This window comes from Trachymyrmex cornetzi, unplaced genomic scaffold (genome assembly GCF_001594075.2).
Source record: "Trachymyrmex cornetzi isolate Tcor2-1 unplaced genomic scaffold, Tcor1.1 scaffold5, whole genome shotgun sequence".
NCBI lineage: Eukaryota > Metazoa > Arthropoda > Insecta > Hymenoptera > Formicidae > Trachymyrmex > Trachymyrmex cornetzi.
This window is the reverse complement of record NW_017299806.1, coordinates 14561-86649: the sequence shown is the minus strand read 5'-3', so window position 1 is coordinate 86649 and position 72089 is coordinate 14561. Positions and strand designations below refer to the sequence as shown.

Below are 72089 nucleotides of genomic sequence, written 5' to 3'. Positions count from 1 at the left end.
TCTCGTGAGATTCAGTACAGCTGGGAGTCCTTTGTGCATACTTCAATTCTGTAATAACAATTTTGCAATCCGTAAATCGAATTCGGAGATTTTTCACTGAATGGAAATGATGGTAAAATATAGGACGACTTTAGCATCCTCAAGTACTGAAGATAGAAATATATGTAGCATTGAACATTGAAGTACTTTCAACTGTCACAATGTTTATTCAATTGCGTGCTTGTGTCTATTGTTATCGATCGATTTTATAGTTGCAGAATATTTTCGAGTAAAATCAGTAAAAAAAATTGTTTTTTCGTTGACAAAACGATATGCTACCTCTAGAGGATTAATGGAGAATTCTAAAGCATTGTTTTAGAAGAGGATAATAGATATATACTTACGCGTTTTGTTTCAATACAATTTTCTTGAGAATTTTTTTCATATTGATAATTATACGAATCACTGTTTGCATTCACATAAAGTTTAATCTGCCTTTGTAATAATGCAATTATTTTGTGGAATTTACTTGAGACACAGAAATTAATCTCGAAGGCTCTCTTTGCTTCTTGTCTGTGTGTTATACTTATAAATTTAAATTTGACAAATTTGCTTATGATGAGAATCGCATTGTTTGAGGAAACTCTCTTCCTCTTTCTCTTTCTCTCTCCCTCCCTCCCTCCCTCCCTCCCTCCCTCTGCCCCTCTCTCTCTCTCTCTTCAAGATTTTATCATCGTTGAGAAAGAACGCAACTATTCTTATCGTATCTAATTATTGCTAAGACTGTTATTAATAACTCGCTTCGATTTTAATTGTAATATTGCCTACGATATACCGCGCAATCGCTAGTTTGCCTTTCGCCATCGACGGGAAGGATACGGAAACTGATATTTTTCAATCTCTTTTGCTGCCGAGACGTAGGATGCGGGAACTCGATCTCAGTCTATGACGCGCGAAGGTTTCAAGACTGCTGATCTATGACGATAAAGTGCAAATTAAAAATGCGGTGACACACTTTCACCGTTAAGTACCGCTACTACTCGCAACGTAATGGCCACCATTCAGCTTCTGTCTGGGCAATAGAGTACGACGCGCGTAAAAATTTCGCGTAATTATTATGATCGCGAGTAAAATAGCTCTTGTCTGGTGCAGAGAAAACCTCCCATGAAATAGGGCCTCTGTCATGAGACGAGGTTATCGTCATTCATGACGGGCGAAAAATATATACTCGCGTGACTCAGTTCGCTCTCCCACTCGGTCGAGCAGAGCGATCTCATCCGTTTTCTTCGAAAATCTATTTGGGAGTGCAACGAAACTGCAACGCGAGCGAACAAAAGCGACCCTACTGGAAAAAGTAACCATATACTAATATCGACCGTGTTATGCTCTGGGAATATCGCCCCTTACGTTGCCCTGTTGGGGCTCGAACACCATAAAACTTCGGAAAGTGTCACGCGATTCGCGCGCATGCAATAGCGGCGACGACGTATTATAGTGGAGTTTCGTACATTATAACGCTCGGGGTCTAGGTATTAGAATTTAGAACATGGAGGACGTTCTCCGTATTCACGTATGTGAGGGCTATTTCACAAGAGACACTATAAAGTATAATAGAGGGATAAAAGAAGTAAAGAAGTAAGACGGAACAATACAAACTTATGAGATCGTTTTGCAAACCGTGGAAAATTCGATCAAAGATATAAATAACGAAATTTATTATATAATATAATGGCTTATAACAAGCTTTCGGCCGTTATTCTCCGTTTAACTATGAAGATTTTACACGAAAAAGACGGTTTTTCTAAAATATCTAAAAATTTAATTATTTGAAAATAATTTTATTGAGCGCCATCAAAATAATTAAACACTCAAATTGATTGCTAGAGTGTTTTTTGTAGTATTGTTAATTGTGTTTGAGATTATCCTTATCTTCATACTACTATTATATATTTTAAATTACAAAATTGTAATTTAATTGAAATAATAGAATATTTTAAGTGAAATAATACAATGTGTTAAGTAAAATAATTAAGTTGTTTGAATTAAAGAAATTGTAATTTGAGTGAAATTAAATACTTTGAGTCAAGTAACATAATGTTTGAATAATGCAACACAGATGTTTCAGAGTAAATAAAGAATTCAATTTTTCTAAAAAAACATTCAGTTTTAGGTAATGATATAGTATATTACTTAAAAAGTTATAAATAATATTTGTTCATTTAAGTAGCAATCGATTGGATTGTTCCAATGATTAAATTTCTTTGGATCTCAAATTTTCAAGAAAACTTTATTAATTTAAAGAAACCTTTTTCTCTTTATATTACGTAAAAAGATATCATATAATCCTGTTTAAAAAAATACACAGAGAAAAAGATTTATGTAAACCCCTATTTATGTTTATTTCATGAAACAATCTCATTTTTAATGAAAACTATTTTGTTTAATTAAATTGAACAATGTCGTGGCTTGTTTCGAGCTTATAATTAGAATAACTTAAATTAATATAATTAACATATTATGTTAATTATATTCAAGCCTAAAAATTTAGTTTGATTGCAATCAATTACATTTAAAAAACCGGTTTGGTTAGGAATGATTACGACTATACATTTATTAAATTAAAAAAAATTCGCGAAAAAAATGTTTTCTCTTTGTATAGAGGTGACCTTCGTGTTTTTTTAGCGTCTCCACCTAGAAAAAAAAACGTGAGCAAAATACGTCCTCATCGAAATTCTCCGAAATCATTCCACTTTTGTCTGAAACGTTTTTTCGTATTTTCTATATCTTTTAAAATATTTGTTTGTTAAGATTAAAAAATGAATCACCTTATATATGAATATTACTAACTACTAAAATCTGCTTTGATAAAAAATAGGAATTTTTCTTTTACTTGTTAAATTTTAAAATATTTCCGCAAAATCGTTCTTTCCGTGTATACATTGGAGTCGCTTTATTGATTACTAAGTTTATTGATTACTAAGTTTTGATTGAAAATCTCAGATTATTAACGAGACAAATAGATATGGTCGATCGCGTTGGAAAACAAGATATAATTGAATGATGCGTCGATCCATATCGGGGCGGAGTGTATCGCACAGCACGATGTTAGACATTTCATCGCTATCATAGTAATATTCCGCACACGTTCGCTACGGACAAAGAACGTGCCAGTCGAATTTTCGCCGGCAGCTGGCAACATAGGTCTTTGCACCAGACGAGTGTGGATATAATGAAACTTTCGAAAAATATTTTTATCTCCCTCACGAAGCACGGAAAAATACGATATAGTCGGCCATACCGAAGGTGGGAGACGACGAAAAGAAACGAGAAGCTCCAAAAATAACTGATTCCAGCATGGAAAGAACGTTTGCTGAAGTATATAAAAATTTAGCAAAACGTAAAAGATCTGCATAGAAAGAATAGTTTGTTGAAGTATGTAAAAGTGTAACTTCATATAGATCTGAAAATACTTTTGTTGGACCATCAAATAATTATATAGAATTGCTTGCTAAAATATCAAAACTTTTTGTAGCGTTGCACATCATGTTTAAGTATTCTATATAATTATTTTAATAGAGAGAAAGAGAGAGAGAGCCCAACAAAATTATCTTTAAATTTGTATCTAACTAAAAATTTAGATGCTTCAAAACTGAACGGGTTTCTTTCAGGTAGAAATAATTTTGTCCTTCTTTTCCGTCCTTCTTTTCATGATGATATATTACACGCAGTCAGGAAGCCAAGAAAACACAAACTTTTATGAATTTTTTTTTTAAAAGGTGTATACATATTTTTATATAAAACTATTTTTATTCAAAAGATTAATGTTTGATTAAAACTTTGTAATTTTTTAATGCCAAAATATTAAATAATAATTAAATTATAGCCGATGGCCGGAAAATCTTTTTTTAAAAAGCGTTTTGCGGTGACCAATATTATTCGGAACCAAGTTATCTAAAATGAAAAAATCAAAAAGATTTAATTAACATATAAGTTAATTTATTTTTTAATAGTTCTCAATTTTCCGAAAAATTGAGTGAGGATAAATGACGACTGTTTAAAAGTAACGTTTCGATTTTCGTACAAAAAAGGGGTATTTTTTGTTTATAAAAAAAGTATATATTGAAAAAATCCTTCTATTAAAGACTAGATTTAAACGTCTAAAAATGTGTGTAAAATTTTAGATCGATCGGTAGAGTGGTTTTTGAAATATTTTAGTGACTAATTTTGAAAATATAGTTTTGAGAAAAACGCGTTTAAAGTTTCAAGTGCAGTTCACACTAAATTAAAAAATTTATTTTTCAATTTATCCAAAGTCATCTATTCCAGGTCATATAAGGTATCTTCTGCCGAAGTTGTAGCCTTTAAAATATCAATTTCATATTGCCGATGAGATATTGAAAATTGATTTTTTCTGCGTACACTTCTTTAATATTCGTGGTTTCTCTTAAAATGTCAGATTTAAAATCTTGCGGAGTTAAAAAGTCGCGAGCTGCGTCGAATTGGCTACGTCGCTTATAAAATCGTGGCATGATTAAGCAACGATAACTTTAAAATAAATTCTCAGTTTATTTCGGTTACTTGTCAACGAAAGGAGAAAGAAAACGAGAGATAGATAGATAAAGAGAGAGAGAGGGGGGGGAGAGAGAGATTGCTTTTTAATAAGAGTATAAGAGAGAAATAATTAATTTTCCTTGCCTCGTGCTATTTTCCGTGATACCAGTCTTGAAAACTCACGGGAACGAGTCCTGAGTCACAAGCGCGTTTAATGTACGTGCGCGCGCGCAACGTTAGTCACGGTGTCATTTAATTAAAATTGCTCGTTGAGCGTCAGCCGTTGCGAATCAAAAAGTTGTGCTTCTCTCATATATATTATACGAGACGTAAAGAAATAAATTAAATCTCGCTCGCGACGTTGCCTTTTAGAGAGCCGCATTAAATGTCGCATATTAAGCTCTCCAATACGTACAACTAATAATCTCCATGGATATGCAATTGTCTCTTACAAGAAAACTTTGTAATTTAGAAATATTAGTTGCGCGACGGAAAAAACGAACTGAATCACCCCTTGTAGACAAAGCGGTTTTTAGCTTTTTTGATTATATCTCTTTATTCAAAATGTTAAAATGTATTATACAAAAATTTTATAATAAAATTTCTTTTATTTATCCATATCAGTAATATTAAAAAAATATCTTTTCTTTAATTCATATGTTTAAAATTATTTTTTTAAACTAATATTTTTAAATTCATTTATTTATGTAATTTACATGTACACAAAGTTTCATTAAAATCAGAATTTGATACTTTGTAAGGATTCCTTATTAGTTGTCGTCGTAACTTAAATTGTTCTCGTTTCTAAACTTTTATTATGACAGTCAGTCTGCTAATGTCCCGAATGCATTCGCGATGCCCGATACAGATAACGATAAGGTTAGATTCGGACCACGAGCTTAGTACAACGAACATGCGATATATCAATGCGCAACTCTTACTTTCACTTTTAAGGAAATACGTACATATGCATTCGTTACGGCACGCTAATTTTACGAGTCGATTATAACACGTTGATTAATTATTTCGAAATTGCCTCAAACATGAAGCGCGAAGTGAATCGTCGACTTCGCTTTGATTACCATCATGTATTCCAAGGACGCTTCACGTTATAAAATTTCCTCTGATCGGTCTCTTCCCTTCGTTGAAGACTTTTCTTCTTTGTTTTCTTTAATATCTTCGTATTATCACTCTTTCGCAATCAGCACGCAATGAAAAAAAAATTTGACACCGTTTTTCATAATTCGCGCATTTTCGTTTGCAAATTTTCATCGTGACTGGAATAAATGTTCTATCGCCTCGTCGCGTCTCGTCATACAATCCAAATTTAGACAGCTACTTACATGGCTCGTCTGTGCATTCGTTAAGCGGTTGTTATGACTTTTCTACTAGCGCATTAGAAATAAAGATCTATTTCACAATTATTTACAGTCGCAATTATTTCGTTATTCTTTATGTCAATCGTTACAATTCATACACAGGAAAAATGATTTTGTTGAAGTTTTGCTAAAAATTCAGATACAGATCTGAAAATAATTTTGTTGGATAATAAAAATAATTATTTTGACGGTTCAACAAAATTATTTTTTAAGACCTGTATTTAAAAAATTTATAGATATTTCAGCAAAATCGTTCCGTTTTTATACGTATAACGTGAATCGCGAAGACGTGAATCAAAAATAACGTGCGAATAAAAATGTATTCTTATGATAAACTAACCGTTTTAAAACGTAATGTTTACGCTTCAATGAGATATATTGTCATTGGAAAATTGTTCAGTGAGTATGAAGCACAGATAAAGACGTGAAATAAAATATATATGCTAGAAAGTAATATTATATTTATCAAATATTAATAATGATTGCTTTTATTATCTCACAATCAGCAAACAGCGATAATAAATTTTAAAATTGTATCCGTTATTATATAGAACCTTGTAACATCCTGCGGGATAACGTATCGGCTAACGCTAAAAATGTGGAAGTTTCGTTGATATGAGACATCAAGGACAACTTTGGCTGATAAATATATTTTTACTTACACTGGGTTATATGAAAATTTTAAAAAAGTATAATGTTAATATGTATAAATATAAGTAGACATCTTATAGAAAGTTTAATTAAGGTACTAAGCACGTATATATATAATTTCTATCTTATTTCTTGTCTATCTTACCTCACTTATCTAATTCTTATATATATTTCATAATTTTTATAATTTTTCAAAAGCGAATAATTCAAATTGGGCTCTTAAAATATTAAAACAAATAAAAAAATAGAGTAAAAGACGGACAATTAAAAGCCTTAATACGCGGTAATTGGTGTGATTATCATATACTGATATACACATATATTTATATTTATAAATTTTCATACAAAATAAGACAGTTAATAGAATTTACATATTCACATTACAAAATTGTGAATTAGTTGATAAATTGTTATGGAAGATCCTAATGAATAACAATGTTGTTACTTCTTTTGCGACGCATGACTATTAGCTGCTGCTCGGATGTGGGTCATCTGAAAATAAAAAATCGAAAAAATTTATTCAAAATATTAAATTATCTAATAAAAATCGCATAATAAAAATTGTATTTAATAAAGTAATTTCAATCACTTTAACGAAGTATCTAAAAAAGACATTGATACACTCGATAGATTAAATTCTCTTTACAGTTTTAAAGAATCACAAGTGTCTCAAACAAGTCGATTAGTTAATTATTATTAACATAATCATTTAAAAATGTAAGCGCCTCTATTTGCGCTCCATACGTATTCGTTTCATACCGCGTTAGCTGCACGAAATAGCATTAAAGGTAAATACAAACAATACAACCAATATAGTATCAATACAGTAGTATTGCATAAAAAATCCATTTTTACATAAAATTGAAAATAAGAGGAACAACCTCCATTGATCTTAATTTTAACAAATGTTATCCAGAGCATGACCCTGAACATTCAAGAGGTTTTAGTCAATGATTTAATACCTTTTGGGTAATGCTAACGCCAGTGATACTGTAATTTTCAAGCCTCATAACTCGAAAAGAATTTAATAAAAAAATATGTTGTTATATAGTGTTTTAAAGAGCTCTTAATAGATGATAGGTTACAAAAATACACCAGCTTGGTTTGCAACATTGTAGCTATCGGCCGATGATAACACAGTTTTCCGAATGCTTGCCGGCGCGTTCCGCCGGTTATAGCGGTTACCAAGGGTGTGTTTCATTTGACACTTAAAACGCTCGCAAGCATTATTTGTCTTTGTTTAATATTTGATAAACAACAATGAAATGATTCCAACGTTATAAGCGTCAAGCGAAACATGTACTCCAAATATAGAGATTGGCGCAAATTCACCTGCATCCGATGGAATATATCAAAACTACCCTATTTTAACAATATAATAATAAAGGCAGTTTTATCAAAAGATAAAATAGGACTTAAATTTGATTGGCAATCAGTTAATCAAATTGTAAGTCCCTATTTTATTTTTTTGTTTTCGTTATGATTTATTGGGCGTTGCGACTTGCGTTGTATCGTCATTGGTCTGTCTTATTTTGTTTTATTATATATTATAATAAAATCTCACATGAGTATTAATCTTTCCGACTACTTCAAACCATTGGCGTGAAGCTCCTTCAAAATACTCAGTAATGTGTTTATATCTCTAAAATTATAAAATGGAAATGATAAGTTAATCACATACATATATCGAATTTTAAATAATATACTTCCTTCAAACGTATTGATAGGTATACGGATATTTAATATTGAATTTTAAAAAAATTAATAGATACTTAATAATAGTCATTTAATACGTTTTTAATAGTTACATTATTTAATTAAACTATTATTATCGCGACCACATTAAATAGCAAAGAAAATATCTTACCGTAACGTGCGGCAAGACAGGTGTTGAGTTAATTCGTGATGTGTCAGGAAGATTAGCGCGTAGTTAATATGCTTAATGTAAAGACTAGTCAGACGATAAGTTTTTCAAAGACTCATTTCGACGCGCTGCATTGCAAAATAATAAATCGATCATTTGACTTACGCACGCAAGTCTCGAGAGATCGCTCGACCGTGGCGGACGTGTTTTGCTTCGCTGCGAAACAAGACTCATCAATTTATTTTTCAAAAAACGGGATTACTGCCAGACCAGAGCGTATTGAAATAATCCCCTACTGAAATAAAAGATTGGCTGTTGCCAATTTTTGGTTGTGTTAGCTTATCGAAAATATTGATATTGTGGATAGGCTAATGCAACTAAAAATTGGCTGCTGCGGCTAATTAAAAATGCTGTGCTATATTTAATTTTTTCTTTTAGTGTACTATCATCATTTTGCCTTTATCGTTTATTGGACGTAAAACAAGGATAGAAGCGCTAAAAGTGTTCATACCGGGAGGGTCGTTAGCGCACATCCATTCACATCGGCCAGTGATTAATAATTTTTCGCTGCTTTACCAATGAAAATATTTTATTTTAAATTGGCCGATTAACGATGTGAGCTATCTGAACCCTCTCTTCAAATCGAATGTAGCCCATATTTACATTAAAAACTGTAAATTGATTGGCTGTCTGTTTGCGAATTATGGACTAACTTTCAGCGTGGATAATGTAGAGATTGAGCTTAAGAATTAATTATACACATGTTGTAGAGATGGCGCCACTTGGGAGAGAGTACAATACGTATAAAACTAAATGCCTTACATTCCCTTTAGCACATATAATAAGCTTAAGGTCCTGTTCAATCAATATGTATGTCTAGTTGTAACGCCAGCCTAATAGGCTGCTTGTTCCTAAAATGGCTGTACCTTTTTTTCTCTTCAATAAAATAAAAAATAAATAAATAAAACTAAATGATATATTATATAACTGTATAACACCATGTACACACACAATACAAAGTAAAATACTTCACGTATAATACATGCCCAACCCTGCCAGTAAATCACAAACAGTTAGAAATTTTCTGTAAGAGAACGCACAGACTTCTATATATACTACTAGACTGCTAACTCGTTTGAAAAAGTGACCTCCCAATTTTGACGTACGTATTAGGCTGCGTTCGGAAACGTTACCCGAGTGCCTCCGTGTATCGTTTTATCCTTAGGCCTGTCCTTTTATGAAAAGTTCTGAGCTAATTTTGAACTAGTGCAATAAGTATTCTCATCACTGTACACCAGTTCAAAAATTGGGGTGGAAAAAGAAGATCTCGTTTTTCACCCAATGTTAAACGAGGATAAGATGATACGACCGGGGGCACCCGGTAATGTTTCCGAACGCATGCGTCGAGAACCGCTCCGCGTAACCGTATACATCTGCACATGCGCACACATCAACACATATATTTTAACAGGTTAATCTAATTTAACAATATTAACACTATTCAGTACTTGTTTTTATAGTTGAGCGCTTAAAGTAAAAAATAAAATTTAGTTTATTTATATTAATATATAATGTATAAAAATTGTGATTTAAGCTTTAAGTGTACATATGAGAAAGTTAATAGTTAATAACATTTGAGAAAATTATTTTAAATATATGAATATATTTTTATTAAATATACTTAGTAGAAAATATTTGAATATATTTTTATTAAATATATTTAGTAGAAAATATTCAAATTCTGTACAAATATTCTTATATTTAACTTATCACGTATGTATTTAGCACGTATTCGATTATTTGTGCATCATAGAACTATAAATGTATAAAAAATTTGAAAATATAAATAAATATACAATAATAAAATAATCATGTCAGGAAGTAACAGAATTTTTCAAGTCATTGATGATACCGTTATAATGGAAAATCAAAGCTGTTTTGTAAATTAAACCTATGACTGACGTTACACACTAATCTCTTTGTCATTTGATCACAGTTAAATAACACCTCGTTGGACTTTGCGGTAACAGAATGAAAATTTAACATTTGAAAAAATTCTATTTGATTTTAATTCGTGACGCGATAATTCAGCAAATTTGTATATCAATGAGAATTTCCGCAATTCGTGATTTTGCGTTTTTTTAAATGTTATTCTATACTTGATTATTTTATTGTACTGGGGATGATCAGAAAGGTTGGTCGAACGTTTGTATTATATAATTTGTAAACAATAAACTAAATTTTACGCACCAGTTTTTTAAACATAAATTTATACCGCTAAAGAGGTTACGTTTGGCACGTGTGCTATACAACTGACACAGCCATACTGCATTCCTTCGGATTAATTCGTGACACGTGCATAGAACCATCGTACAATTTCGGGATCCACTATGGAGTTAGCGGTCTAGTAGTACCTATATATAGAAGTCTGTGAAACGAAAGGTTCAGCAAAGTCGGCTTTCTTCAGAGCGATGGCGGTGTGTGTACAGTTCTGTCAGAGAAAAGTAGTTCATTTATATTGCTGTAACTTTTATTTACTCACAATAAAAACAAACTTAGGCATGTAATTGTTTACAGACAAATCTAATTTGAAGGTGATGAAAATATTATCTTAGATTTTGTTTTATGACAGTTGAGATTAATTATAATTTTAAAAAGTTGCATTAAAACAAATAGTTTCAATATAAGTAAGATTTTTTGTGGAAATATATTTTATAGAAAAATTCGAAAGAAGAATACTTGGGAAGCTATTAATCTTTGCCAATTCGAAATGAACGTAATGGAACTAGCGTTATCTTTCTTTTTCTCTCTCTCTCTCCCTCGCTTCAATCTGGGTTCTAATTATAATTCATTTCCTGTTAGGTAAAATAGATAGTTTTAATCTTTGCTCTTAGAAATGTGAATAAAGAAATAGATTTTACGGAATTTTCGCAATCAATCTTCATAGAACCCGACTTACGTTCTACCGACATTTTTAATTCATTCCAATTTCGTTTCTCGGTGCAGTCAGATGCGTAAATTACGCGGAGTACGTGTTTCACCGGTAGAATAATGCCTTGGTTGATTAATACTGACGGACTCCGAGAATTTCTGTATTGTCCGTACTCGATCTGTGAATGGTGCTACTATTCTACACGTAGTTTCTACAAAGAGGAAATCGACGCTTTGCGAACGCGTAATTCTCCATAAATCTGGACAAAGGCAATAAAACGTTCCTCGACGTTCCTTTATTATTTCCCCTTGATGAAATAAAAGGAATATTTTTTTACAGAATTTTTATAGCGTAAGGTCTAATGTATCTTTCGATATGATAGAAAAGAGAAAGCATGACGAAGTTTACGGTTGATTATAAGAGGAACTATTTGCGAATGGCTCTCCCAACATTTTACAACCTCCGCGGATTGAGATGGCAGGGGAATCGAGCGATCAAGCAAGTCGCTGTTATTTTTCAATACGTAATTCGCGGGCGTTAAACTTTTTCCGTGGCAACGCGATTCATGGCGAAATGTAAGAGGATCGTTCCTGGCCACAGTTAGCAAATTACAAGCGTGCATTTTATGAGCGGAGCGGAGGTTGATAGTGGGGGTGGCGCAATGCGGCGCACTGACTCGCATCCGCGGAGGCAGGAGGACCAAGAGAAATCTCGGAACAGGATATATGAGCTTACGCAGCGACTTTACGTCAATGCAAAGCGCAATTCATATATAATTAATGAGATATCACGTGATCAAAAGGGATCTTTAATTAACGCGCGCGTTATCAAGGCTACGCGAGAGCCAGGTTCTTCCCGATCAAACATTGATGAAATCGCGAGAGTATCGCAAATCCGTCAAAGAGCTGCGGTAGAGAGATATCTACGAGATGTATAGCGATAATATATAGATAACGATCAGATATTCCGGGTCGCGGAAACGTTTGTTTACAACGGCGTGAAAGGCCTCTTTTTTCCATACCGGTTTCTCTTCGTCCGATACCTCTCTCGCATCCACTTTCTCGTCCTATCCGCGAGAGAATCGCGCTCTTCTTTACTCTTGCTCGGTGTAGCGACCCCCACTACGAAATCCCGCTCTCGTATCGAACGCCCTGTGACGTCATTGAACTGTATGACGTCGTGCCAGTGACTCTCATTCGAGGAAGCCGGAGCAAACGAACCGGCGATGCGGAAAGTTATTCAGACAGCGCGTTTGATAACGAACATTAATCGGGGCATTCGTGAATTATACGTGATATAGATACAGGTACACACTAAATTGCTAGGATTTAATCGCCAAGATAAACGTATAATTCGCGGATAAAAGAAAGGCAGTTTTGCTACGGATCGTTTCCTTTCTGTTCCACGCGGATGCAATACACCTAAATCTGATCGTTGAGAATATGTGAAAAATGCAAGATCTCGACGTAAATTATTTTAAAAAGCCTTCTCTCTCTCTGGCGTTAGATCCTCTCCGAAACGATTTTCACAGTCGGTACCTTTCTCAGTTACGATGCTGATCGTTGAGAATATGTGAAAAATGCAAGATCTCGACGTAAATTATTTTAAAAAGCCTTCTCTCCCTGGCGTTAGATCCTCTCCGAAACGATTTTCACAGTCGGTACCTTTCTCAGTTACGATGATATCCCGATACCGTTATTGGCCTTTCTCAACTTTCATTCGACCGAAAACTAATGTGGGTCGGTAGCGCGCGTAATCGCACGCTCTACCACACGAGTGGAGCTACCCTAAGTTAGGGAGACGCGCGAGGGCAGGGAAGCATCCGTCACCAATTCCCCGGGGACCATTGATCTGACATTCTCTGAGATGACGTCACTGTCGTTCGATAGAAACGGGTCAAACGTCACGAAAAACGATCTTGCATGAAATTCCTGGCTGTGATTCAAGAATGGTGGTTTTCGCCCCTTCCACATGACAAGACCATGTAATAAGTGAACGATCGATTGAAACTGATTTTTTTTCCTACGAGTATAGTTTAAGAGGTGCGAATTAATGGTACAATGACAAACGAGATGTAAATTGAATTCAAGCTGCGATAATGCCTATAGAAAGGAAGCCTGTGTTCCTGGATGATTTAGTGTATTATAAAAGTAATTAAAATAGTTAACATTTCATTTTAATTAGCGATATTTGCTAATCTGTTTGACAAATGTTAGTTCACCACAGAAATCAATTATTGCGATCCTAATTCAATACCGGACGTGCTTGAGAGAGCAGAACGTTTATCGGAAAACCTCCATCGGAAGTTCACTAAACTCGAATACCATAGCGACGTGAGATGTTAGATCGGGGGTGATGTGAGAAAGAGAGAGAGAAGGGGTAGAAGTAGGGCCACCTCGACATTGGGACAGTTACACTTTAGCGAATCGGAGACAGCAGTAGAAGCGCATTACGGAGGGGAGGACCTCCCACAGAGATATTCCCTTGTTTTTTCCCGGGCGTCTATTCATTTTGCTTTTCCCCTCCTTTTATCGATCCTCCAACTACAGAGCTTCTGCTACAGAGCCAGCAGCAGCACCAGCACGCCACCATCAGCAGCAGCAGCAGTAGCGTCGGCAGCAATCAACATCGCCCATCACCCCTCAGTGACTGCCCGGCCACCAAGCCGGCATAATCACTTCGATCGGTTGGTTCTGTGTAGTTCTCTACCACGCATTGCGTCACACAACTCTGGTCATTGGTGACGTGCACTCTTTCACTAGGGCTCGATAGAAAACGTTCTCTGGAAGACGGTCGACGCGTCGCTTGGGGTGCGCACGAAATACCGTGTACGGGTACGAGTGCCGGGGTGCGCAAGCGAGTCGGGGGGGTACGGAGCGCAGTGTGCTCGCGAGGGTTGCCTGGCTGTAACCTAGGTACACGCCAGTACAGGCGCCGGTTTACCGCCAGGCACAGGATAGTCACGCGGCTCGGTGTCCAGCTGAGCTGAATTGAACGCGCACGAGGACTAAGGAGGAGACTCGTTTCGCCGACGTAGGCCCCTTTACTCACTCCTTTCACCCTGTTTGCGACTCGTCTGCGAGGGTTAAGGCAGGACTGGGCAGGACAACGTAAGTACGATGCGTATTCGTTGAGAGTAATCTCTGGTTGCACGTGCTCAGCATGGGAAATTCAGGGTATCTTCGGGGGAGAGAATTTGGATTTTGCAAAGAGTAAACTCTTCCTCGTAGAAGCGTTTTATTCGGGGGGATGTACTCCTGTGCAGTGAGGTCGATGAAGGCAGATGACGCGCTATAGTTGATGGTCGATTTGTGAATGTGTAGTACGCATTGCTTTGGCGGGAACAATGACAGGTGACGAGAGACATAGTCTCTTCGTCACTCACGACGTTATATAGGTAAAAGTTCAATAAAAAGTTACTGCGGGGATGAATGGGACTCAATAGAATTTTGTTTGCGGTATACAGAATAATGGAAATGGCGCGTCCTACGTGTTTCCCGCGATATCACCTAAAATTATAAGTATTGAATTTAAATTATAAAAAAGATCGACGCGAATTAAACTTATGATTAAGTGACTGTTTGGATCTCATTCTACAATAATTGACAGAAATCTGATCGAATAATTTGCGTTAATACGACAAGGCACCCCACTGGTTTATGATTAATGTTTCTTGTCTGGTCGCTTGGTAAACATCACGATTATGAGGAGTGCTTTCAGAACTTAGGCTTTTTTATTCTCTACGACCTCGACGATCGTTATTTTGTGTTGAATAGATCTGATGTATCATTATCACGAAGAACGTGCAACATATTTTTTTATATACTATATTCTCTAACCTCTTTGGAATGAAATCTCACTCTTAGAAATTGATAATTGAACCACTCTTGTGACAAATTGACATTGGAATATATTCGACTAAAGTTATATTATTTATTAATTGAATTTTTAGTTCGTATTTAATTCGTTAAAAGGCAGAGTTGTTTAGGATTGAACAGCTCTGCCTTAACGTATTAAATATGAACTACTTTTGGCTTGAAATTCTTATTTATTGGCTCCTGCCTCCGAAGTAAAGGGAGAGACAATACAGTTCATTTAAAATTAAAATATGTCGGTATTTATGCTTACCGTTTATACTCCTCATTTCATTGTTATTTTATCGTAACTTATGGTTATATTTGAAAAGAACTACGTCTAGCCTAAAAATTTCGCCGCGGTATCGGCTTCATGTATTGGAAAAGTGCTAAAATGTGCCCATATACCTGCTATACACAATTCCCCCATTTTCCTCTATACCTTAACGCAGAACTGTCCAGAACCGGGTACTTTTGGCTTGAAATTAAAATATGTTGATATTCTTATGCCTATTCCTACTCCTCACTTCATTATATTATTGTTTTATCGTAGCGCCTGATGTTCGGTCTCAGGGATGACACTGGTCTGAAATCGTTAAAAGTTTTTGACCTGTGTCATTTATTATGCTTAAAAGAATTCTGTTACTAATATTATAAGATATTATTCATAACATATTTAACTATAAAAATACATTGATTTATATATACAATATATACAGGGTGTATAAAAAATACCGGGACAGCAAAATATCTCGAAAACTAAGCATTTCAGGGAAAAGTGTTTCAGTTAAAAGTTGTAAGGGGTTTCGAAAGATTTGTTTACTAAAGCTATGAGTTTGACCTTGGATGGCATCGTCAAGGTCAAGGTCACATCGATTTTTTAAAATAAAATATCCTATTTTTTATTTCAGAATCTAATAGCTGTTGTCAAAATCAAGGCCATTGGGGATTGTACACCTCTTATTATCATTTTTATATAAAAGTGAATTTTTTGTGCAAAAATAAAAATAAAGGGAATAATCTTCAATGACCTTGATCTTGATAAATATTATTCAGGTTACAATCCTGAAACAAGAGATGTTAGCCATCGCGTCGGTCAGACACCTTTGGTAATGCTAATGCCGATGGTACTGTAACTTTTAAGCCGCTTATAACTCGAAAAGTACTTAATGAAAAATAACTTTATTATAGTATTTTGAAAAAATTCTTGACATCAGCTATTAGATTTTGGAATATAAACTAGGGTGTCCTATTATATATAAAAAAAAACCGATTTGACTTTGACCTGATCTTGGCGACGTCACTCAAGGTCAAACTGATAAAATCGATAAATAGATCCTTTGAAACTCTACAACTTTTATTTGAAACTCTTTTTCTTAAAATGCTTAGGTTTCGAGATATTTTGCCTCTCCGGTACTTTTTATACACCCTATATAATATTAGTAACAGAATACTTTTAATCGTAAACATAACGAACGCCATAAGCCAGAAACTTTTAACGATTTCAGACTAGTGTCATTCCTGAGACCGAGCATCGGACGCTACGATAAAATAGTAATGAAGTGAGAAGTAGCAAAGGTAATAGGCATGAACATCGACACATTTCAATTTCAAGCCAAGAGTACTCGGTTCTGCTGCCTTATTTTGTAACTCTTAACAATAGTGTCAATATCGTTGCGCAAATATTTTATATGATAGAAAAACTGCGGAACGGTACATAACGATATCGTAAGGAAAAGTTATAAAATAGTGCCCCTAAATCGCAACGTGCGATTTAAAAAGTTAGATTATGGTGCGATTTAGGCAACTAGAGCTATTTAAATTTTTATTTATTCAACTTATAAACAAACATGTAAAGCGAACTTTAACTATTAATTTAATTTTAATAATATTCTAATTATGACAAATGATCAAGACTTAGACTATTTAACTTATATTTTCTGTAATTCTGCTATCAAATACGTTGAAAAATAGCAACGCTACCACGATTGTTTCATGTAAACAACGCTCCTATTGCGCTTCATGTCACGAGTATAACGGAATAGCGTTGCAGTACTATGTGGTTCTTAAATAACCCGTAAGAAAATATGTAAATACAATAATTGAGTTTTTAAACAAGATAGTGTGATTTGGAAGCTGATGCAATTTTGGCTACTTTACTCTAATTTTCAGCGTCATCAGCTCCACTGTATTCTCCATGGACTAATTCAGAATATAGCTAGCATTGAAACCATTCAGTCGATACAAACTAAAAGTAACATAGTGCTAATATTATAGTTTCGCATTTTACAATGTAACTCCCAAGGAACACACAAAAATCAAAATGACATCAAAATGACTTGGTTTCGATGCTTAGTCAATAAACAGTCAAATTTTGTAACCAAAAATCATCATTTTGAGACGTCAAAGTATGTTATTTTCAATTTCTCTTCACTTGGTGTCTTTCTTGGGCTGTTACGTGACACTTGTGTTATATTACATTTATATTGGAATACGAAATTACAACATTAATGTCATGTTACTTTTAGTTTATCGACTGGGCAGAGTTCCATATCTTCCAAATTCTTCGCAAATAGTGCACTTTTCATTGGGAGGAAATTTCGAATTGTCCATACGCACAATTTCCTGCTGCGAATTGATTTGAAGAAAAACAATTATTCAGACTTCTTAATTTAATTTAATATATGAATTATAGCTCAAAAGACGCACATAATAACGTGCTTTAGTAAGGTATGCACGATTTATATAAAAAGTTACATTGAAATATGCAGACATTAATTGTTCAGTAAATAAACAAAATAGAGGAAAGTCGCCTGACATAGATCTGATACTGACATAGATTTCCTAAAGTGACATCCCCTTATTTCTCAGAAACTAACTATTGCACTTTATTAATACTAATAAAATCATGATCTGTTTAGCTAATTAAAGAAGTACAAACTCATAATTCGTATATTTGTGGCTTATTTCTATACCAAATTAGCTAAAAACCAATTCTATTTCGGAATCCGAGAAGAAAATTCTTACGGTGTTCTTTTGCAAATTGCATAATTAAAATAATAGTGACTGCATTATTGGTAATATTATGTCATTATAAATGTTTATAGTTTCATAAATTAGTTTTCTTTACAGAATAGGATATATCTTTATTTAGAATAGGAATGTTGGTATTATTGCCTACTATGTCAGTTTTGGAGCCCATTTTGTCAGACGCTCATTTTTGTATAATTTACGAAAAACTTATAATTATTGCAAAATTGCAAACAGTATTATAAAAATTGCTTATATCTGATAGAAGACACTTTTTACTTTGTATTTATGTTTTTGAAGTTGTATTTTTACCTTTTGTTTAAGAAATATTGTCTAAAAACAAAGTGGTATGTCGGCATCGGTGACCTTTCTCTATTTATTTGCAAAATTAATTGATGAATTGCAATGAAACTTTGCATAAGTCATTTTTAACACTTAAAGTACTTAGAAAAAAAAACCAAATTTAAATTATTATTATTATTATTATCCCAATCTCCTTAATGGTCACGTATAAATAAACAAACAATAACACACTTATATGTCCAGAAAAATAATTACTTCCATGATTTCAATCGTCATGGAATGAGAATAGTAAGAATTATCACCGCAATGTTATTTTTTCTTCAAAGAAAAATTTTTTACGGAAGGAACAGTTTGGCTAAAGTATCTAAAAAAGGCCTCGTGCTAATTATGTGGAAAATTGGGTTCCGATACTTCCAATGAAGTGAGTTGGTTTATAATGTTTATATATATAATTTTTTTGGCTTACTCTAATTTTACATTTTATTTCTGAATTATGAGCTTTTAAGTGAAAAGTGATGCGTTTGGAAAACTTATCCTACATATGCGATTTTTGTTTAAATAATTAATTTTTGCAGTTTTTGTATTATTTTTTTCCGAAGTTTATATTAATTTTATATTAATATTGACATAATAATATATTTTTTCATTTTCTTATCAATATTCCATGAAACATTTTTTTTCCATGAAATATTAATTTTATATTAATTTCTCACGATTTTTGCTTTGTGCACAATTACTCAACCCGTGCGAAAAATTACTCGAAAAATGAAAAATCTTTTTGCTTTTGCTTTTTTTACTTTCTGCCAAATACAATATTTTCAAATAAAAAAGTCGATAGAAGAATGTTTACAGTTTGTAAAATGTTCGTAAATATTTGTTTTTCTGTGTTTATATTAATTTCAACTTAAAAAAAAAAGAATCGTACCACAGCAATGAATTCCCTTTAAATGTGCACAATTCTTTAACTTTTTTCCCTAATGATTTAAATGAGGCATTCACGAATCATTTTCACCTTACAAGTGATGCGAGTGAGTTCACATCATATCTATTCATTGACCAATGACGTTCTAAAACTTGAGCTAAAACCGATATTCGTTGTCATACTTTTGCAGCGAAACAAAAAAAAAGAGCGCTCAGATCGATTCTAGCAGCGCGGCAAGTCAATCGAACGAAACTTGACAGTGGAAAGGGCATAAAAATAGCAAACAGAGGGTGTACTTGGCCGTAGAAATATCGTGAACGATGTTATCCCGCAATGCTCGTCCTTGCTCGTGCGATAGCCGTTATGCTGTGTCAAGGCGACTACTACGTACATGTGATATATATCAGATCGGTCCGATAATTCGCGTGCTCTACGTAATAATATTCTTCGAACACATTTCGACCACTCCTCATAACTGCCCCTTCCTTCACTCACCGCCTTGTCCTTCACGAAATTACTCCATGTTACACACCCTCGTAAAATCCCTCAGGTCGTGTATGTTTTCGCGGTGTCGAGTGCGAAGTGCAAAACAACGAGTCGATATTCGATTCATTTCCAATAATATATTACGTCCCATGGCGATACCAGGAGTATGCACACATACAAACGTAAACGTATCGTATATCGATATATGGTTGATTCCCTATCTCTAGGTATCGAGTTTCGCGTTTAACGCATCGTCCAAATTATCACAGCCTCTGGAAAACGCGTGTGGGGAACGCGCGAAAAAGTTCCTCGTGTTCGGCGGTAATGATCGATCGTTACACATGCCTATCGCCAGAAATAACTGCAATAGTAATCGCTTTAGCAGGCAAAAATTATTTTAACGTTCATTATACTTTCAAATTTCCAACGCAATGTCGACACGTGTAGAAATCACAGCGCGTGGAAATGGAGAACGCGCGAAAAAGTAACCTCTCACGTTCGGCAACGATGATGATCGATCGTTACACATTCCAATCGCTAAAAATAACCGCAACGGAGATCACTTTAGCAAAAGTCATTTTAACATTTATCATATTTCTCTCAAATTTCCGACACAATGCCGCCAAAACTTTTGATATTATACATACATATACGCCTACACGTACGGATAGAATGGATTTTCTGAAGTAACTAAAAACCTAACTAGATATAAATTAAAAAATAGTTTTATTAGGTCATTGTAGGATGCCCAAGTATGGTGAGAAAATAGTTGGAAAATTTGTCTTAAATTTAACTCATTTTACATTGAATGACTCAAATGAGCCATTCAAATTTTTGTATTAGTTTAACATAAGATCAATATGGTAGAAAGTAACACAAATACAAATTATGTAAAAAATTTAATATAAAAAATGTGAACATGTAAACTTTAGAAGCGTATTTTTTCAGTAAAATTAAGACTTACAGCGTGTTAAATTAGCACATATTTTATTCATACATCTTAGAATTTACATTTTAAAACATGCTATTGTTTCACTATTATAATTTGTGTTATCTTGACACTAAAAATATTAAATATCACAAAATATTTAACACAAAATAATTAAATAATAATCACGCTATGATAAATTAATACTTGAACATATTAAAAATTTACTACAGAACTTGTGATTTTAACAAGAACTTTTGATTCGTTTTTAACCCGAATATAAAATATTTTTTATGTGCACAGAACACAGATTTTATAGGTATCTTTGCGCTTCATGCGTAATTTGGAACTCACCTTTTGATATATCATAACTCATAATAACTGATATTATTAAGTCTTATGTCCATAGCATCTTTTTATGGCTGCGTTTGGGGAGCGTGCTATCAGCGCTGATTGTGTATACTATCCTTGTCTTACGTCTAATAGATGACGAAAGTGTAGAATGAAACAAATAGCGCTCATACCCTCTCCCCGAACGCAACCTATAAGTTACGTTATGAAGAATATTCTTGAGTTTTTGACAGCATAATAAACTGCACTCTTTTCCCTTTCTTATGTAATTCTTTTGCGCTATTATAATATTTAAAATGACGATTCTTTCAATATGGTGCGATTTTGGAAACGAGGAAATTCGTTGCCTAAATTGTACCATACCAATATTCCTCATTTAAAACATTATAATATAATGGAAAAGATTTAAAAATTACATAAGAAAAGAAAAAAATTTTATTATGCTGTTAAAAACTTAAAAATATATTTTTCATTATTTTTCTAAAACAAATAATGATTTCAAGAAATAATTTTAAAGGGTTTAAAAATATTTTTTTATTGTAAAATACTTCAATTTTTATGAAATGTGGAAATTGCAAGCATTTCCATGAAATGTAATATGAAATGTAATAAACGCCAAAAGTCAGAAAAAATAAAATTACATATTTGGATAGTACTTTCGGCATCCAGAAAATAAAATAGTATGTTCATATTCTTATTTTGTTTATTTAATCGTGTGTATCTTACTAGTACGTTACGCGCATCTTTTGAGCTATTATTCATTGAATTAAGTTAAAAAGTCTGAGTAATTGTTTTTCTTCAAATCATTTCGCGGCGGAAAATTGTGAGCATTGATAATTCGAAGTTTCTTCCCATTGAAAAGTGCGCCATTTGCGAAAAATTTGAAAGATATAGAGCTCTGCCCAGTCAACAAACTAAAAGTAACATGACATTAATGTTGTAATTTCGTATTCCATAATATAAATGTAATATAACACAGTTGTTACATAACAGCCTAAGAAACACATCAAGTCAAGAGAAAGTCAAAATAACATACTTTGACATCAAAATGATGATTTTTAGTTACAAAATTTGACTGTTTATTGACTAAGCATCAAAATAAGATCATTTTGATGTTATTTTGATTTTTGTGTGTTTCTTGAGAGTTGCATTGTAAAATTCGAAATTATAACATTGACCCTATGATACTTTTAGTTTATATCGACTGAATGATTTTAATGCTGCCTGTATTCAGAATGAGTCCATGAAGAATACAGTGGAGCTAATGACGCTGAGAATTAGGGTAAAGTTGCTGAAATCGCACCGACTCCTAAATCGCACTACCTCGCTTAAAAATTCAATTATTGTATTTACATATTTTCTTACAGGTTATTTAAGAACTACATGGTACTGTAACGCTACTCTGTTATACTCGTGACATGAACTAATAAAAGTATTGTTATTTATATAATTAAAAATCAAGCATTTACTTTTACTCGATGCACAACTACATTACACGAATAATTTCAAATCGCGAAATGCTAATTAATATTTAATAATTTCAAAACGAGAGAATACGTGCAGAGAAAAACAAATACAAATTAATCACGGTTTTTTATCTCGCTCTGCATGTCACATGGCTCTTGTTTTACAATCTTCTTAAGCAGGTTCAATCGTTCATATATCGAGAACTGTAAAGTTTCCAGACAATAAACGCCGAACCTTTGATGCCGATCATTTGTTCGCTGGGGAGGGGATGGGAATTTCAAAAGTGTTTGTAAGCAATTATTTCGGGAAAATATTTGTTCACGCAGATATGCAGAGCAAGGTAAAAAAAATGTGATTACTCTTTGTATTTGTTTTTTTCTAAGCGTATTATCTTGTTTTGAAATTTTAAAATATTAATTAGCATTTCGCGATTTAAAATTATTCATGTAATAGAGGAAAGGCTCCTATTATGAGATACTGAGTTCATTTTGGGTAAATGCTAGAAATCTATGGGCAGAATTTTAAAAAAATAATAGGTCATTTTGAAAGGAATTTAGTAAGTTTTAAGATAATGTTATGTAAAATTTAATTCAAATTTTATTTTTTTTATAATTTAAAGAAATGTAAAAAGTGAGTAAATCGCAAAGTCAAAAAATTGTGCTCCTAATATGAGATGTTCCGAGAAATCGATAATAAAACGCAAAGTACATCAGTATTGCAATTAAAAAACTTTATTTAATGTTTCTAAAATACAAATAAACACAGCCAATGCGCGCAAAAAATGAGTATGCGATGCATTGTACTTAGCTGACTCGTCTTCAGGTAGTTAGAACCAAGCATCGCAGAAACAGGCACTCGATGTTTATTCCGATTGTTCTTTTTATTATTGTACAATAACATTTATACTTCAGCAACGATTTTCACTATGACATAGAAGCATAGATTATTTCATATTAGAAATATCCTGGGTATCTCATATTATGATTTCCACGCCTTATGGTTTTACGATCATCAAACTTCTGTAATTAAGCAATTCAACATATCACGTATTTTTCTATTGGTATGATCTTACTCTATCACCACATGAAAAATTTATTGCCAAATATTTACTTATTAAATAATAAACAAGGTTTAAAAGCTCATCTCAATGAAACTTGAAGACATTCAAATTTTAAAATCTTTTTTTGCAATGACTACAGGCATAATCTAATAATGAATTTTCCACTAAATAGTTTTCAATCCAAGAACAATAAATTCATGGTGGAACCAATAGATTAGTATTTATTAATTTAGCGGAAACGCCGCTATCTCATATTAGGCGTCTATCTCATAATAAGCTTTCCTCTATATATATAGTGATGTTGTATATCGAGTAGAAATAAATTAGAGATGAAAATTTGGCGGCAGTAATGCCCGAAAGCTTTGATGGCGCACAAAGTGGGAGTGAATATATGGAAGGGGAATCGCGTGGGTTTCTCGCCGAAGATATGAATATGGGAATAGGAGGCCCCGGATCAGAGGCAGGCGAGCGACGAATTAGAGCAGTCTAAATTTCAAAAGTTAATTTCCCGGAGCGGGTCGTCGGCGGGTAGTGTTTCGAAGTATTAGAGCATTGCGAAAACTGCTTCACTCGTGTGTGAATTGATCACCGGGATCGTTTGAGCGGCGTGAGCGGATCGGCCACTATGTTTCGCACAATAAGGTGTACCTGGACATCAGCAAAGAAAACTGATAACCGTGTGTGCTTTAGTCTACGAAATCTACGCTCCGTCCTCCATTCCAGGCGGATTATATGTTTTTCAATTATTTGTTTCTAAAGTCGGCTGCACACGATGCTTGTTTTCTTATTGGATTGCTAGCTGGATTGGAATTTTGCCACCGTATTGCTTGCGGTGCTGATAGTGCCCAGCATTGCAGCCAATGATACGATGGCAAGAATCTAATCCAGCTAGCAATCCAGCAAGAAAACAAACGTCGTGTATCGCCGACTTTAGAAAGGCTGGGTATAAATTTAACGCCGCGATGCTTGTAAATTATAATTGAGAAGATTCTAATTAAACGCGTTTACATTCGTAATTTAAGCATTTCGTTAATAGAGTCATCTCAATCAAATCTGAGATATTTTGATAAGGATTGCCAAAATACCTCCGATCAGTTACATTCTCGAAAATTGCGCAAAATCCCGCGAATATGATACGATGCGCTCGCAAAGCTGACTTACCGCCCTTATCGCCGCCTGCCACGACATGCAGACCGCATACGGGAAATCACCGACACAGACAACGGCGTACGTGATGCCGCGCATGTAACCACCGACACCGCTGCATCTCTCCTTAGTGCGAGTGCAACGAAGTAGGGTGCACGACCCGACTCCGGACAGCGACGATATAGAGCGAGCCGCGTGTATTTCTAGAGCAGCCAGTTTAAGAATAGAACAGCATGTAGACGACTGAATTAAATATAGACGGTGAATGACCGGCAAGTAGATTACGAAATTTCATTGAAATCACGAAGATCTGTCGACGCAGTTAAATCTGGTATTTTTATGTCGGAACCGTAAATCGTTAATTGGATGCTTGATAGTGGTAGGCGAATTATACTTGCCATTTTTCCCCATTGCCCAGAAAGTCGATCCAGTCTCGATTCCCAGCGGAATAATTATAGATATTTGATGAGCGATTGCAGTTTTAATCGCCTCGGAGTAATCTAAGATGATCGATGAACGGAGAGGTTATAATTTATAAAGTACAGACCTATTTGCTCGCAGATAATACTTATATAAAAAAAGAATTTGTTTTAAATTAGTTCGATTTCTGATAATGCTTGAAAAATTCATATATAGCATGACACTCTCCCTTTTAAAGTACGAAGAATATTCATATGATGCGATTTAGGCAACAAATTTCCTCGTTGCCAAAATCGCACCATACTGAAAGAAAAGTCATTTTAAACGTTATAATAGCGCAAAAAAATTACATAAGACAGGAAAAAGAGTGCAGTTTATTATGCTGTAAAAAAACTTAAGGATATTCTTCATAATTTCTAAATTGAGCCTTTAAGTGAAAAGTGTAATTTCGGTAACCTTACCCTATTACTCGAGTTGAGTCGATGTGTATGTAATTTAAAAACAAAATTCCAATCATTATCAATTTTAATAGACTTTAAATGTAGAAGACATCACTTACAAAAAATATTGTGCTGATAATTAATTTATCGCAATTTCACGATATTTCTTGTTAGAATCAATAACAAAAAAATTCTTAGACTCTTCTAATCGAATTAACAATTAGAATAAAATTGGGCATATGAGATATCACGCGCAGTTGTCGGTGCACAAATTATCAAATATAGATAATTATTTGATTTGCATTTATTTTATTTCATACGTTTCAGTTGCTCTCTGGGCCATCATCAGTGAACGTCAAATTTTGTACTTGAGAATGTTTCTCAATTCCGTTTTGGCAACTCGAACACACCACTAGCAGATGAATGTGTTTTCTTTGCATTAAGTGTATTTCCCATCTCGGAATCGAAAAGACGTCTGCTTAGCTGCCTCTCTCCCCCACTTAACCAAATTTTAATGAATAAATTATATAATAATAAGCTACTTTAGCTAAGCGAAATGAGCACAAAAAAATTTTTTTGCAGATTTTGAGAGAGCATAAATAGCGCATTATTATATGATTTATTCATTAAGAATTGGTTAAGTGGGGGAGCCAGCTGGATTAACGTGTTGAAAAGCATAGATCGATTAAATAATTTACAACTGTATAATTACATCGAATAATGATGGTCAACTGATTTAATTTAATAGGTATGTAGCGCCTTTCGGAAACTCCAAGTCTTATTTCTCAGTTCTAACAAAATTCTATATTCTACAATTATTTTTAAACAGATTTCTGGCTACTTTTCCAATTTTGATTTTTCAATATAAATGCGGAATTCTTTTTTGTTTTGATAAGGAACTGTAGAACTATGAAAGGAATGCTACTGGAACTGCCATTATTTTTTTTATATTAGAAAATTAGAAGAATGTCGTGCTAACTTCACAGATCTACATAGAATTGTGAAATTAGTACACCATTCTATAATATATTACATAGACGCTTTTAATAACGTTACATGAACAATATTATGTTAATTAATTGAAAATTTAATTAATTGAAAAAGACATACAATATGCAATACATACAATATGAAATATATTAATGGTTGAGAATACAGAATAGATTAAAACATAATATTTTAAATTCAAAAAAAGTAAACAAATGATAAACAGGCAATTGGGGATTGGCGCTGTAGACGGTGCGCAGTTTTTGTTTTGTTAAAATAAATTGTACTATATCATGAAATACTGGAATAAAAATAGAACATTCGTGCAAAATGAAATCGTAAATGATCGTAAGGGAATCGTAAAGGAATCGTAAAGTGATTACATATAGAGTAAGCCAAGTACTGTGTTCATACATTATACGAAATTATTAGGAAATAAAACGCAACGGTTACCATGCGTGTTGACGAATGTATATATGTATATCCACTGATAATATATGGGACCTACAGCCGAACTGCGCTGGTGATCATAGATCTTTTAATCACCAGATGAAATCATTTTTAGCTAAACGCGGCTTAAACGCGAAAAATCGCATATGTGGACGTAGGTGGGATTGAACTCGGATCTACAGATCGCGAATCAATCACACCGAGTGGCAAGTCACTCGACGCCTCATAATATAATACTTTAGAATGTTTATTAGTAATAAAGCTCATAAATTTAAAAAAATCAATAGAGAAAAAGGGCTACGAACCAAAAATTATTTTATAAAATTAAACGTCGTTAATATAAAAGTTGTTTGAACATAAGTAAAAGAAACAAATATATCATTTAGTTAAAATTTAATACAATGCTAGCAATAAACAGAATAAACGTTTTGATCGCGATCGGATCATTATCAATGTTAAAAATATATAATATTACAAACAAAATAATAGTAAAAAAACAAAATATAATAAAAATGTATACTTCGCTCTCTCTAACAAACGCTGATAACATAAAAACGAATATCATCCTGTTCACAGTTATAATGTAGCTTGGAAAAAGTCGTTGCATGACAATAGTTAATTACAGTCAATCATTGAATAGCTTGAATAATGTCTTTCGATATAAAGTAAAACAGAGAATATAACGCATGAAATGAATTTAGTCCTGTAGGTAAAATATAATATACAAGAATTATGTCTCTCAGCGCAAGATTATTGTTACAGTAAAAAGAAGAAATTGCTATGAATAGCCAACAGACAATATAATAGATTGAGATGATACATAGCAAAAATTAATAAAAGTTAAATTTGCAAAATGTATATCTATATATTAAATGAATTTTTAATTTATAACAGCTAAAATTAATACGAATAAATACCTTTGATGTAAAAAACGAAAATTTCTTTAGTCAAAAAATAAAAAGTGTTTCTGGCGTAGAAAATTGGTTGAAATTAGAGAAATGCGAAAAGAAATAAAACAATGTATTGTCTCTTCGGTGTTATGAGACATAATGAAATAAAAAATTTATGTTGAGAGAAGGAAGGAAAAGATTATGTTGGAAAGTAATGGAAAGTAAGAGAGGATAAAAGTGTAGATGAAGGCGTGGAAGCAGTGGATGTAATAACACTTTAGCTCTTCTTGTAAATAATATGTTTATTTTAGATACTAATAATATTTATTTTACGTAATTATATTTTACGTAATTATATTTTAAGATTTATTTTTATTCAAAATACGAAAGACTCTTATTTAATTTAAACGACAAAATATAGAGTTACGCATAAGGTTTTTAATGCTTAATACAATTATGAACAATAATAAAATTTAAACCAGACGTTTCAATCGTATGATTCTTAATATTGAAAATGCAATCAAATTAAAATTATTAATAATACAAATAAGTTTCTTTTATAAACTCAATACGTTATAAATTAAGAAATATATTTTTTTAAACTTCAATTCTAAAAAAAATTTAATTTTTTTAATCTGTAATGATATCTAATACTATTTTATTTTTTATACATTATTGTATTATATAATAATAAAGTTGAACTATTTTTACGCTTTTACATTTTTACACTTTATCTTTTTTGTTATATATTAATATTATATAGATTTAAGTTTTGATGATTTTCATTAATTAGATGTTGTAGAGCTAACATATTTCTTAAAAGTTCTGCATAAATTTAAAGTCTTCATATGTATTTATAGTTAATATTCAGATGGAGGGAGCCAGCGCAGATGACCTTGACTTTGACATTTGTTGTCAAGATCATGATCCTAAGTTGGAGTAACCTCCAACAGATTTTAGCCGTCGCTCGTTGATCGTTAAAAAGTTATTAATAAAAGAAGTTTAAGAAATATTGTCTTATTTTTAGTATATACATAAATTAAATATTTTACATCCTTTATTTATGGGGCATAATAACTTTCCAGGCAAAGCGAGTTCCATCTCACCTCCGCCCCTGCCAAGGAGCGTACAACTTTCCACGCAAAGCGAGTTCCATCTTCCACCCCATCTTCCCGCCTGTCAAAGTAAGATTTATCCGCATAAAAAGTTATACCCCCCTTGGCAGAGGGGAGATGAGGTGGAACTCTATTCGCGTGGAAAGTCGTGCGCTTTCAGGCAGGGGAGAAGATGGGTTGAAATTTGCTTTGCGTAAAAGATCGTGCGTCCCTTAGCAGGGAGCAGGTGAGATGGATTTCGCTTCTCATGAAAAATCATTACGTGAGCAAGAGAGGGAGTATGGGGAGTTCTTAAAATTATTTGTGGCTTCTGAATATTTACCGTATTTATGTCAGAGTGATATTAAATAAATGTTAATTTAGAAAATTTCTTATGAAATTTCATATTCTTTATTTTTACCATACTGAAGGTGTAATGGAATTTAAAAAGGAAAATCAAATTGATTATATTGAAATGTAACAATAAATAAGATTTATGATAAAAAATTAATGTGCATGTAATAAAGATCCCCAAAGCAAATTTAAATATCAAAAACATCCAACCATTTTAAGCTTTTTCAAAAAACATTCTAAAATTTTTAACGACGTCCTCTGAATATAATAGGATAAATATTATGAGAAGTGGATTAATGGGGAAACCTATTTTAAAAAGCACATCATACTGTCTACCGCAAGGTAATGTGAAAATGATAGTATTTTTGTTTTGTCATTTTTTTGTTATAAAAGAAATAAAAGAAAATTATACTTTAGTACACTTTACATTACACGCTGCTCACTGTGGTCGTTTATATTTGATATAAATATAAGCGATTGTGACTATTCATTTTGACCACTTGTATGTATATTTTTTTAATAGTATTAAATGCCGAATAGCGTACGAATAGCGTACTGTTTTGTTCTAGTTAATGTAAAAAAGAATGACAGTTTCATTTACACTTTCTAGGCACTTTCTATAGTTCTACAGTTTCTTATCGAAATAAAAAAAAGTTTGCTTTTATTTTTATATTAAAAAACAAAATTAAAAATATATCGTGCTATCTATACGAATTTATATAAAGGCGTATCTAGCTTAAAAAGTGCGAAACGTCTGTCTATTTTTTTTGTAGCTTCTAAATCAAGAAATACAAAAACCTATACTAGAGTTTGCGGAAATAATCGCAGCTGCGACAGTTGCGAGATTAAAGTCGCGAGATTTGAGGATATATGCGGGTGGGAAACCATTTTCCTCTAGATATCATAGCACGAAGCACATACACATACATTAGAGAAGACTATAAATATCTAGAAATGACAGAAAAAGTAGAAGGATAAGTTCGTGTTGGGAGTTTACAACGACCTATGCGCGCCTACTGGCCCGGTATCGCAACGGCGGAGGATAGAAATAAAAATGAATTTGATGGGAACCAATAAGCAATAGCTAATTCCTTTGTCCTAAAATTCGTCATTCGTTTGACAACAAAAAACTAAAATCCCGCGTGTCGTCGATCACGCCGTTTTCGCGAGAATTAATACCTTAGAATTTAAGGGAAACCCCAAGAGACTGAAATGTTAAAACGCGTGTGTATTAAGTGAAAAAAATCGGAAATTACAATAATCGAGCTAGACGCTTTCAGTTCGCCGGATGTTCTTCAAATGAGCGGAATAGCTGGCATCGTGGTTCGATATCTTCAATGAAGCCACAATGCACACCGGGACGAGTATATTGTGCGGCGCAGTAGTACATCGTGTCGGTCACTGAGAATTCCTTGTCGTTAGCTGATTAAGCTTCACAATAATGCTGCAGTTATAGCACAATTCAGAGAGAAATATTTAGAACAAAAAAGGTATTATCCAGATATAAATTGTTCAACATAATATATAACTTTCTTTTTTGCAAATAGAAGGACGTTAAGTTTTGGCAGTTTTTCAACTAACATGAAGAAGTTTCGAGATGCATAAATTATTTGCTCATATTCATAGTCAGGTCTTATATTTAAGGTTTCCTTAAATTTATCTTCAGATACTCTACGAATTATTTTATCGGCTACTGAGCATCTAAAGATAAATTTAAGGAAACGTTAAGTATAAAGTATGACTATGAATCCGGGCATAAATATTATACAGAGAACGATTTTGGCTGGAGTATCTAAAAGCCAAATACAGATCTGATAATAATTTTGGAATATCAAAATAATTATGTAGGACGTTGCTAGAACGTCCAAATTTTTCATAGCATTGTTCATGCCTGAGTTTTCCACATAATTTTTTCTGCTTAATTTTGATTGTTCAGCAAAATTATTTTCAGATTTGTATCTAGCTAAATTTTTAGATACCTCAGCAGAACCATTCTTTTCTTGTGAAGGCTTTAAAAGGAGATTTTTCTCTGCTGTTCAAGAGATGTTTCTCTTGCTGTCAATATTTTTCCAAAATAAACAATCATCACACAATTCGACTTAAGCAGCTCTTTAATGTAATATTTTATACATCTCGAAACTACTTCTTGTTAGCTGAAAAACAGTTAAAACTTAATATTCTCTTTTCTATTATGTATTGAAAAATATTCATAATTTATCTAATTCAGAATAAGAGACTTAATTCTGAATTTGTTTGGTATTTTGCAGAAGGATGCCAGCAGCTGGTGCAGCCGTGCCGGCTGTCGCTGAGGGAGCCGGTCAGCCGCAGGAGGACCCAGAATTACCGGAACAACGTCCTCGTGAGGGTGGACGGTCCAGCTTCATGAGACCTCTGGTGGTGTTAGCCTTACCCGGGATGTATCTCTTCTACAAGTACAACCAGTACAGGCAGGAGCAACGCGAGTTGTCCCGTAGAAGAGTAACCGAAAGAGAACTTCAACATCTTCACCATAAAATCGTGAGTAAATTTTTAATCGTGCTTGTTAAATTTGTACTTACCTGCCGGTAGGTAAAAGAATTGCGTCTCTCGATCAAACTATCCCACCTGTTGTTACGTCATAGATCTAAGTTTACCTTTAGTGGCTAATCAGAATAAAATTATATGATGTAACTATACATAAATACATTTGTATATTTATTTATACTGGCTCGAATTTATCGGATATTATTTTCACATTGTGGAAACGAAAATATAAGTCGCATCGAAATACGAATCAAAAAGCAAAAAATAGAACGGATAAACGGTAACCGAAAATAAAGGTGTGTACTATTATTGGTCTCAATAGCCATTTATTATACATATATCCGATGAGATTGCTTTCGGTATATCGTATTCCGAAGACAAACAACAACTCTGAAACGTGACGCAGTGAAAGTATTATTGCCGTTTAATATTGATCCCTGACGCGAGCAACGATGCCGACGGGTTCATGGGAAAAATCATTTTACCCTTTCTAATCAAAGGGTTCACGCTTCTCGATGTACATCGTTTATTGAAGGTCCGTCAACGAGATGATACGAGATTACATACCCCGTCTCTACGAGGATGTTAATAACACGAGCGGATGAGGTAGGGTGAGAAGAAGGATAAACTACGCGAGAGAGCGCGAAGAAACGATGAAAGGGTTCGATTACCCTGAGGTAACGTGATCATCCCCTATCTCTTAGAGAAAGCTGTATCATCTCCTAAAGAGTATAACCACTTGTTTTGTATACCTTTGTGTTCCTTATTAACCACCCTTTTGTTTTTATTATTTCGATCCTCACGTCTCTTGCGTTATCTCACGAAATAAATAAGATTGAAATAAATCATGTCTCTTGATCGTATCAATGAGTGCATTCAGAACAATTAACAAGCGTTCGCTGAGCGCTCAGTGAACTCTTTCATCTGATTGGTCTATATTTTAAGATCTAATGGAATATGCTAATCAGATAAAAGAGTTCACTGAGCGTTCAGCGAACGCTTGTTAATTGTTCTGAATGCACTCATTGATACGATCAAGAGACATGATAGCGTTTCGCATCAAGTGAACGCGCAGCGCGATTTTATTGTTTTGAATGCACCTAATGCTCCGTATCTCCAAAACTTCATTCATTCCGTACCCGTATAATTTTTCGTATCAAGTAAATTTATAATTAACCCTTTCATCGTAATTTCGTAGAGAAAAGGAAAGCGATGTCTTGATTTTCCGTCGTTATCGCGGCATTTATATTATTTACATATCGGTCTCTTACTTCAAAAGTGAAACAACTCAAAAAATTAAGTTTTTCAGAAAAGAGGAAAAATTATTTTTTAACTTGACAGAAAATTATTGACTAATCAAATAATGTCGGCAAAAAGAATATAACTTATTCTTATATAAATGGGGAAAAAACTGTTTTGTCGAAATATCTAAAAATTTAGCTAAATGCAGATCTAAAAATAATTTTGTTCAACTAACGAAATAATTATGTAAGACATTCAAGCTGCTGAAACAGACCTGTCCAAAACTTAGTTTTCTTTTCTCTATTGTTTCGTTAAGTGAGATAAAGAGAAAAAAAAGGATAGACTAGGCTATAATTGACTTAATAAGATTCTCGATATTAATTGAAAAATTGGATAACATTGACGTTACAACATTGACTTAGTGACAATATTGACAAGATGAAGACGTCGATTTAAAATAACGTATATAAGAAAAGTACTGAACCTAAATATATGTAAACTACTATTAATTTATTTAATGTATGATAGGAATTCATTCAAAATCAATAATCTAATGTAGGGGTTTGAAGAATTAATAGATTGAAAGTAAACACTGATGAAAACTTATTAAAGTTGAAACGTTTGAATTGTATATTAGATGTTAATAAATTGAATCGTAATTCATAGGACAATCTGTATTGTTTATCAAAAGTCACGATATTGAGAATATTTTGCGTTTCAATTCTATAAGCCAAATTATGCATTTTTAGATTTGTATCTAAATTTTTGAATATTTTAGGAAACACAATCAATACTAGAAATTTAAAATGTCTATTACGGTCGAAGCTGGATCTTCGTTGCTTAAATAATTCAATCTTGAATTCCTAATATATACTATATATGTACTTGCACATATTGTAGTGTTTTTTTTTTCAAACTACGCGCCGAATTATTTTTCCGGACTAAATAAACGCAATTAAAACTACTCTCTAGTAATCGCGAATTAAATTGACAAGCAATTTAATAATTCGATGCTACCATCAAGCATCATATATTATAAAGATAATATGTTAAAAACTGTTAATAAATTTATTGCAAAAAATATTACTTCGGCTGGGACTTGAACCCGGATCTCTTGTATTCCGTATGAGCGTCCTAAGCCATTAGACCACCGAGGCCTTCGGAAAGGAAAAATAATTCGGCGCGCAGTTTGAAAAAAAAAGACTACAATATGGTACATATGCAAGTATATATTAGTAATTCAAAATTGAATTATTTAAAGCAACGAAGATCCAGCTTCGACCGTAATAGGCATTTTAAATTCCTAGTATTGATTGTGTTTCTCACATATACGGTCTAAAATAAAGATATTGTTTATTTTAGGAAAGTCGTTCTTTATGTATAATTAAAAATTGTTGTGTTATTATATTTGAAGTGTAAGCGAGAGTGTAAACAAATATTTATAAAAATAATCTGAGGTTGCCGAGTGGCTTATTGTATCCCATGTCCACTCAAGAGATAGCTAATGCTGCAGTGGAATTTGTGTACGGAAACTCCGGGAAACTGTAAACTCTGAACACGTATTGATTCCCGTCCGTCGGGCTATCGTGCGGTCGACTTAGCAGATGCTGATTGCTGATGGAAAGACGACTTACGGTGACTCTGCGATATATGTAGATGCGCGGTAATAGTGTATCGGAAACGGCATGTTCTAACAAGTAATTCCCTCGCTGAAAAGTAACTGCCGAAGGGCAGTTCTTGTTCGCGATTCCGGATAGAAGAGATGCTGGATTCACACTGAATTCGACGTGCGTCGTACAACACTCTGCAACCAATCAGAAAGCAGAATTTTATTTCGTATCGATGATTGCAGAATGTCGTACGACACACGTCGGATCCAGTGTGAATCCAGCAAAACCGCCGAGGAATTTATCTCTCTCGACCATTATTCCACTTATATAAATTAAATCTCAGCTGTACGACATATATAAATTGTTTGAAATTCACGGTCTTCCAGTGAAACTCACAAGGTCGTTCCTTGCGCGACGTTCCGATTTGGACAATTTGTTAAGTCAGTGCTAGGACTAGACTTGGCGAAGCGACCGCGGCAAGATGAAACGAATAAAAAGTAGGGACACTAGGGAAACCTGCCAAGAAGCTACATATACAGTCGACGGATCGTTACTGGGATATCTCGAATGCCTCGTGTACAACCTCCATAACCGTGGACCGCGTTCGCGGTGCCGTGAAAACCGGAATTTCACGAAGCCAGTTCACGTCCAGCCAACTGATTTATCACCACGTGTTACTCACTATCGGAAACTGGAACTACTGGACAGCAAGGGAGAAGGAGAAAACGAGAGGATATTCCATTATCAGCACGGACGAAAAAAAAGCGAACTTGAAAGAGATTAACATTGCATCAACATTGTTCGCGTGATATTAAATGATACCAGGGGAGCCTTGAAAGTTTCCGCAAAAGAGCGATCAACTTCAACCTTGACAATAAACACATGAACTTTAGTAAAAGCAACCGAATAAACCGAGTACCGTCGTTCAAAAATCAAGCGATTCTTACGAAACCGATGGTACGCGGACGAGATGTAGGTGACGGCTCTCGCATTTCTCAGATAAGGCTCACGCCAACTTGACGTTAAGATCCTGATCGTACCTAACCAAGCACGTGGACTTTAATCGTTGTATTCGTTTACTGCCGTCGTGACAACGACGATAGCGAAGGATAGATGAAGGACGAGGAAAAGAAAATCAATGTGTACCTCATTCGAGATTATCGGCATCAGATATCATTCTTCTTTATTTTCGATATTATTTCAATGCCGTTCGCGGCAGTTTCGAGTTTCCACTGATCCATCTACGTTTAGAATAAAACAAATGTCAAAACAGTCGCGTATATCATTCAGAGTTTTTAATTTTTATAGGGTGTTTTCCAAGAGTGCCAAAAGTGCAAGCAACGCTAACAGACTTATTGACTTTGGCATATGGTGTCAAGATCATGACTCTGAAAAGGTTTAAAAGGTTTTAACCGTCAGTCGGATGCCTTGTATTAGGTATTGTATATTAAACTTACAGATTTTGAGAAAATTAAAATGATCCATCCTGTGTTTGATAAAATAAAGAATATTTAACATAAAAGTTCAACGTTTGACCCAAATTTGAACCATCTTCAACAACGTAGTTGATAAATGAATATGAAATATAAAGAAATATGTAAAGAATATATATAAATTCACAGATATAATAATTTAGAGGAAAGCCCCCTATTATGAGATAGGCGCCTAACATGAGATAGCGGCGTTTCTGCTAAACTATTAATAAACTATTAATAAACGCTTCCTATTGGTTCCACCATGAATTTATTGCTCTTGGATTGAAAGCTATTTAGTAGAAAGTTCATTATTAAATCATGCCTGTAGTCATTGTAAAAAAAGATTTTAGAATTTGGATGTCTTCAAGTTTCATTGAAATGAGCTTTTAAACCTTGTTTATTATTTAATAAATAAATATTTGGCAATAAATTCTTCATGTAGTGATAGAGTAAGGTCGTACTAATAGAAAAATACGGGATATGTTGAATTGCTTAATTGCAGAAGTTAGATTTGATGATCGTAAAACCGTAAGACGTGGAAATCGTAATATGAGATACCCGGGGTATTTCTAATATGAAATAACCCATGTTCTTATGTCATAGTGAAAATCGTTGCTAAAGTATAAATGTTATTGTTTAATAATAAAAAGAACAACCGAAATGAACGTCCTATTTCTGCGATGCTTGATTCGAACTATCTGAAGACGAGTTCTGGGTATAATCTATCGCATGCTCATTTTTTGCGCACGCTGGCTGTGTTCGTATTTTAGAAACACATTAAATGAAGTTTTTTAATTACAATACTGATATACTTTGCGTTTTACTATCGATTTCTCGGGGAATCTCATATTAAAAGCATAATTTTTTGACTTTGCGATTTGTTCACTTTTAACATTTCTTTAATTTAAAAAAAAAATGAAATTTGAATTAAATTTTATAACATTATCTTACAGCTTATTAAATTCTCTTCCAAATGACCTATTATTTTTTTTAATTCTGCCCATAGACTTCTAGCATTTACCCAAAATGAATTCGGTATCTCATAATAGGGGCCTTTCCTCTATATATTATGTATATATACTTACATATATTTAATAACATAATTTGGAATTATAGTTAAAATTCATAAAGATTTTATCTCACGCTTGGCTATGTAGATCTTGAATTTATTACGAGTTTAAAATTGTTAAAATCTAGATGTCTCCCAAACTATTATAAGACAAATAGAAAAAAGTTAATCCAAATCATAACAATAAAAGAATAAAAAAATATAATGTGTCAATAATTTACAGTTGCAAACAAAGAAATGAAAGTTAAGTCGCACAAAATTATAATAAATAATAACGGCAAACATAAAATACTTTACGATAAGAATTGATGTCAAAGGTAAAAAAAGTTTCAGTTTTTATAATTTCTATAATTTTTTTATAATGCAAAATATAAATACTGTCGAGTTAAATATATCTACTTCAGACTTTCAGTCTAATCAGTTTGAACACGAATGCTTGACATTGTTGTTTAAAATCTCATCAACTTTTATATTGCATAGGCTATTTATTTTATTTATTCTTCTCGAGATATTTTTCTTTATATTAATGTAAAAATGGGCACATACATTTAAAGTACAACAGATCATACATGTCCAAGGTACAACAGATATAAAAACAAAAAGAGAGAATTTTCTCCCTCGATGCAGTATAATTGGATTTGCAGAAAATAACAAGCTAACAGGGTTGTATTTTGTGGTAGCGACCGTTAGCTGACTAAAGTTTTACACCGCTGCTGTTTCCTCTTTCGAGTCACGTAAGTGCATGTCCACGCGATTCCAGAGACTCGTTGTTCACCACCCTGCAACGGCTAACGCGTCGATGCCGTCGGGCGCTCGACGATCTGACAAACTTTTCGATCCACTGTTATGGCCAGCTAACGATCTAAACTGTGCGGTTCTAACAATTTTCAATAAAAAGTCTATTTGTTTTATTTTATTTGCAAACTTTTGAAATTGTCCGGAAACACTTTATTTTTTCATTTAAAAATATTCCAATATTCCAATATTTCTTTATAGATATTTTATGTGGTTTTATTCCGAGAGAACATTTTCAAATTAATGAATTTTTAAGATATAAATTATATTGCGCACTTTTAGAAAGCGCATGCATATCAGTTTAAAATCAGGAGCTCGTGGCATAAAGTTAAATAATACACTCCCAAGAGTTTGGTCGTCGACCTCTGACACATTCGAGGGTTGATAATATCATTAAAGTCGCACGAATCACCATAAAGTGCGATATATGGTTGATGCAATCTTTCGCTTCCGTTGGATTGCATGAGCGTTATTCAATTTCAAGAGACAGTTTCTTGAACGGGTTTTTTCTCTGTGTGTCACTATTATATTTGTAGTATTTCATAAAGATTTGCTTCATTAACTCTTATTTTCCGCTATATTAACATTTTTTAAAGCAATGCATAAATTAACATAATATTAACATAATATCGTATTACAAGAGCAGGTATTGATCTCGGTTTAAGATTTGAAGTCGAGCGTTTGAAAGAGTTATTATTAAACTTACATTATTAACTAGTTCTTGTTAAAAACTCTTTTTTAAATTTTAATTAGCGAAAAAGCACAATCGTTCTCTTATTTAAAAAAATGATACAATTCATGGAAGTGAAAAATAAAATGTTATTTAACTCATGGGATTGGGTTACCATTCCTTTGATTTCTAACAGTGTAAATTATTTATAGAAGACTTTTCTTTTTATTTACAAAAATAACACAACTCCAAATATGTCACTTTTGTAGAAGGTGATGATGATCTCTTTGGAAATCTTAAGAACGACACAAGTGCTATTTTGGGACTGGACTGTGAAATTAAGTTAGTTTACTTTTGGTGATAGAATAATCTTTACCTAATTTATTCATGAAAATAACTCGAAAGTCACATTTTTTTACATCACTTTTATTTCAAAGTAATCCGGGGGGGAAAAATGTTTCATATACTATAATTCATAAATGTTTCATATATAATTATATATATAATTACATAAAATTATATAAAATTATATATAAAATATGTCCATATATATATATAACATTTCTTCCTGGGAAGGGAACGATATAATTTTTTGCATACATCTCAAATATTCAATTCTCATTTCCTTTCTCTGATTCAAAATTATAAATATTTTAATAAAATCTCATATTACCGCGAGAAAATGCTGCATCTTTTATATTTTATTTTTTTTAAACAAAGTGAAATATGCAGCAGTCTGAATTAATTTTTACACTAATTTGTTATTTTCGAAAATGCGAATAATTTATCTCGATGATCGAAGGTTATTTCTCGAATATTTTCTCGCGTTGTAAATATATAGCGTTCTATCAAATGTGCATGAGAAAGCAGATTTGCATTTGTCTACAGTGTTGTTTCTGACTGTCTGGGAAAAACAGACTCAATTTAGTTACTCGGGTTCCATTATAGGACAGCTTGGAATTAGAACAGAACAAAATGAATAGAATGGGAAAGGGCGGACAAGTTCGCGCACCCTTCGGACCTCGGACAACAGTCACGAATGTATAATGTCATCGGGTGTACTCTCGGAGTTTGTAATAATAAAGGTCTGAAATAATGACCTCTTTGAAAACATAAAAGTATATGTGTCTATTCATGACGTGCTGTAGGCTCGCGTCCTTTGTAATAAATAAATATTAACGAGACGTTAATGCCTTTGGTGGTCTCTTTCGGACAAATAAACGCAAACATCTGTACGATGCTAATTGCCTGACATTATCGAATGTATTTGAACATTTTTTTTTATGCTAAATGAATCGGTGTGGAGTACAAAGCCATGTAAAACAAGGAATAATTGAATAGCCAATATGCGAAAGTATTGTAGTTGAATAGCCAATATGCAAAAGTAGTTATATAAAAAAATTAAAAAAAGGAAGTAGATTGCAACCCTTGGATTTCTTGGTTATGAATGTTTTAAAAATATGGAAAACAGTTGCAAATTATAAAAAAAGATAAGCCTAATTGCAAAAAAATTAAATCCTACTATTGTAGAGAGAAAACATGTTAAATCTGCAAAATCTCACTGTTACAATTACACTTATATCTATCAATATTTAATAAAAATGATAAACACTTTATTCTAAAATCAGCTAAAATATTTCGCTAGCTGCAAAATGAATTCTATTTTAATAGAAATTGTATTTTTCATGCTATATTATACTACAGCACATTGTATTATTACGTTTTGTTAACTAAAACATGAATTTTTTAATAAACACAAATAATGAATTTTTCTTAATTTAAAAAAAGATCTTATTAATGACATAAGAATGACATAAGAAAAACTATTTCAGCTTTTGTTCTCTCAAAAAACATTTCAAGTGGAGATAATGACTTTTTCTAATGGGCTACTCAATTTATCTCTTATTCGACAAAGCTGTCATCATTTCATCGATTGATATTACAAGACAAGCTGCAGAGAAAAATGAGAGTATTATGTTAGCGCTTTGGGACACATCCTGTACGTGGTAAGCTTTACTCAAGATAAATGGTTCGAAGAATGGAAAGAAAGTATGAATGGTAGAGACAGAGTATAGAGGAAGTACTCGTCCGAGTTTTTCTTCACATGCACACGTAATGTAACCGTCATAGGGTGCACACGCGAATTGCTCGAGTCTAAGCATGTTCAACAACGAGAACAAAGAAGGATCGATATCCACGACGCCGGCGGTGGCGGTGGAGGTGGTGGTACGTTTCGTGTTTCGTTTCTCATTTCCGTAGAGGACAATGCTCCCAACGATGCAAGGATCGAATGGTCGATACATAGCAGCGATTTTAGCAGCGCGGAAACCGCCGACGTTAGTTCGTTTCATCGATTCGCAAAGTGTATGAACGACGACGATAACCGCGAGACAGTTCTATTTCTTCGTAGGCTGGCAAAGAAAATTCCGTGCGAATATTAAGAAATTACGAAATCTATCTATAAACTCCGGACTTTATCCATTATATTCTATACAAAAATTTTTATACTGGCTAATTTTAATATTAAAAAAATAATTATTGATAATTTTTATATATTAAAAGCATTGAATAATAGTGCTTCTAATTCTGCGAATTTGACATATGTAGGTTTTCTGGTCCCATTCAATTATACATATCCTTGAGTTGATAGTGAATTATTAGTAGTGGATCTGTTTTAATAAAAATAATTAGAAAATTAAATTGTTTGACAAAGAAATTTATAATTGATGGAGGATCAATTATAAATTCCATTTCCAAAAATTAAACAATTCAATTTTCTTTATGTTATATCTACAATTTGGATTATTCTTATTAAAATAAACTTAACATTAATTTTTTTTATACAAGTTTTCATTTTGTTTCCTTGAAATTAATCAATGCTTTTCCTTGAAATTAATCAACTTATATTAAGTGGGTCTTACAATCATTAGTGATTGTATTAATATTAAAAATAAGCAATTAATCACTACCTTTCAGTATTAAATTTTTGTAGATAGTAATTGAACTTACGAATTTTTAAGCACTTTGCAAAAAAGATGCGAAAATAGAAATCTCTATTAGAGAAAATAAGAAAGCATAAAAAATCATAAAATTAATCAATTTAAATTAATAAATTAATAAATTTAAATTTTGAAAGCGGACAATGCCAAATTTTTAATTCTGCCGAAAAAAATTGTTTTTAAACTGATAAATTCTAAATAATAGTGAAAATGCACAGAAACTTCATACGTGCTGTATATGTATATATAATCATGATAAAATATAGCTGGTAACGATACTCGAGGGAGCTTCTCCCCAAGAGAGAAGGAACCAACACCGAGCACGGTCGAACGTGCTGAAGCGTAGACTGCGAAAACCGCCTTACACCTTCCACATAACGTGGTCTTTCAAGACTAGGGTCATCTATAACCCTGGCCATTGGATTCTTATCGACCTGCCCGTCGTACTGAATTTTTCAGTGTACATGCCGGGTTGATTGACCGCAAGCCAGATCCCACGGAGTCTATGTCGTTCGTGATTCTAAGGCTTACCGTATTTTCAACTTTGTCGATTCTCCTAACGTCTCTTTCGAGAGAGAGAGAGAGAAAGAGAGAAAGGGAATTCTCTTTTTTGCTTTAAAAGACAATGCGCGATTTTTTCGCTTTCCACGCGCTTGATTACATTACCTCATTGCTCATTCTACGAAATGTATTCCGAAATCGAACAATGCAGTTTAACGGTACGCGATCGTGAAAGGTCACGGTGCTATCTTCCAGATGAGTCAGGGAATGTTTCTGTCGTACATAAATCATCTTATCGATCCTTGAAATTACATTCCGACCACTGAATATGTTATATTGTTCTGTCTACAGTTCGTCTAACTAGTGTTATTGTTTCATTCTATATTTCAATAGTCCAGATTTCATGTTTTTCATAATCGCTGACATGGTATATCTTTAAAAGAACTTATAATACAAACATATAACTACACTGATAAAATTTAATGAAGAGCTGTCTTCGTGGACTGATTTTAGAAGTCTTTCGCGAGATATTTTGAGAAAGTTACTTCCGTAAAAGGACGAGAAAAGTTATCTTCGTCTAATGAGCATTAAAAACGGCAGAGGGAATTTTCTCAGCCACGACGTGCAATTTGGCTTGTCTCGAAACTTAAGTTCGGCCAGCAAGTTCTATGAAGTTGAATGAGTTTCGCGGAACCATACTTTCTTAAGAGGACGAACTATGGACATCCATAAGAAATAAAATTCTTAAACATTATTAACGGAGACAAACTCAGTATATTAATTTAGTCATAAACAATCTTTAAAAACACATGAAGATAGTCGTAGAGAATCACTGCGTTTCATAATTCTAGAATGGTGCAGAATAAAAGCAATACAAAGCGATTCGTTCGGGGTTTCTTTAAATATTTCCAACTTTTTCCTACATGTGTCTGGTTCTTCATTGATATTCTCTCAAGCTGGCATTTGTAATTTTTAATATGAGCACGTGCTTCCTCTTGTTCGAAGGGCATATGGTTCCAGAGGTTTCCTCATCGATTACCCAAGATGGAAAATAATAAAATTCTTCGGCCTTGAAATTTACATATCTCGAAGGCAGGATGTAGAGGAAATAACACGAAAATTGCAAGTTGCTTCCTCGATTATTAGCGTTTTTATTCTGATATTTTATTTTAGCTTTCTATACTTTTTTCACGCGGTATATAAAAGCATCGTTATAAAAAAAGATATAGATATTAAACTTAATTGCAGTTAATCAATATCAATTCATTTGAGCGATTAGTATTGTGTATAACTCTTCACTCTTGCACATAACTCTTCACGCTCATAAAAGAGGCAACGTATATTAATAATATAAATACAAGTTAAAAATATGTTTCTACAAAAATTTGAATTCGTTTTTTCCACATATCGTTTGTCATAAAAGTGAGTATTTATATATTCAGCAAGTCCGCTGTTGCAAAATTTGGTCACGTATTTCATCTGAATTATAGATGTATAACTATATAGTCATGTGACGTTTACTCGTAGAGCATTGACAATTAAAGCTAGAGTTAGAAGTTAGAACGATAAATGTTGTAAACAACGTGCTGCTATCTGGCACGAGATCACAGTGCTCGACATTAAAATAGTCAGCACAAGTTAGTTATTTTCCCTTCAACTTATCGCAATTTAGTTCGAACTTTTCGATATTGTTGCTACACCAAACCATGTTCCATCACGTACTCTGTTATTTTAAGGAGAAAAAACTTCCAATGTCACTTTAGTAATTCTCCAAAGAAAAAGTAACACTAATTGAGGTCATGAATCGTTTATAGAGAATACTGAAGTAACAGGAATACAGAAGCTTTCCCGCGTTTAAACATATAAGAATTACAAAAAAATATTTTTTATATTTTCCCACTGTCAAGTTTTATCCAAGATAATCATCCTGGCAGAAGCGATCGAAAATCGTTCGCCTCTTAATCTGGTTCATCCAAATTAAGATTAACGTATGGTAACGTTCATTTGCTAAGTTTGTGACTTGTCAAATTCATGGCGTACGGCGATCGTGAATTCGTGCTTAAATAAAATTTGCCCCGATACTTGGTATCGGCTGCGTAACCCATGTAAGCCTCAGGTTTCCACACGCAATTTGCCAAGATCCCGGGTCGCCATTTTGGGCATCGACTCGCGGCAAATCCATAAGGGTTCTCCACTGATTCCGCGTAATAACGCCACGCTCGATTGTGTCCACAGGTAACTAAACAGAAAACAACGATTTACTTTTAGCGAAACTTATGACGGTGATGTAGATGCTTCGAAACGCGATATTAACTCTCTAATGTCGATTCCAATATTTGTAACATTGTTCGTAATATATTACTTTATTTATATAAGGTTTACTTATTTAAAAAAACTTTTTTAAAAAAAACCCTTTTGTAAATTTAAATTTCGTTCATTTTGAACGAAGTTACAGCTGCTTGAATTTTGTAATTCGTAGCGCTACGAATTTTTGTTCCGACTCAATATATAGAATATTCTAATGAGAAATTCATATCCGTAATAAAAAGAACATTCATAGAATGTTTCTCAAAATATTCGTAGAGTTAGTAAATTGCACATACATAGTGTACCAACTTTACAATATGGATAAGATCAGATTCAGACGTATGTAAAAATACATAGAATATTGTATAAAACATTATATAAAATATTCTATGCATGTTCGTAAAACATTTATAATTGTGTTATTCAAATATTATGAACATATCATTAATGTTTGACAATATTTTCAGTATTTATAGAATATATGAGTATTCTAAATAAACATTTATAAAACATTTCTATAGTATATTTATGTGCTATCTAGGATTTAATATCTATTTAATATATGTCAATTAAAAGACACCAATTAATTTTAAGGAACACACTCTTATATAATAAGCACTCTTATTAAAAAGAATGAATTGCTAAATTTATTTTAATATTAGGTTGATGCAAATAAAATGACGGTTTTCTATAATATGTGGTGATTTTCCAATATATTCTACAATATATTCTACAATATATTCTACAACATTTTTAAAAAATTAGCGATTATACTATTCGATAGAGCAAAATTTCAGCTTTTAAAATCTGTATATTTTTTATTGCGATATAATATTTTTTAACGGAGCAATCAAAGTCAGAATTCTTTTTTTTTACTTAATCCGCGAATAATTCAGGAACAAAAAATCGTAGGAACATTATTAAAAAATGATTTTGTAGAGGAAACTTCAAGCTTTCATGATAGGTAGTAAAAAATTTTCTCAATTTTGTTTGGGCACGTAATAGACCTACAAAGTTAGGAGAAAATTTTTCATTTTTTCAGTTAGTAGTTTTTTATATGTAAAAATTACCAAATTTACATAAACTCAAAAAATATAGTAAGTTTTTGAAAGTAAAATTCTTAAGAGAGAGAGAGAGAGCTTTAAAATTCTTTTTTAAATTTAAAGTTTGTTCATTTTTTAATGAAGTTACGGCTACTCTTAATAGTAATACAGAAAAACATCATTTTATTTGCATCAAAAATGTTGTAGAATATATTGGAGAATATATTGATAAAAATCACCACATATTATAATAAACCGCATATTATAATAAACCACATATTATAGAAAACCGTCATTTTATTTGCATCAACCTAATAACAATAATTCAAGTTTGTTGATGTGTAACATAAAGAATATAATTGAATCGATTCAATACATCCGTCAGCTCTAGAGGGTTAAAAGAGGGAATGAGGTATTTCGAGAAAGAAAGATCTCGACAATAGTAAGAGAGCTCGCGGCTCGACATCGTAACGAGTTACTCACTGTATTGATTTATGAGTTTCCTGAAGCCCATGCGAACGATGCTCTTCAAATCACAGCCGGGCTGTCGTCTCACGCCACCGTTCGGGTAAAAATCGACGTGGCCAAGTGGATTTGGAAATCCAAAATTGCCGCCGTCAGTATGAATGACATCAACGAAGACAGCGTCGGCCCATGTCAAGTGACCGTCCTCACCGGTATTCATGTACAATGGATAAGCCGGGTCCAATCCAGTAATTCTACCTATCTAAAAGCGCGTTTCTCAAATACACACACACAAATACACACGCTTAACATATAGTCTGTCGGTCTCGTCGATATCGCGTCTCGATTGAAACTCCTGGCACTAATGCAGTTCCGATAATGCGGCCTTCGATTAGTCGAGCGAACGGTGCAATGCGGTGTAACTGTGGTGATCGTTATTAAGCGGATTCTACAGTATCTAACCTTTCGAGGTGCCAAAGCTTTTCCCATAAAACCAGCAACTTCCGCGCCCAAACTGAAGCCGATCACATGAATTTTGGATAAAGATACAGCTTTCTGTGCGTCGAGCCAACTTATCATGTGCGCTAAGTAAGGTCCGACAACTTTGGCATTTCTCACTGCTGTTATGTACCATGGTAAGACTGCCAGTTTAGGCCAGTTTATCAATATCACGTTATAGTGCCCACTACGCAGATAAGCTGAAACAAAGAGTAAATTAGATTCATAAAATAAATGTTTAAATTATAAAGCTATATATTAAACTGTTATAAATTAATGAACTGTAGAAACAAATACTCGGAAATACTAAAATCTTTGTACATATAAAAAAGTATTAAAAAAGGCATCGTTCAATCGCTTCACTCGATAACGTAAACCGTGTTTGTAAAAATTAAAAAGAAACCAAACAAGTAGAAAGTAAAATTCCTCTTTTTTAAGCAAATAAACAAAGCGGCTCAAAGCTGAAACAAAAGATAATTTTTATATCATAAAACTATATCAATATATAAAAATATATCAAGTTTTTAATATAAATTATTACATTATAGAAAAACAATAACTTTAAAATATCGCACTACAGCCTTTCTACATATAAAAAATATAAAAAGAAAAAAACCTCATTCTCTCTTGATAACTTGACCGTAAACGGGGTTTGTATCAATTTAGAAACAATCAAATAAACACGTAGATTTTTTTTTTTAAACAAGGAATAAACGAAGACAACTCCTTTGGGGCCACTAAAAGTTGAATTGGATCAATTTGTGCGCTGAAGAGTGGAAAACTTCACAATTTACTGTAGCAAGTTATGGTGTCCACTATTCGTCATTCTGACAGTCTCTTGAGGTTTAGCAAGATAGATTTGTAGATCATGTAGTTACTAATGGATTTAGCCTATTCGCTCACCACGAACTTTACGAGCGGAAAGAAAAACGAAGGCATCGCGATGACTTTTAAGAAGCTATTTTCGCATTCAGAGCGATACGTCGCTGTAGCATCACGCGCCTACCAAGAAGCTGGAAATGGCCACATACATTTATCATCATCGAAGTTTTGTGAAACAAGCTCAAATTTATTTCACAAATTTTTCAGATATTCTTAAAACTTTTTCCGTGAGTGAAGCGCTGTCGAGTTTGGCAGAACGCTGTTTTCCTTATGCATTTACGTCAAAGCCTTTTCCGCGAACAATAACTTTGTATGCGACATGCTGCTTATCGGTTTTGGATATTTATAAGGTACGTACCATTTCGTATACTAATGGGACCTTTTCCTGAACTACTGTCGCTGTATCCGTGTATGTAAATAATAGTCGGGTGTTTATCGTTGAAGTTACTCTTTCGCAGCGTTGTGACATCATTAAAATCCAATACATTCGGATACGTTGGATTCCGCCTGTCGTAGATTAATGCGAAACGCAAGAAAAATGTCGCTATGATGAGCAAAATTTGTGAAATTTAATACAATCGATGATGGACTCGTTGTTTTGCGGACTATCGGAAAACTAATCTTCAAATTCTTAGTTAATGATTAATTAACGGTCTAGCTGACATCTTTCTAAAGAACTAATAGATTAACAAAATTTCTGATTAATTATTATTAATTTCCGTTTAATAGTCTTGGTCTTAATGTAACGATAGGTAACGATATTAAATTACAATTAAAGCGTTTGTGGAATAGGTACATTATTGCGTGACAGTAATTCTGATTCATGCACATGTACCTGGTATACAATAGAAATTGGACGTCCCGATTCAATTGGATGGGGCAGCAATAGAAGCACGTACCGGTCGGAAGCAGAGTCAGATGCAATATAGTGTCCCCTGTAACAAAAGTGAAGAGATAATACCTTTAACGGAAATCTGATGAACTAATCAATTTCAATCTCGCGATATCGTATAAGACATGATACATGTATGAGACTTCAATTGAAGAATTACAAATAGTAAATATTAAATTCAGTTTATGGTATTCTTATTTTTCAATTGATTCAGCCAGGTTAAGAAATCCATTTGATAAGTACCGTCAGTACATAATGTATTTCGAAAGGCCCTATTGGCTCAACCCTCTATGCGTTTCTGTCTTCCGTATTAAATTGTGCATAAAGCTAACGACGGTCGGCCTCGACCAATCGCCGCGGTCGTCGTCATTGAACCTGGCGATGGTCACGTTATGTCGCGTGTCGTATGGCCGACGGAGATTGTCGGTGCGCGATACCCACCCTATCGAAGAATCCTTTTAGTTCCCCTCGCCGTGCAAAATGTTTCCACGCGGAACACAGCCAGGAACATTGCTCGGTTTCGCGGACACGCGAAAGCACTTATATTTATCTAAAAGGTAAATATGTTTCTAGCTGTGTTTCCTAGCTGTGTTAATTTCCTTTGTGTTCAATTCATTTAATCCTCTGGAGTTGACGCCAAAATAATAGTTAATAGTTACTGATGTCGTGGATGCATAAAGGTGCTTCCAACGTTTGCCAACATTAGCAAATATATGTATTATAGGAGGCGTCTTTATACACCCACAGCATCAGTAACAATACCATACATAATTATTTATATTGAATGTAGCTCAATATTTACCCAATGTATGCAAAGTTAGCATGTACAATGACTACTACAATGGCTGTTTACACCATGAATTAGGTCGCAATTTATAACCTAAATTTGGCCTAAATTATTTAGGTCCTTTGCTGTAAACGCTTGAGAGATGACTTGACCTGGTAACTCAGGCTTCGCTTTTTGGTGACCTGACCTGAAATAGGCCGCCTGTATAACTTCGGTGTAAATGTGCACTACTCGACCTACGCTACAACCATCATTTGTTAATCAAAATGACATAAAAAATGAATAGACTAGTCACTAGTAAGTATATTTTAATGAAAATATACTTTTAATAAAAATAATCTAAAGTTGCAAATATAATTTAATGAAAATGGAATTGTTTGACATTCTTGACAAAGAAATTTGATTAAGTGAGTCTAATAGGGCCGGTCTTACCAAATTCGACAACTTAATCGGCCGATTAAATATTGCCGACTGCAAGATTTAAAAAATCTTTTTCTAGCGAGGCACCGACGAGTACTCATATCCTAGTCTCGGCTTTTTCGCGATTGAGAAATATGCCATTAATAAGGACCTATGCTGTTATTATTATATCGTTCTTCACAGCTGCCAGGAAATTATGTTTTCAGTCTTGCAGTTGGCAATACTGAAATTTAATCGACCGATTAGCTTAATCGGAGTTGGTGAGACCGGGCCACAAATCCACGTCAGCTCTAAGTTAAGATATGCTTCTTTGTCAAGGGGAATTACCGTCTCCTTCAATTGATTAACATTTAATAATCTAAACAAAAAGAACAATTTTGTTGAAAGATTAAAAATTTTTTTGGATACAGATCTGAAAATAATTTTGTTAAAGCATCAAAATATTTTTATTTTGGAAACTGGTTGCTAGAATATAAAAATTTTTTGCAGCATTGCTCATTATTTCTTATTTTCCAACATAATTATTTTGATGATTTAACAAAATTATTTTCCGTATTCAGTAAACTTTTAGATCATTCAGCAAAATTGTTCTTTTCATGTAGAATCTACGTTTCTGATTAAATTCTGATTGAGCTATTGTGTTCAAATGAGTTAATCATCGAACAATGAACGTCATAACTTCCACGTGAAGTATAAACTCAAGAACAAACACACCAAAGTATCTCGTATCTATTGGATTGGAACTTAAGTTTGTAGCGTTACGAAAGCGCGTTACGAAAGCGCTGCAAAATTCAGACAGCTCTAACTTCATTAAAAATGAACGAAATTTAAGTTAAAAAAGAGTTTTAAAGCTTGAAGTCTTTACTTTCGCGGTTATTATGTCTTTTGAGTTTCTGTAAGTTTGATAATTTTTTCATATAGAAAGTACGAGATGAATAAAATAGGAAACTTTTTTCTCATTTTGTGGGCTTATCACGTATCCCCGAAAAAAAATTTGAGAAAATTTTCGACTTTTTAACAAGATAGCTTAAAGTTTTCGCTATAAAATTGTTTTTTGTAAATGTTCTGAGGACCTTTCGTTACTGAGTTATCGCGAATTAAATAAAAGAAGCATTTTGCTTTTAATTTCTTATAACTCCATTAAGAATCATTGTTTCGCAATTCAAGAAATATATTTTTAAATCTAAAACTTTACTCTAACAAATTGTAAAATTTTTTCAAAAACGTGTAAACGTGATAGAAATAAAGTAATGCTACGAACTTTTGTTCCAATTATATATATCTCGTTGTTTGGTAGCGTGTATCAACACAACGCCGAGGGAAACACAAGAATAATTTGCTGTTTTTTTTTGTACTTGGGCAACGCACGTGATGTCGTGTTCCGATGTAATTAAGCTTGCACGGAAAACGTTAAGTGGCTGTCGAGTTTGCTTGTCCGTTTGCACTTCTCAACTCCTTATATCCAGCGAGCGATAGAGTATTGAAAATGAATGACTTTTTACGAAAATTTATAATCGAATAACAGTTTTAATCAAATTATGAACAAATATTTTTTAAGTATTCACATTATCGAAAAAAAAAAAAAATAATTACTCGACGGTACAGCAAATGTTTGAAATCAGAATTTTAACTCATGATATTTACTGGTTGCAAAACTGTAAAACACTTGAATGATCAAGGCAGAACAAACAATTTTTACGATTAGTGAAAGCCTCTAAATATAATTTACGACCTGGAGCTCCGGGATTTATTTCACGATTGTGTAACGGGATAATTAAACACAGTTTCAAGTAGCCCCTCGAGAAATAGGTCACCGTTTACACTTTCGCCATGATAATTCACGATGCTTTTTCACGCCCGTCTGCTCGGGCTCAAAACATTCCACCGCGGAAAACAATCGTCACCAATGGTTATATCAACGCTAGGATTGACGCTACCGCAGGATCTGTTCGTGAAAGAAACTTTTACGATCGGAGAAACGTTATCTTTTCCAACAAACCGTTAACAGGTGAGAAGAGTGAACGGGGATAATATAGAGATTGGACTTTTGCAATGTCGGTCATCGTCTTATGCACAACCGTTACAGCAAAACGTCAGACTTTTTATTATCGACATAATCAACATTACCAAGCAACAACTATACGCCTTCGCGATTTGCACCGGTTTGATGACGCTGCATCGAGAATGCATTTCACGCGGCGCTATTCTTCGAACAGTGGGAATGTTTGCGGTATCGCCGAAACAAAGACTACAATATCTTTTAACGTGACAATCGTAGAGAAAGATAGATAAAGATAGTCTATATATAGTGTTAATATGGCATTACACTCCGCAAGTTTTTTTAGGAGTCGCGCCCGACTCACTTATTTTCGAAATGTTCATAAAAGCCATTACGCGTACAAAAAGTTTAGTCGTAATTACAAGTAAATCGACCAATCATCAAATCATCAAAATGCAATCTCACGTTTTAAAACTCTCGACTGTGATTGTGATGTTTTTATCGCCTTATGATTACAATTAAAATTTTTGTATGTATGATGGCCTTAATTTTAAAAATCGCCTGGATGTAAATGATCTTCGTTTACACAGAGGATTAATATCCTTTTTACGAAAAGTTGTTTACATCGAGAAAAAAAATAGTTCGTTTGACCAAATTAATCGATTCCTGCGGCCGAGGTAGTATTTTTTGCAATAAATTAAATTATTTACAGTTGTTAAGATACTTATTGTTAGATTAGTATCAAATTATTAATATTTTTCTAAGATGCTTATTAGTATAAAAAAAATGATTAAATTACTTGTCAATTTAATTTGTGATATTACTATTCTAGTTCTGTTCACGATTGCGTTTCAAGACCGAAAGATTTCGCGATTTGCACAGAATTGGAAATGTATAATAAATTCACTCTGAAATATTTAAGCATTAAGATCTGTTTTAACCCCGAAGATAGTTTATTTCTGTTAATTGATTTAATATAATTTGCCTTTATTTCTTTCAATGAAGAATATACATATGTATTTAAATCTACATATTATATTTAATCGTTTTTCAATGAAGGAAAGAAAGACAACTAAATTAATTTAGTTAAATAAATAATTAATTTAGTCAAATGAACAACTTTTTTCAGTATAAGAACATACAGATAATCAAAATAAAACGTATAAAAAAAATAACATAGAATAGGAAAAATAATATAAGAGAAGAAAAATTCCATTTTCGGCTAAAGCTTGGTTAATAATATTAGCTTAATGATATTCATATGCAAATCTGCAAATACGTTTCCTTCTATAAAATGCGCGCCGATCCGATTTGTTGGACTTAAAACTCAATTATAAATTAAAACTGGAAATAACATCATAAATCATATTGATCGTCAATTTAATAACAATGATAATAAACCTATTAAAACACTGTAAAAAAATTTATTGCGATAAATATCCTACGTTTCACAATCAGTCAGGGTTTGAATCTAGAACTCTTGACTTTCTGGGACGGACGTTTTATCGTATACAAAATAATATATATAAAATTATAAATACAAAAAATAAAATTTCTTTTAATTTATTTTTGATTTTGTTCTAATTTTTACAATTAAAAATAATATAAATAATTCATAAATTATAAATAAAAAAAAAACAAAGGAGATAAATAAAAATAGAATAAAATAAAGCGATAATAAAAGATACAAGATACAAACAGAAAAAAATAAAGAGCGTAATCAAAGGAAAAATAGTTAATATAATAAGAAATCAATCAAACATATATATGTATGTGTGTGGGCAGCCGAATGGAAAGACTAATGCAGGAAAGAGAGAAAGAGCCATTCTAAAATATCGTGCAGCTCATAAATTATATTGTTTAAGACTCGTACATGAATTTCGCGGTGCGTTGCATTAAATTGCTATTAAGTTTAAGGGGTCACTGGATTTAGTAGTTGTCAACGACGACCTTTAACTTTAGCCAGGTGAAAGCATGCACGTCCTCGATTCTCGCACTAGTTACACTGCACCGGACGACTTATAGTAGTGTAAAAAAAAGGGCCCGCACTTTAATTCCGCTGTGGAAAGCTCGAGTTATCTCAAGAAAGCATGCCACGTGGCGTGCTGCCGTATCAGAAATTTATCGTAGCGTATAGCTAACCGCGTGAATGTATTTTCCGTATAGAATGCGTTACGCGTCCTGATTACCTGATTTCAAATTATATTACATTTCTCGAGCGATCTTTACGTTCCAGTTGGATGAGAACCATAAGAAGCGATGCACACCGTGCCGAATATGGTCACATCGGCTATTTACAATTAAAATAACTAACCAAGATTTGCGATCGATTGATATAGAATACACGGACAAGAACAAAAATAAAATTCAAAATGTTCAACATAGTCGATTATTCGCTTACGCAGGCGGACATTACGAAAACAAATGCTCCCGTTACGAAATGGCATGTTTGCCAAATTCGTTAATTTCTTGTTTAACGAATCATCCATCATTGCTAATTGCCACCGGAGTCCAGTTGCATTTGTGGCACTTTTATTACTCGTTAGCATCATTAGTATAAATCATACCGGCACATGTACGGTCGCCTGTAATTAATGAAACGGAATTGCACTTAACACGATCATGTGCGCCGTTTACATGAAAAATTCATGCGAGTAATTGCATGATCTAGTTTCGATCCAACATTGATTTGTTTGGTTTGAAGAGTGTATTTACGTTAAATATATATACAAACACTGTTTCTTACATCTGATTCTCACTCGTATATCTTCTTCTGAGTTAATTGCAGGTTTTGATAAATTATATAGAAGCATATAATTGTATAACAAAATATTAGTACACACACAACATCATCAAATATAAATATTGAGTAGAATATTGAAATATTAATATGCACGTTTAATTTACATTACAGCCCATTTCATGAAAATAACCGGCACTCGCGGAAATTCGAAGAAATATCGAGCAAATTTGCACATTGGTAGCAATTTACCTCTTCGAACAATATATAAATGACACAGCATAGGCACGAGAAAAGATGGGAGCATTGTCGAGCACCCGAAAGTTTCGAATGACGCACTGCACTTGGGAGCCTTTTACTGTATCGTCTTACGCCAGATTCGAGAGGAAACTGGCCGGAATCAGCAGCAGCTGATCATTTTGTAGTTGCTCTCATACCTTTATCTCGTGAGCATAACGATCTACTTTTCTCCATTTTTAATGCTAACCGGTAATGCTAACAGTAACATGTTATGCTAGACGAAAATTGATGCGATATTATAAAGTTGTTTTAATTATTGCGCTTCCGGTATTTGTGAAATTTTTCACATCGTTAGGTCGAGAACAAAAGAACTTTTTATTTGTGCGAAAATAATGTTCTTATTTCTAGAAGAGAGAGCAAAAGATTTTTTTATCGTGCAACACTTTTTTCTACACTTGAGAGAAAAGTGTAGTATTTGTGATTATAATTGCACGATAAAACAATTATAATTAAAAACTCTGTTTCTATATACTTATTATCTTATAAAGTTAGTAATAATAATTATATTTTACAAAAAAAATATACAGGGTATCCCGTAAAGATTTAACAACGCTCAAGTGTAAATTTCTGAGATCATTTTAAGATGAAAATTCTAATACTAGAATGTCAAGGAGAAATAATAATTTTTGAATTATAAACATTTAAAATCAGTGAATCGTACCGTCTTAACTTTGTGCGTTCTGCAGGTGTCGTATACGATAAAAGCAAGGACTTGTATAGTTAGCTCTGAAATAATTATAATTTAGAATTAAATTATGGTAATTTTTATCTCACACACAAGGGAAATACCAGAAGTGTTCATCGAGTTTTTCGATACTAATTTTTTTGGTGATTCTTGAATCCAAAACCAAATATATGTGACACGATCGTCACGGCATTTATCAACATGCGGTTTTATTCTCGTTACTTCGAGTTATATATTTTTAAAAATCCGTAAAATTTTACGACCGCTTCGGCGAATCGGCTTTGCATTCGAGGTTCGGTAATTTTTTTTCTTTTTTAAAATGTATTTGATGCGTTTATTACTTCTTTCAAACAATAAGAATACTTATGGATATTACAATATATAAATTTTTGCAACAATAAATTGCTATCTTTTGGACAAGAGACTACTAACAATAAGAGACAATTAACATATTAGAATACATTGGGACAAGAATAACCCTGCGCATATTTTTTTTTAATACTATGAATATCGACATAAATGCAATAGTCTCTATCCCCTTCCTAAAAAAATTCAGACTCTCAGCGACAGTCTTACAATAGCGTGTTGACAAATTCATTGTCGGGTCGCGTTTATTCTTCAAGCTTGTCAAGGAAACGTTTAGAAAATATCTTTTTTGCAATAAAATAGAACGTTTCGAAATTCCGTTGTCTCGGAACGTACACATCATTAATACCTAGTTTATGTGTGCAAAACAAATTTTTTAATCATTCAGAAACATTTTTAAAGAAAAAGAAAAGTTGCCAAACCTCGAATACGAACCCGATTCGCAGGAGCAATTGTTTACTTTTTTGAATTTTAAGAAATTTATAACTCGAAAACAAAGCTGTATATTGACGCCGCGACATGTATATTTTTTTGGTTTTAGGGTTCATAAAAAAAATTGGCTTCGAAAAACTCGATAAATACTTCTAGAGTTTTCCATTGCCAGTAAATTGGACGTTCCTTTCTTGAACAAAATTAAACTAAATTTGTTTATATAATATCACTATAAAAGAAATTGTTCTTCTTTTTCAGGACAAATTGCTCACAAAACTAGAAGAAAACGAACCAGAGTTGGCATCTTCACAGGAAGATGAGGTAAGAAACGAATCGAAAGTGATAGCACGAGTAAGAACGCATATTTTCTTAAAGCGATATTTGCAAGCGTTATAAGTTGTCTAATTGACTATTCTGAAATGGCGAAATGAAATTGAATAGTGAAATTTCCCTTTCTCGTGATCACTCGACTTTATCACGGATATAAAAAGAAACTAACTCTTTCCATCTCAATTGGCATCGATCAATACAACCGCTATTTCTTCTTGTTAATCCTACACTATGAGATTCTCTAAGATTGATTGTGTATGTTTTTGTCTTCTCTACATCTAACATATATTTTTGTCGATATCTATATTATTATGAAATTTATTTTTATATATAAATATAGGAACAAAGCATATTTTTTTAAAGATTACATCAAAGTTTTCGTGCCTACATAAACATAAATTGAAGTTAGTCGGTAAAAAACAGTTTAATGGAAATTACATTTGCTATATATATATATATATATATATATCTACTGAGAGAAATGATTTTGTTATAGAAACAAATCAAGGGAAAGCAAATGTGATATTTGTTAAAAAAACGATCGATTGTTACGATTGCAAATTAATTCGTCAATGTAACAAATAATCAATAGTATTGCTAGCAAATAAAAGGCTCATACATATATATAAAAGTCGTAGACGGTTGCAGGGTCTCAAATCGTAAGAAATTGACTAATTCTAGTCAAGTATTCTCCCTATTTTTGACTGTGCTTGATCAGTTTCCTACGACTTAAGACTCCACGATCATCTACGAATTCTATGTAAACGAGTTAAAGTCTATCCAAAAAATAGGTTAGATTCGATATAGTTTGTTTCTGTTACTAATAATTGGTTGGTATAGCAGACTAGCAGCAATCACAATAACATAATTTGTTGTCATATTATATTTACCGATCACCTGTTAAAGGTACCGGTGGCTTGCTAAATTAACAAAATCCTTTCTCTCAGTGTATATGCGGGGTTTTCAAATTCGCGTCCGCGAAGTACAAGACTTTATGCTAAAACAAACAACTTTTTCCTTTAAAGAAATTGCGTCCGATAGATAATTTTTGCGCTTATTTGTTGACTTCAACTTTTATATATATATAAAATACACATAAAATGTATTATACATTTTATAAAATTTATAAGATATTTTAAAAAATAAACGCACATTTTATAAATTATAGTCTATATTAATATAAACATTATATAATTCTGTAGAATACTAAAGATGTTGTATCTATCTTCTTGGTTCGTTGCGTAGTGTTACGCTAGATTGGACCATTAAGCTACACGATGAAGAAAATAACAGAGTATCTGTATCGTGCAAAATATAGCCGGCCGTCCGGAAAAGTCGCAATTTCCGAACGAATTGGCCGCCCAGTCGGTCGCAAAAGTCGATTAACGACGATGACAAAGTGGTGGTTGCAACCCTTCGATTTCTAACGTGTTCGCCCACCCTCTTGACTCGAGTTATTAATATTTCGATTAAAATGACGCCTAATTACGTTAAGTCGATTATGGCAGCTAATCGCGGCAGCCATCCCGATCGCTAAGAAACAACAACGTGTTACATCGTGCGTCCTGGGATTTAATGACATTATACGTGTAAGCGCGTAAAAACTATGTAAATAAAATAAAAGTCACGCTTCGTGATGAACATGAATAAAAGCGGCTGTACGATCTTTTCTTTGTGCTCTTTCGCGATTTTTTCCTAATAGCCAGTATTAACGTATATGTGATTACCAATAAAGATTACCGTTCGACGTATTCGCATGCGTCCAATCAATGCGCCTCTTTATTTTTTTTCCAGTGCGTCATATGCGTGAATGCGAGGGCAACGATGCAGACCGCGCCATGTGGGCATCGAGTGGTTTGCAGGTGAGTGAATGAGCTTAATGTAAGCGTAGATTTGCGCATCACTAAGTATTTTAAATGAATTATTAATTTTTCAGTAATCTTATAAGTTCAGTTTTGTTGAAATTATTGCGAGGTATATATACATATAGTTCAAAATCAAGGAAGGTAGATAGATACACAATTTTCTTTCACACAATAATCAAGCATTTCTTTCTTAGACATTTGGTCTACAAATCTTGAAATCTGTCACATTCACATAAGAAATAGTGACCTCTCGTATTTTTCTTTCTCTACTCTGTAAAAGTACACTCAATAATAAATCGCTTTAGCACATTGGAACTCAATGTTACGTAACTGAGAGTCAAACGGTGGTTAAATTAAAAATAATGAATTGCTTAAAAGGCATATCGTACACCACGACGCAAGATATTAGTCGCGATTATTTTATTTCCATCCACTTTACATTAATAGACGTTTCGGTTAATTAGACCATCTTCAGTATTACATTTAAAATTTATTGAACGCATCTACATATGTTTACCTCATCCCGCAATATGATTTAATTCTTAATTATAATTTTTAATTAGTAATTATATCCAAAGATTACGTCATTACAATATACAAATTTTATATACATCGTTGAATAGTCATATACTCCAGAAGAATTTTTTTCCTTAAATTCAGTCCCATATTCTACTTTCCATCCAATATCATTGTATACATAATTTCCTGATTCTAATAAATTATAATTTTATTGTTTTTTATTGTTCTCATGATTGTATTAACAAATTTTTTATTATTTAATTAGTGAAACTATATAATATCGGTGTTCCAATGAAGTCCATGGATGATTTTCGATATTTCGAAAATGAAGATGGTCTAATTTATGACCAAAACGTCTATTAATGTAAAGTGGATGAAAATAAAATAATCGCTACTAATATCTTGCGTCGTGGTGTATGCCTTTTAAGCAATTCAATGTTACGTGTTTACTTTTCCATATTGTGTGTTTTTCGACAATATATAAGGTTAAATTTTTTTTTAAACTCTCTGCTATATCTTATAACATTTTTAGGAATCTTTCATTACATTTACAGAATTTCCTAATTTAAAAAACTCTATTATATACACGAAAAAATGCTCATTTTATAGAAATATCACAGAAGTCAAAATTTTCACATACACGCACACAACTAGATCTTTTAAAAATAAAATTTAAAAGTGTATGTTTCATTTACTGAATGTATGAGATATTAATGCATTTTTACACGTTTTTAATTTTTTTATCCTATAAATATTAACTAAAATTAATACAGTAATTACATTTGTAATTTTACACTGGTAAATTTACACTTGTAATTTTACACTCTACAATGTAACTGTTATGCAATAACACGTACAGTGTGTAACAAAAGTAAGTAAACATAAATATTTTCAATTTTTGAATAGATTTTTCTAAACTTTGAAGTTAGGTATTCTAGCAATGGTAATAGCCAATGTCAGGGCAATGACCCTCCATTGTTTTTCATATATTATTCAAACATTTGTTTTGTCTATTAACAGTGTTATATTAGATTCATTAGTACTGACAGGAGTTACAAAAGTAAGTAAACATCTTGAGTTTTTCCTTTATATTTTATCTCTGAAATGTATTTTATATTATATCTGTGTTATGTTATAAATTCATAGAGTCTGTAGCAATCATTTTGATGTATTGAGGTTATGTTGTTATATTTAAAAAATATATTTTTTAATTTGTTAATATTTGTTTGGCATTTGTGTATTTTTTTAAGATTAAAACGAAAAAATGGCTGAAAAAAAAGCATTTGATTTAACCAATAAAGAGAGAAGAAAATAGTTAAAATGAAAAATGAAGGACATACATATTAAGAAATTGCTACATTTTTTAATAAAACACCGGCAGCTATTTTTAAGATAGTCACTGCTTATAAGAATGATGGACGAGTTTCAGCTGCACCAAGATCATAAAGACGTCCAAAAGTCACTAATGTTTGAATAGACAAAAGAATAGTGAATATCTCGTCATCAGATCCCTTTTTATCTACACCAAAATTGCAAAGTTATTAAGTGAAGGTAACAATGCATCGTCTACGCAAACCATTCGCCGCCGATTGCACTCATCAGGCAGACGTGTTGCAAGGAAATTATCTTTCGTGAATCTTTCGAAAAGAATCTTAAAAAGCGAATGGACTTTTATAATAAACATGTCTTAAAACCATTAACATTCTGGAAAAATGTCCTTTGGACCGATGAATCCATGGTTAGACTGATACGAGCAATCGACGGCGAATGGTTTGCGTAGATGGTGCATTCTTACCTTCACTCAATAGCTTTGAATCTAGCTGAAATTCATCCATTATTCTTATGAGCAGTAACTATCTTAAAAATAGCTGCCGGTGTTTTATTGAAAAATCTAGCAATTTCTCGATATATATATCCTTCATTTTTCATTTTAATAACTATTCTTCTCTCTTTATTGGTTAAATCAAATGCTTTTTTCAGCCATTTTTTCGTTTTAATCTTAAAAAAATACACAAATGCCAAATAAATATTAATAAAAATTAAAAAATATATTTTCAAAATATAACAACATAACCTCAATGCATCAAAATAATTGCTATAGACTCTATGAATTTACAACATACCACAGATAATATAAAATACGTTTCAAGAACAAAATATAAAACAAAAACTTAAGATGTTTACTTACTTTTGCAACTCCTGTAAGTACTATGATCTAATGAATCTAATATAACACTGTTAATAGACAAAACAAATGTTTGAATAATATATGAAAAACAATGGAGGGTCATTACCCTGACATTGGCTATCACCATTGCTAGAATACCTAACTTCAAAGTTTAGAAAAATCTACTCAAAAATTGAAAACATTTATGTTTACTTATTTTTGTTACATACTGTATATTATATTATATATACATTTACATTGTTGTGTGTGAAGTTAATGTTCTATTTCTTTAATTGGTGTTTAGTACTACAATTGTAAAAACTAGATTGTTTTTTTTAGTTCTCCAAAGATTAGACTTTTTTATTTATAGGATTTCTAGAATGACCTGTTCAAATGCACTCTGTGTGCATATGTGCGTGTGCGTGCGTGCGTGTGTGTGTGTGTGTGTGTGTGTGTGTGTGTGTGTGTGTGTGTGTGTGTGTGTGTGTGTACTTTCTTTTTATTACAATAAAAGCTCGAAATAGGTAATAATTATTTTTCATGTTAGTGTTGCTACGTTATAATTTAATTTATTTTGCATTTTAGAACACTTCTTTTAATTATATTTCGACTTCATATCTGTTTTTGCTGTTTTGCAGACGCTGCTTCGTCAAAACGATACAAATGGCAGTGTCGCAGAGGCTTTTGCCGCTGAGATGCGTTATATGCAGAGCGAAAATCCTACGATTGAAGCAGACTTATATTCCTCCGCGTGATGTAAGTGGCAATAGTGCCCGTTTCAACTTAGATTTTTCGTATTTGGATGCACACGCTAATTACTTGTTCCTCGTTTACATATTTTATCATTTAAAAAATTTCTTGAATTTATTTTTACACGCTATTTTTAGTAATTTAATTTTTCACTGTCTCCCTACAACTTCGTTTCAACAAATCAATTCGTGTACATACAAATCAATAAATTTCACGCTCACCGCATGATCGTGACGAAATCACTGCTAATTGGAGCGGAATTCTCAAAGCCGCAAATATGGCAAATTTGTGTAACAGGATGATTAAAAAACAACCTCGATAAATCGAAATTGCTGAAAATATTGTGCCGCATTCCTTTTCAGATATCATTCATGACGCGCATACCATCTTTTTTTATGTACGATTAACTGTCAAAGGTGTTTCGGCATATTGCAAATTATTCTTTAAATATAAGTAATTTGTATTCACAAAAATGTAACTTTTATAAATAAATTTTCATTCCAGCATATCATATCCAGAAAGCACCATGTCTAAAAAATGTCTAGAACACGCAACACAAACTGAAAGTAACGTAACGTCAATAATTTCGTGTTCTACAATATAAATGTAATATAACACATAGTGTTACATAACAGTTACATTGTGGAGTGCGAAAATATTGACGTTATGTTACTTTCAATTTGAGTCGACTAGAAAGACGTCATTAAAACATTTTTTAGGACATAATGTCTTTACAACGTTTCATATCCTAATATTAGACATGCGAGTTGTCTAGGAAATTGTCTAATTTAAACAATTCCTAATTCTAGCAAGAAATTTACGTAAATCCTTAGACTAGGGGTCCCCCCCCCCCCCCCCCATGATTTGACCTTGACACATGTTATCAAGATCATGACTCAGAGTGACCACCAACAAGATTTAGCCGTCGCTCGTCCTTCATTAAAAAGTTATTAACAACAAAAGTTTGAAAACATTACGTCTTATTTCGGTTATATATAACATCAGAAACTGTCTAAACTACATCCACCTACTGCACTCCACCTCCTCCATTGACTAGTGGCGCACGACTTTCCACGCAAACACAAGTTGACTGCTTTAGCAGAAAATTTAGGTAAATATGTAATTTAGGGGAGGGTTAGAGTTAGGTTATTATACACCCATAGATATATAATAACCTAACCCTAATCAAACATGGGTATATAATAACCTAACCCTAACCAAACCATGTATCGTAAACCATGTATGCAGAATAAAGCAGGGAAAAATTTTCTGTCCTAAGAACAAAAATTATATAAGAAAATATAAAAGTCGTGCACCCCCCAAGCAGGGAGGAGGGGAGGTGGGGTGGGAGTCGCTTCGCGTAAAAAGTTGTAAAATATACTTTAAAGTAAAAAATTTCTGTTTTATATGGTGAAAAAGGGATATCATATACGTTTTTTCTTAAACTTTTTTTATTAATAACTTTTTAATGAAGGACGAGCGACGGCTCGTCCTTCATTAAAAAGTTATTGGAGATTACTCAGGGTCATGACCTTGACAACATATGTGAAGGTCATTGAAGGAGAGGATCCGCTAAAAAAAAAATCTAAAGATTTACCGAAATCTGTTTTATAGACTCACTATTATAATCATTCTAGATATATTTCGCTTGGAGAAATACAAATCGATTATGCATTGTAAAATCATTTTTATTGAAAAGAGTGCTTTCTCGAAGTTTATTTTCTCAATTGTCGATAATAATTTGAATAGGTACAAGTTTACTCTTTGGCCAATGTTATGCGCTGTTATCGCAAGCTCCTTCCTACCTTACTTTTACTCTGTATAATTTGTATTCTTTTCTGTTAAGTTATCTTTGGCTACAAATTTATTTCTGCTATCGTTTTAATTTTTTCTATTATCATTTCGAATTAATCAATCAAAAAAAAACTTACATCATTATTCAATTTCATTAAATTTAGAAAAAAACTCATGCAATGTATTTAGTAGAATTGTACCGTATCTCTGTGACTTCTTGACTTCCGATATTTACAATAGTTTTAACTTATAGTATTTGCCGGGTAAATCTTGGATATTCCCTCAAAGCTCGTCAGAGTATAACATGGGCACAGGAGCCGGTATGTCTAGATCTGCTAGCAGGTGGGGGACCGGAACTACCAGAAGTGTACCAGCCTCTGCCTCTTTATACTCGATGGCCAGCGGTTCGTCATCAGTTTCTGGTTTGTAATAATCTTCATAAATTGCTAATAATATACAAATTACTATGAAGGTTTAAATATATTACAAAGAATATCCTACAAAGAAATATACTCCTTTCAAATTTCAATTCACTCACGTAGGAGTGTCTTCCGTTTCTTCGGCAACTTCCTCGACCGCGCATAGCATCTCTCTCGGCAAACCGACGAGGGCGACGAGGATACGACAACCCACAGGCGCCACTCTCAGACGTTCTCAGACGCAATCGATGAAAATGCGAATTCAAGTTAGTAGCTTATCACAATATTCGACGTAAAATACATTTCATATTTTTTTTATATAAAGTAACATTATAATAGTCTAATTTTAAGAATAATATATTTTTTAAAATGAGTTTTCTAAAGTACATGGAAAGAAGAATTTTGCTGACGTATTTAGAAATTTAGCTAAATACAGATCTAAAAATAATTTGATTAAACCAATAAACAATTATATAAAAATTCAAACAGGATGAGCAATGTTGCAAAAAATGTTGACATTCTAATGTTTGGGCGTTCTAATTTTAAAATAAAATTATTTTTGGATGTATATAAGGTATACTTTGCTAAATATTTACACCTCAGCAAAACTGGTTTTTCTTTTCATGTATACGTAAATCGGTGGAATAAACAATTTATGAAAATTTGTAGTCGTACCAAGATCCTATTCAACAAATCCCCGAAGAGGAGGAAAATTTGCGGGAAAATCGGGAACGCCGATTACCCCCCATCCGTGAATTCCAGAGGGATTATCGTGCTGGTAAAGCCTCCACTAGAATCAGGTATCTTTGCAATCGTCAATTTCAGCAATCGACCGAGAGATTCGCCAAGCGACAGATTCGTGAATTCGCAATTGACGCGTTTACAGATGTGCTCACAAGATTGTGACACAGATGGATATACCGCCGAGCTCAAGAAGCATATCCGCTATTACATCGTCGGCATCGTCGGCATCGTCGTGCAACCGCATCGTGTCTAAACGATCAACGACAGTACCGAAGGTGTCGGTGGTCCAAGAGGTGCAGAAGTCAAAGAAAGAAAAGGAACAGGAGAAGGAACGCGAAAAAGCGGAGAAGGCCCGTCAGAAGGAAGAAGAGAAGGCCGAGAAAACTAGACAGAAGGAAGCTAAGAAGCTGGCGAAGGAAGAGAAGAAGAGAGCGAAGAAAGAAACAAAAGCACGGCGGAAGGAAGCCGAGGAAGTTCCTCTTTTGACGGACTAAAAGTAAGGTTTGACTGATAGAATAAAAGTCTCGTGACATCGAACACCATAATACAGCTGTTCTAAAGAGTTTTGAAAGACTGGCGGTTTTTTCGATATTTTATATCTTTTATATATACACAGAAAAAACGGTTCTGCTGATTGTACATTCATTACAAGCATTAAATTTATTCAATATAAGTAATAGAAAGGGTATATAAGTTAATTATAAAAATAAAAGAGAGGTAAATCGAGACATATAATATATACATTGAGAAAAATGTCCGATCAAAAAGTAACAAACGGATATTTCCGATTGATTTTGATCGGAATTTATAAGACTATCCGATCAAATTTTAGGACTATCCAATCAAATTTATCAGATTTATAGGACTATCCGATAAATTTGATCGGATAGTCTTATAAATCCGATCAAAATCAATCGGAAATATCCGTTTGTTACTTTTTGAACGGATAAAGCCCGGAAATTTTTCTCAGTGTATCTACTGTATTAAATTTGAACAATATAATTCTGAATATTACATTATAGCTGAAATATGTAATATTGTTATTTGACATCGAGAGACCTTGGATTGATTAATTAAATTTAATTTAATTTAATTGCTAAGAACTTTTTAGGATACCTGTATTATGATACTCTATGTCTGGAGCTTTTTAATTTAATTTATTCAAAATATATTCTGATTCCTATAGTAAGTTTAATACTTTAATCAAGATTATTAAATTAAAACAAATTCGATTTGCTTATAATATAAGATCACTTTCTCGATAAAATCTTATAATGATTTTAAGGAATACATAAACAAATTCTTGTTTTGTGTACATATATATGATGAGTTTTTCTGTATAGTAAGATTAATAGGCATATTTTGAGACTGTTGTTGAGAAAATGTTCTTTTATGTTAAAAATAACCATTACTCAAAAAGAAAAAAAGTAAACTGAGTAATCTCTTTTCTTATTGTTAGCAGAGACTGATATTTAGAATGATATTTTTCTGTATGTATATTATCTTCTTCTCTTCTTTCGCCAGTTTCTTTGCTTCCTTTTGCCTAGTCTTTTCTGCCTTCTCCGCTTTTTCTCGCTCCTTTTCCTTTTTTTTTTAACTTTTTTTAATGCTACATGTATAGCGTTCAATTTGAGTATCCTACATAATTATTTTAATAGTTCAAACGAAATTATTTTCAGATTTGTATCTAACTAAATTTTTAGACACCTTTTCAAAATCATTCTTTCCGTTTAGAGGATCGATGCGTACAGGATGAGTTACTGACATTTGTATGATTGCGAAGACAAATGGAATACCAAAAAGGATATCGTTCGGTTATCTTTCGAAAATTCCAGCAGCCAGTATCGACTGGTAAATGCATACGGCCTAGCGCGAAAACCATTCTCTAAGAAGCGAATAATAATTAACGCGATTGTACATATTCTGTTTGTTAATAAGTTCAATATATGTATGGTTCGTTCATACTTTGAAAAATTATAACAGCTAATGCTAATTGAACGGTCTGTAACTCGTCCTGATTTCCTCGTCATCTTACAGATAAGTTCGCGAGAAAGGCGGCGATAGGAAGTAATATATATAAAAAAAGAAACTCTAGAAGCGGCCAAATTTAGTAACCCGTCATATCGAGTTATCGCGGACTAATTTTTTATTATCGATAAGAAAACTCGAGAGTATAGTGTTACAATCTAGAATTCAGGCGAATTATTTCAATGTTATATACTTACTACTAATTTTTATTTATTCCAAAATTATTATTTGCAACTTATTTGAGTCATCCTGCCAAAATCTGCCATAATAGTTTTATTTAGTCCGAAGTGATAACCCCTTAGATTAAATAAAGATGCGCAAATGTGTTCTCTTTTAATTATATAAATAATGAATGTAAAGGTTAGGTATACTCAATCCATAGTCGACTCACTTGTCGATAACTATTTTCACCGCAGCGTTTAATCGTCGATCATTAAATTGGAATAATCGATAATCCTATTCCTCTAGTCAATTTAACCTAGTCATCACGAAATAAAGAAAAAAACATTCGTTTGTCGATTCTTTTACTCTCATCGCAATTCCTCATCGTCTTATCTCAACAGTAAAGGATCATTCGGGGTAAAATGCTTACAAAATACAAACGCGGAATTTTTCTATTTTATACATATATGTACTTAGTATATTTAATTTATATACTCTTTAATATTAAATACCCCTTCCATCATATATTGTTGATATATGTATCATATGCGCACCTCACGATTTCAAAAGCGGACGTGAACGACTTTCGTTCAAAGAAGTACAACCGCGTACGATGAGGGTAGCCTAATGAGATCGATTTGTTAAAATGTGCGAGAGTATACCTAACATAACGAAATATATAGAGTCTTATATAACACGTACATAATATATATATTTATATATTGTGTACTATATAAGGCTTTATATCTTATCATTTATAAATATATATATTATATATTATAAATATTAGCAGTGAGAAGACATTTTTAAAAGGAAGTGTGTGTCTCGTTACTGTTCGTAGAGACTCCCCGTTTAGATTACACACCTTCGGTTTGACTCTTTCTTTCTCTGTTCGACAATTTATAACTATTAACTTATATGAACGAAGCTATCAGTTAATGAAATCACTGTACTGTATGCCGTAAGTAGACTCCTCGTATAGTGTTTTAATTACAGAGTCACATGAGAGTTACGCGACGATAGCTTTAACGACAAAAACCCCTGTGTCGTTGACACACACACTCACACACACACACACACACACACGACACACACACACACACACACACACACAATTTTAGATTCCGCCCTTGATCTCGATTCGCCTTGCAAGCAGCCGAAAATCAAAAGCAATTTTTTACAAAATCTGCACGTCAAAACTAATTGCAAGTCTCGATATCAAAAACATCAATGAATAGAAAAGTAGTTCTATGCGAGGATCTACCTCCGACAGGTAGGCGACAACTAGGCTAAAGTAAGTTCTATTTATTTTTTCTATATCTTATTTTCAGCGATGCATTTAATAGCAAATGACGGTTTAATAATGATGACAATACTTCTTTTGTAACCGAAAAAGCGAAAGTAAAACCGGAAATGAGCTTTTTTACGAACTATGATGTCAGAATAGTGGGACGGGGGGAATGAGAAAGTCTCAAATACTATTTCTTGTCTTTCATTAATTCGTTCTGTGGAATCGAGCTTGTGATGCACAGTTCTAATACCAACAAAAGATAATCAAACATTATTTTAATAAACTGCGATATTAATTATAATGCAGGACACAAATCTGCCTAAATTTATTCCCATAAGCTTTTATCGTGTCACGCAAATGGAAATTGTAATTAAAATGTTTCATTGCTTGAAACTCATTAAATGATACGATTCAATGATTTAGAAATCAGATAGACGCAATGAAAGTAGGAATTAACATTGCCGAAAAAACAATTGCATTTGCATCCGTAAAGAATTGGAATTTTAATGTACTCTAAAAACGATCATGCACATATCAATAATAATTAATCGATTTTAATTAGCGATATCGTCTGAATCGCATTGTACCGCTCTGACGATTAAATATCAGATCCACAATGAGATTAATCCGACACTTAATTAGCGTATAATGTTAACCGTCAATTATTGTTGCATCGATCTCAACTGTGACGAGCCCGACTCGCGCATGTACGGCGTATTCAATAATCAAAATAAATGCATGAACGAAGCGGATTACTTGATTTACAAGTAGGATTCTTTCAAATTGAAAGAAAATAATATTGTACATAAAGATGAAAATTAACAAATTATAAAATTAAATTTTGTATTGATTTACTCTCTCTAATTGTTGATACTAATTGTTGATCTGTATTATTTTAGTTAAATTAATGAAATTATTGAGTAAGAGAACAGTGGCGATAGAAATGATTGAAATTGGATATAATTGGATATCATGAATTTGTTATATAGTGTAGAAAAGATTTGAGGAACTTAATATTGATTCTATATAAAATAGAAGAATTTTTTTAAAAGTGAGACATATGTAGGTATTCAAGGATTGCGTCATCGTAAAAGGTTATTAAATTTAGAAACTTTTCCTTACAGTGAATGTGAGACTTTCTCAAATCCCGACGGAAACGGGGGGGAGCTGCGAATGTAAAGTGCAATTAGCGTGCGTTTGGAATAGCGAAAGTGCGACGGGACAGTGCGAGGGTGTCTTTGCCACAATAAAGTCAATTTTTAACTTTAAAAAATATCGATGTGGATTTAACACCATATATATATGCGGTGTCTACGTAATTCTCTGTATGTTGGTGTTAACATCAACATGACGAGAATTACATAGGCATCGTATGGTTAAATAGTAGGTAAAGGAGAATGTTGCATTTTATTAAAAAATTGGCGATTTCACTTCTTTTTTTAAATTTTTTTTGCAGCAACAACTTTTTTTTAAAAACAATTTTTTTCAAAACAAGACCAAACATCATGTGATCTGTAAAATCTAATGCGAAATTAAGGAATTGCACAATATCAAAATCGTTAATGTATGCCGCTGCGTTAGTAGAACAAAACGTTTATATCGTAGCGAATAAGCGTTAATAATTAAAAAACGAATGGCGTTTTCGGTTCATTTACTATTATTATGCTGCGTGTTTCTTAGAAATTTTCAGGGGGCGACGTTCTCCTTTATCTTCTCAAATGTATACAATGTGTCCTCGACTGCATCTCAGATCTCATCGGCTTGCGCTTGACAAATAAGATAAGAGATATTTAAAAAAAGAGGCTTAAGCGGTTGATTTTATCGAGTCTATTTTTAGTAGTTTTGTTCAAAGACTGAACAGACGAAGAGAGGAAAAAAACAAAACTTATAAAAGATTATACATATTACGCGATCTGTTGCGACCTATAAGAACTGATAAAAACAACAAATCAAATAAAACGTTACGATGAATGTCAGCTCAACTAGAATTATTTTTCTTATTATCGTACCTTTGTCTCTTTCAGTAAAAGCCAAACGAAAAACTAAAATTAATAAAATTCAAACTTTATATACATTTGTAATGAAATCGAGAAAATCAGATGATAGTATTGCCGCTTATTAGCTTCCCAGCTAATGCTAAATATTTACAGAAAATTCGATTCGTATTACCAATGTGTCGAATGTTCTGGAACAGTAAAAGAATCGTTACAGAATGTGAAATGTCGATGAAATGTTTAGAATATTGTATGAATATTCCTTGTAAAAAAATTTCACGAAAATCGCGAGCGAGCGAGCAGTACACATCTCCATCGACAGAGGGCCGCGGTGAAGAGCATTTACCGGTAAACAAGAATTACTTAGAAAAGAATATAAGGAGTGCAATACTTTGTTTGTGAAGTGAGCTTAGTGAGCCTCAAAATTGAGCTCTAAAATGAAAACAAATTTAGGGCATCCTAAAGCTTCCTGTTTTACCACGTAAGCACCTATAATTTTTGTATAAGAAATACTTTTCTTCTCATTCACCGATTCGAAAATCTTTTTCTAGGATTAAAGTATACGCATTAATACCTGTCTGGAAAGTGAAGTCTATGCCGAGAACGATCAAAAATTTCAAAATTATTATATTTTTTACCATTTCTTAGTGTAACATGGCGTCTCAGCTATCGTGACAACATTGCTTGATATGAAAGCTTTGTACCTGTAGGTACGAAATAGTGGTTCCCAGACACGTAGTTTACACGAACAAACAACGTCGAGTTCTTAGAATTAGATGTAGGCCGGTATTCATAATCGGTTTTTATTTTAAGATCATCTTAAGTAATGTCTTAAGTCGCTAATGCGGTCTTCTGATTGGTTCATGACATCTTAAGACTGTCTTAAATATGAGATCCGACTATGAATACTGGCTGTAGACGCTTTATCTATAAATTTATATTAATTTGTTATACAAAAATTGACACGTACGTGTGACTGCGTGTATCATAGATTGCATGAGATATTGCTGTGGTAGTATAAAAAGACATGTCGATGTGCGTAGAGTGCCTCTAATAAGAGTCAAGTCATGAGGGGCATCGATTCCTGATTGATCAGATTTCGAATCCCTTTAAACGCCTCCATTTGCAGATACTTTTGATGTGGTAGTGAATCTGTGAATTGGTGTGAGCACTGTTTTATGGTATAGAAGACGCGAACGCGAAATCGGAATATCAATTGTCAAATGGTGCTGTTTCCGGTCAGTATCCGATACCCAGCAATGGCGTCCTTCCGCTCTTGTGTCTTAACTCTAAGGGGCTCCGCACAATAAAAGGAATAGGGAACAGAGAACAGAATAAGAATTTCAACCTATTAGAAATCACATATTGTGAAATACACACTGTGTGTTCCACAATATATGATTTCTGATAGGTTGAAATTCTTATTTTCTGTTCTCTGTTCCCTGTTCCTTTTATTGTGCGAAGCCCCTTACTAGGGGAACTCTACCAGGTATGTAAATATGAAATCGGAATTTACCAATAAATGGCCATAGCTGTCAATGTAGTTGCCATCAGACCGCGTCATTGACGCCATTTCCTTGTTCTGACATCTGACAAAGATTTTCAACTCACAACAAGTTTCATACAACGGTATAGTTTGTAATAGCGTTGAACATGTCGAATTTTGTGCCTGGAAACTACGATTTGCGGACAGCATTGATTTTCTGTTACCATTTGAAGAAAACTGCTGCAGAATCACATCGAATGCTTGTCGAAGCTTACGGTGAGCATGCTCTTGGTAAATCACAG

General features: G+C 33.1%; 3 protein-coding genes across 4 annotated transcripts; 2 read left to right on the top strand and 1 right to left on the bottom strand.

Moving 5' to 3' along the window:
* Positions 1 to 30597: 30597 nt before the first annotated feature.
* Positions 30598 to 67495, top strand: LOC108765587 (protein split ends). Of its 2 annotated transcripts, XM_018514373.1 has the most exons (10): positions 30598 to 31028; positions 31806 to 32055; positions 56497 to 56559; positions 58363 to 58430; positions 61758 to 61875; positions 63917 to 64085; positions 64206 to 64348; positions 64752 to 64882; positions 64969 to 65322; positions 66561 to 67495. In XM_018514373.1, the coding sequence occupies exons 2-9, from the start codon at positions 31810 to 31812 to the stop codon at positions 65318 to 65320; spliced, it is 1290 nt and encodes a 429-aa protein (XP_018369875.1). In that variant the 5' UTR covers positions 30598 to 31028; positions 31806 to 31809; the 3' UTR covers positions 65321 to 65322; positions 66561 to 67495. The 2 variants fall into 2 exon arrangements, with proteins under 2 accessions (XP_018369875.1, XP_018369876.1); XM_018514374.1 differs by lacking the exon at positions 66561 to 67495 and having other exon boundaries at positions 64969 to 65406.
* LOC108765588 (pancreatic lipase-related protein 2) lies at positions 43811 to 54831 on the bottom strand. Its single transcript, XM_018514375.1, has 6 exons — positions 54708 to 54831; positions 48453 to 48552; positions 47976 to 48124; positions 46700 to 46935; positions 46256 to 46499; positions 43811 to 44661 (listed from the first exon to the last, which is right to left on the bottom strand). The coding sequence occupies exons 1-6, from the start codon at positions 54760 to 54762 to the stop codon at positions 44423 to 44425; spliced, it is 1023 nt and encodes a 340-aa protein (XP_018369877.1). The 5' UTR covers positions 54763 to 54831; the 3' UTR covers positions 43811 to 44422.
* On the top strand, positions 51547 to 52008 carry LOC108765589 (uncharacterized). Its single transcript, XM_018514376.1, has 2 exons — positions 51547 to 51724; positions 51803 to 52008. The coding sequence occupies exons 1-2, from the start codon at positions 51547 to 51549 to the stop codon at positions 52006 to 52008; spliced, it is 384 nt and encodes a 127-aa protein (XP_018369878.1).
* Positions 67496 to 72089: the final 4594 nt, after the last annotated feature.

What these genes read in the sequence shown, in the direction of transcription:
- LOC108765587 (XM_018514373.1), top strand. Translation starts at nt 31,810, where the DNA reads ATGCCAGCAGCTGGTGCAGCCGTGCCGGCTGTCGCTGAGGGAGCCGGT. An exon ending in CGGTTCGTCATCAGTTTCTG is followed by an intron (nt 64,086 to 64,205) that starts GTTTGTAATAAT and finishes TCACTCACGTAG; the next exon opens with GAGTGTCTTCCGTTTCTTCG. An exon ending in CGATGAAAATGCGAATTCAA is followed by an intron (nt 64,349 to 64,751) that starts GTTAGTAGCTTA and finishes GAAAATTTGTAG; the next exon opens with TCGTACCAAGATCCTATTCA.
- LOC108765589 (XM_018514376.1), top strand. Translation starts at nt 51,547, where the DNA reads ATGATAATTCACGATGCTTTTTCACGCCCGTCTGCTCGGGCTCAAAAC. An exon ending in TTCCAACAAACCGTTAACAG is followed by an intron (nt 51,725 to 51,802) that starts GTGAGAAGAGTG and finishes CAACCGTTACAG; the next exon opens with CAAAACGTCAGACTTTTTAT.
- LOC108765588 (XM_018514375.1), bottom strand. Translation starts at nt 54,762, where the DNA reads ATGCTCCCATCTTTTCTCGTGCCTATGCTGTGTCATTTATATATTGTT. An exon ending in TTTATATATTGTTCGAAGAG is followed by an intron (nt 48,553 to 54,707) that starts GTAAATTGCTAC and finishes CTTTTGTTACAG; the next exon opens with GGGACACTATATTGCATCTG. An exon ending in AAGCTTTGGCACCTCGAAAG is followed by an intron (nt 46,500 to 46,699) that starts GTTAGATACTGT and finishes ACGCGCTTTTAG; the next exon opens with ATAGGTAGAATTACTGGATT.